General features: G+C 42.2%; 1 protein-coding gene across 1 annotated transcript; it reads right to left on the bottom strand.

Annotated features, from left to right (window-relative positions):
• Positions 1-14,098: 14,098 nt before the first annotated feature.
• LOC135052231 (vomeronasal type-2 receptor 26-like) lies at positions 14,099-63,782 on the bottom strand. The gene is made up of 4 exons (XM_063957427.1): positions 63,735-63,782; positions 53,730-53,960; positions 26,865-26,988; positions 14,099-15,006 (listed from the first exon to the last, which is right to left on the bottom strand). The coding sequence occupies exons 1-4, from the start codon at positions 63,780-63,782 to the stop codon at positions 14,099-14,101; spliced, it is 1,311 nt and encodes a 436-aa protein (XP_063813497.1).
• Between the last annotated feature and the right edge of the window lie 8,307 nt (positions 63,783-72,089).

Raw genomic sequence — 72,089 nt, 5'->3', positions numbered from 1 at the left:
TTATCACTAAAGAAATCCCTTAATCGCAATTTTCTACCAAACTTAAAATGGTCGACGGCAAAATTAAACTCGTCATGCCTAGAGGATGGTACAAAGCTCAACCCCAATGAGCTTTGTACCATCCTCTAGGCATGATGAGTTTAATTTTGCCATTGACCATTTTAAGTACCCCCTTCCTGAAACCTAGCTTATTTGATCTATCTACGACATACTCAGATGTGCATCCAGTCTGCCTGGGCACAGAGCTAAACTGGAGTCTGGAGGAGGGGCATAGAGGGAGGAGCCAGGTCACACCCTTTGAAAGCCTTAAAGTGCCCATGTCTCCTGCGGATCCCGTCTATACCCCATGGTCTTTATGGAGTCCCCAGCATCCTCTACGGACTAAGAGAAAAGGATTTACCGGTAGGTATTAAAATCCTATTTTTTCTCTTAGATTACTTATTTTGTTTGCTTCTCCTATTGCATATGTAATATTATTTAAGATGGGTACATTAATTAGATCTGTTATACTGTAAGTGATATTGAACCCTAGTTGAAATCAGAAATAAATGTTTAGAATGTCCAATTGTCAGATGAATAGTTAGTTCTTCAGGATAACAAAATATAAATGTCATAGTGTTATGGGAACTGTTTCATCCAGTTATTGAAGATATGATTCATTTTCTACAGTTTCATGTTTTAGATGGGATCTGTTTTGGTTTCTCTGGGTGTCAACATTTCCTAGAACATTATTGCTTGCCCTGACAATTGTATCAAATGATTTGTGTTTTATCAAAATTTAGATGAAAACTAATAGCAGAAAAGAACATTTGTATATAATTAGGTTTTATTGTGAAAGTAACCATGTAACTATATTCTTGATCATTCAGCTTCCATATTGTAATCAGAGAGAGGCAGCACATATGAGAAGTCTTTACAAAGCAGCACAGCATGCAGAAATGTAGTGCGGAATAGGCAAATAGAAAGGCTGTGTCTAGAGGAAGGGATATGCTGTGGAGCTGTGCAGAGCCGGCCCTAACCAATATGATGCCCTAGGCAAGATTTTGGCTGGTGCCCCCTAGCACCGCAGTTGGTTCTGCAGGAGATGCCTGGCATGAGTCAGCTGGCAGCTCTGCTAAAGTTGGGCACCTTTTGTTTATGAAAATGCATCTTATTTGCATTACTATGTGGCTAGGATGCACAAGCAGCTTCTGCTGATTAAAATGATATGCAGCATGCTTATATTCTGTGTGTGACTGCGGCTGTATCTGCATACGAAATGCTACATTACAGTGATTTCCAGGAATACACTGCAACGTAGCATTTTGTATGCAGATACAGCCGCAGTCACACACACAATATAGGCATGCCGCATATCATTTTAATCAGCAGAAGCTGCTGGTGCCCCTAAGCATACCAAATGCCCTAGGCATTTGCCTAGTTTGCCTATGCCTAAGGCCGGCTCTGGAGCTGTGTGAAGGACACAAGGGCCATGCTTCCCATGTATGTGATACAAGTGTCACTGTTAGGTGACAAGTTAAGCATGTCAACACTAATGAAATGTAGACACGGCCTCAATGAAATTTGTTTTTTCTCTTACCTCTAACTCTAAAGCTAGTGTTGACATTTTCACTATATGTCATATGTCGGCGTTTTGTTTCTGATAACATTTTCCAGATGTCGTTATGTTAGATACTGACATTTGAAATATGTCAACAGCTTAACTTTCAACATTCTGATGTCGACATTATGATTATGAATGTTGACATATTGATTTTCATCATACTGACATTCGCACAGATGCCATGAGATTGTTGTCTGTAAGATGCAGGAGTCATGATATTCATTATTCTTAGTGCAATGATCACTGGAATGCTCCTTGTAGGGTGCAAGGGTCAATGGAGTGTTATTGGTACGGTGCAGTGGCCAAGGTAAGGCAAAATATAGGGTACAAGAGACACTGGAAGAATCTCAGAAGGGTGAAATGGTCATTGGAGACTTTCTATAGGGTGCAGGGGCCATTGTAAGGTTTCTGATAAGGTGCAGACAACACTGTAATTCTCCTGGTAGAATGTAGGGGGCATGAGAAGGCTTCAGGTTGGGTGCAAATAAGGAAGGCAGTTTGTACAGTTCAATGGGCAGAAGAAGTGTCAGTAGGGTGAAGAGGCTACATGAAAACAGTCTGTTTGACAAATGGATTTGAGAAGACAGTTCATAGTGTGCAGAGTACACTGGAAGGCTATTAGTAGGCATTAAGGGCCCCTTTCAGGCTCTCATCAGAATGCATCAGGGTGCAGGGTGCCACCATAAGGTATTATGTAGGAATCAGGGGATATGGTAAATCAATTGATTGGTTGTATGGGACAGATAAGGCTTTTTGTAGGGTGTTGGGTCAAGTTAGGACTGTTTTAAGGCAACAAGGTCAAAGAACTGACGTTTTTATTGTGTATGGACCATGGTAACACTATTATTAGAATACTGGGTACATGATAAGGCTCTCTGTAGTGCACAGGGGACACTGCAATGTTTTCTCAAGAGCATCATATTATATTACAGCTTTTTGTAGTGCACAAGGAAAGTGAGAAGTCTTTCAGTAGAATGCAGGGAAGTGATAAGCCTTTTTGTAGAATGCTGGGGAAAGGGTAATGTCTGTTGGGTGCTGAGGAAATAATAATAATAATAATTCTTTCTGTAGCACATACACTAGGAACACATTAATTATGTATACATGGTGCAGGTGACATGGAAAGGCTGTGTACAAGGCACAGAGGCCACTGAAAAGAGGTATGTTGCACAGGAGCCAATGCTGTCAGTGGGGAGAAATGGACTTGATACAGCAGAGGGAACATGGTAATGCTGTTTATAGGGTGAAAAGGAAACATTGAGGCAGTGTGAAGGGTGCAGGTGCAATCAGTAGGCTTTGTATAGGGTGCATAGAGGCATTGGTTGGCTTTTTATAGGGTACAAGGAATAGCTCCTAGTTATGCATTTGGTAGACTGCAGCAGACACAGTATGGCTCTTATAGGGTTCAGGACCAGTTAAAAGCTATTAGTAGATTGCAGGAGTCATACTAAGACTCTTGGTAGGGTGCAGAAATGTTAGTGCTATCTGCGGAACAAATGACATAGGAAAGGTCTCTGTGGGGTGCAGGGCACAATGCAATGCTGTATTAAATTATAGGTGTCATATGGAGACCTCTTTTTATGGTGCAGATGCCACTGAGAAGCTGTGTGTATGGTCCAGGGTCCACAGAAATGTGGTTGATACAGTAGGTTGCAGTAGACAGATGTAGCCACATACACTGTTTCTCATTTAAGCAATATGGCCAGATTAGTCCTGCAATGGAATCTATGACATACTGTAGCCACGCCATGATTTCTATTTTGAGATATGCTGCTTTAATCTGCTACTTTATACAAATTATTTTGCAGCAAACTAAAATTAGGACTCCATACAATTGCTGCTCATGGTGGAGGGTATTAGCCATGCGTATGTTGCTGCCCCATTCAAAGTGAATGGGGCACATGCGTCTAAGGCACGCTCCCCTTAGACACAAATGCAGTTATGCCAAATGAGGTGCAAATGCATCTAGATGTAGGCATGATGAAGGTGGCTTCACCTGTAATTTATGAAAGGCACATCGGCCACGGGAAAACTGTCTTTGGGGTAAAGGGATAACTGGAAAGCATTGGGTAAAGTGTAAGGGTCACTGTTAGGCTCTTGTTAGGATCCAGAGACAATGGTAAGGATTTCAGTAGAATACTGGTGACGCTGAAAAGCGGTAAGGGGCCCACAGGAAGTGAACATGGGAAAACTGTGTATAGAACACGGTGGTCACAAGAATGTTTGGAGAGCGTTGCACTTATTTTGTTTTTATGGGCATGATTCAACTAGGAAATAGAACCCCATACTTTTCAGTCTAGGGCTAGTTGGCATGGCATGATGACAGCACATTGTGTATCCACATTCAATACTGACAACAGCTATTAGCTGTCAATGCCTGGTACTGGTAATGGAAATTCCAGGTTGACTAGATGCTCTATGTGCTCTCAGTTATTGCAAAACCAGCATAGGTTCAAGACTGAGGGAATCTACATATTGTTGCTCAATTGTGAATAAGTGCAGTTGAGAAGAAGATCGTAATCAGATAGAGTTTTCCTATTGCTTAAAATGATAACATTAGATTTTTACCAAGCATAAAGCATGCAAAGAGGTAAAGATTTTTGTGAGGCACTATAGAGGATTTTGCAATTGGTGAGTGGTTTTACAGTATATGAATGTAGAACATTTTTGTATTCAAGTATTTTTCATTTGTCATGATTATTCATTGTTGCTCTGTATATTGTATGGAATAACAATTATATTATATGGTACTCAAATTCAATTGTCACTTAGGATAATACTGTCTTCCATGTGCATAAAACAGTAATCAATGAACAAATAATCAAATCAAACGGAAAAGGCCAAAAGCTTTTTGTCCTATGAGAACTTATCCCACAGAAGAAGTCCTTAAACAAATAAATGATTGGGATGATTGCACACTTCCCACATGCTGGGCTCATCTCATTTTCTAAATGCAGCTTGAAAGATCTTGGGCAAAGAAATGTTATAAGTAATTTTGTTTTATTCTAATTGTATACATTTTTGTTGTTGTTTATTAAAATTATGTTTTTAAAAAACAGTCTTGCACTTGGTTTTGATAAAACCCATCAGAGAAAGAGAAAATGACCACATGCCGCCAGTTAATTTAACAAGAAATATTTCACCTATTAGGACATATCAGTCTATTTACAGGAAAGGTCCCTGCAGCTACTATCCTTAGTGTCTGAGCTCTCTGATTGGCCAGGATACAATTGAATGGAGAGTGTAACTTAATTAAACATGGCAGATCCTACCACTGGGTCAAATCCATGAATAAGTTACGGGTGAAATGTGCATCGGAGTAATGTGCAGTGGCCCATCTTGTACATGATACTGCCTAATATGAACCAGTATACTATGATAATGCAGAGGTTTCAGGATATCACATGTGTATACAGTATATTGCTACTTTTATAGGTGGAATGTATAAGAAACCATTCCTGTCTCCATCCACGTGGGCGGCATCTCTTTTAAAAACAGCCTGCTACTGCAGGGTGCTGTGTCCTCCTATCTTCATTGTGTCCTAGCCGCTACCGTCTGTCTCTCCTTCACAGACGCATTACTGGCAGGAGGTGTGGCCAGGCTGGGACATCCCGGGACCATAGCCATGCCTCCTCCCAGTAATGCAACTGTGAAAGAGAGACAGCTGGCGGTGGCGAGGACACAACGAACAAAGATAGGAGGACACAGCAGGGCCGGTGCTAGAGTGTTTGGCGTCCCCCTGCAAATTATAAATTTGCGCCTTCCCATCCATAAAATAGGGACAGCCCGCACTCCAAAAAGGGGTGTGCTCACACAAGGAAGGGGAGTGACCACAATGGTACCCAAAATTTAAATTATGTCACACAGTATTACAATCTTATTCGCATTACCCCAAACGTAGTGCTCTTGATTTAAATTAAACCACAAAATAGTGCCCATTATTCACATTACGTCACACAGTAGTGCCCCTTATACACGTTATGGCACACAGTACTATTCCTTATACACAATGCCCACAGTAGTGTACCTTATCAGAGGTGTAGCTAGGTGCCATGGTGCCCTGAGCAAAGGTATGTTTTTCAGCGCCACCTCCTCTGTATTGAATTTGTGGCATCTTACATTTGAACAGAAAAAGATAGTTTAAAAATCAATGACAGGGCCAGTTCTAGACCTTGAGGAGCTCAGGCCGAAAATCTTCTTTGGTACCCGCCATGCTGAAAACAGGGACAGTGTGCGCCAAAGGCGCGCAAAAAAAAAACAGGGCGAAAGAATAGTACCAATTCACATTACCCTGTACAGTAGTGTCAGTTAGTCACATTACACCACACAGTAGCACCCTTATACACGTTACGCCACACAGGAGAGCCGCTTATACAAGTTATGTCAGAGTAAAAGCCTCTTATACACATTACGCCACAGTAGAGTACCCTATACATGTTATGCCAGGTAGAGCCCCTTATACATGTTATCCAGGTAAAGCCCATTATACACATTATGGGGGTGATTCCGACCCTGGTGCAATAGAGGCCTGCAGCGCAGTTGCCAGTGGCAGCAAACTGCGCATGCACAGTGGGCGTGAGGCCATACACATTGTGGTCACTTCTCCGATGGATGCGACCACAATGTGATTGACAGGTGACAACGTAGCGGGGTTAAGGCACGGTGGTGCCGGAAAAACGGGGGCAGGCCGGGACCATTTTTGGGGCGGTTGCATGATGTCACACACAGACGTTCTGAAAAAAAAATGTCTGCTGACCGCCTGACAGCGCAGCCAGCCAACACAACCTTAGATCAGATGTGTCTGCAATCTAATTGCGGATGCATCGGGAGGTGGCCTTACACATGCTCGGCGGCTTTTCCCTGTGCTGGGCGGCCCTCAGCATGTGCAGGGATGAATGCAGATCTGGCTGCATATGCAGCAATCTGCTTTCATCTCTGAATAACCCCCTATGCCAGGTACAGCCCTTGTTCCCTCCACAGTGCGGCCCCAGTACCTGCAGAAGGTCCCGTCTCGGGCGCTGCTCCTCCTCTCCCTTCTCCGTCACCGGTTTCTCGCATGCTCCATCACTCTAGCAGCAGCGGCTCCGTAGGATGTCATCAGTGATGCAGGGGGGGTGTAGCGGGTACTAATTACCTGGGCCTGGGACTGATGGAGGGGTCTGATGGGGGCCCTGGTGCACCGCACTCCCTCCTTACTGGGCGGCAGCATAAGCTCTCATGTTGGCAGCACAGCACATGCTGCAGTGTACTGTGCTGCAGTGAGGCAGAGAGGCTGCTGTTACTGCCCAGCCTCTGCCTGTTCCTGTACAGGTGGTGGTGGGGGGGGGGGGGGTGAACACACTGACCACAATCCTCCCCTTCCCCCTCGAATTGACCCTGGCTGAGGAGCTTAGCCAGGGTTGGGGACTCATTAAAGGACCAGGCACTGCAGATGTCCCCAACTTTTTCCATAAGGGGGTGTGGCCACGCCTCCTGCAATTAGGTCACGCCCCCAAAACGGCTCGGCAGCAGCGTAGCTATGTGTGGGCTGAGGGGAGGCCGCACACTAGGCGGGTCTGTGTGGGTAGTGGATGGGAGGGAGAGACCGGCTCTACACGCTGTCAGCTCCTCCGCTACCTGTCATCCAGCTTGACAGATGCAGCGGCAGCAGCAGGGTAGCAAAGCGGTGGGAGAGTGCCTCACTGCTTTGTATACCCTTGCTGAGCGAGCAGCGCCAGCTCTGCCTGCGCCTCTGTCATATTTGGGGGGAGCCAGCTGCCCCCTTGCCCTCCCCCCGTTCCGACGCCCCTGCATAAACTTGATAGCATTTCAGATGCATCCTTCATTACTATAATATCATTTATAAATGGCGCCCTGAGAAATATTATATATATATATATATATATATATATATATATGTATATATATATATAGTAACATAGTAACATAGTAATTGAGGTAGAATAGAGGGAAATTGCCCATCGTTTTCAACCTGATGATTCTACATACTTGCTGAATAATGTTTTATGACTAGTTAACAACTATAACTCATGTTACCCCCGGATTAATCCACGTTAATATTTTAAGTATTATAACCTTGGATAGCTTTTTCATTCAGAAATGTATCCATTCCTTTTTTAAATCCAATTACAGAATCCGCCATTACCACCTTACCTGGCAGGGAATTCCACATCCTGATTGCCCTAACAGCTAAGAACCCTTTCCTATGTTAATTATAGTAGTGAGCACATACTCCCCTTGTCTATGAGGGAAGGATTTGACAAATGTCTCTAAGAAAGACAATGGCCCTCATTCCGAGTTGATCGGTCGCAAGGCGAATTTAGCAGAGTTACACACGCTAAGCCGACGCCTACTGGGAGTGAATCTTAGCTTCTTAAAATTGCGACCGATGTATGCGCAATATTGCGATTACTAACTACTTAGCAGTTTCAGAGTAGCTTCAGACTTACTCTGCCTGTGCGATCAGTTCAGTGCTTGTCGTTCCTGGTTGACGTCACAAACACACCCAGCGTTCGCCCAGGCACTCCCACCGTTTCTCCGGCCACTCCTGCGTTTTTTCCGGAAACGGTAGCGTTTTCAGCCACACGCCCCTGAAACGCCGTGTTTCCGCCCAGTAACACCCATTTCCTGTCAATCACATTACGATCGCCGGAGCGAAGAAAAAGCCGTGAGTAAAAATACTTTCTTCATAGTAAAGTTACTTGGCGCAGTCGCAGTGCGAACTTTGCGCATGCGTACTAAGCGGATTTTCACTGCGATGCGATGAAAAATACCGAGCGAACAACTCGGAATGAGGGCCAATATGCGGCTTATATAACTGAAGCTTCTTTATTGCAGTATGCCAATGTAGATATCATAAACTAGAACAATTTGAATTTGTTTATTCATTTGGTAGCAGTTTATAGATAAGCAACAAACCATCGACTACTCAAAAACCTATACATGTGATATATCCTGAAATACAGAATTGTTTAAGGAACCTAAGTGAGTGCACAAAAGGGCCCCTGTCACATAATTTTAATATTCTCATTTTTCTTTCTATTCTCTACCATTTTAATATCTCACCATTTAAATTTTACTTTATTGGGAATAAACACTTTTTAACTAAGTTCATAATAAATGTTATATTTTATTGTCTATGTAAGATATTGAATAGTGTACCATAATACTCTTTTATTTTGAGATTTAGAACAAAATAACCGTCAGTGCCGTCTAGTGGATACCGGCGTGCAAATCACTTGAATCCCTTCCATAGAGGTGAGGAGAAGCATTATCCTTCCCTTTTGGGATCAATAGAGATAAAGAGTCCTTGATAAAATATTAAATTTCACTGAGTTTTTGTGGAGAGATTTGACCCATAAAGTACTGTACAGTATGTCAGTATTGCAGCTAATTTTCAAAACCACATATATATTTTTCTGTTATGAGTTTACAATATTATTTACATGAGTTTTTTTCATGGGATAATAAAGGTAAAGGTAACATTCCTCAGTTTTGTCTGTATTACTTTTAATACTACAAAAGTGATAGCGATGTGTAGTTTGGTTTAATTGGAAGCTGAAACCACCTGAACTTACAGTACTTCTGAGTTCTTCTGAGCACGAGCTATGTATTTCCTGCTAGGCTCTGTTCTGAAAATGAGACATAACGACATACTCCACACGTTGCATCTCACATGTTTTGGATTCATTAGAAGCCCCTCCCTCTTGGTTTGGTGCCATTTCACACAGACTGCTGTAGGGAGAGGGCATTGGGTGGGCTGCAGTGTGATTAAGGGCAACTGTCAGTGTCCTCTGAGAATTAGGGCTGTGGACTGTACACTGTGGGGTAAATTTACTAAGATGGAAGTTCTATTTAAGATGGGATGTTGTCCATAGCAGCCAATCAGATTCTACTTCTCATTTATCTAGCACTTTCTAGAAGATAATACCTGGAATTTGTTTGGTTGCTATGGGCAACATCCATCTTAAATAGAGCTCCCATCTTAGAAACTTACCCCTGTCAGAGACAATGTCAGTGTCTGTCATCATCATCCTCATCATCTTCATCATCATCGTCAGTGAGGGGCTGTAGGCTGCAGTGTAAGGGCTGTGGGCTACTGAATCAGTGTCATCCATAAAGGAGTGTGGGCTTCAGTGCTGTGATTGTGTCAGTGTTAGGTAAATCATCAATATAAAAATAACAAAATGTGAGTGCTCAGGACAGGTTCAGACACTGCATTTAAAAAATAAATTTCAGTACAGGTGCCACCTTTACTTACTGCAGTGTTTATAAGAAATACCTTTCAGTACAGGTGCCAACTTCACTTACTGCAGTGTTTATAAGAAATACCATCAGTACAGGTGCCACCCTCACTTACTGCAGTGTTTATAAGAAATACCTTTCAGTACAGGTGCCACCTTTACTTACTGCAGTGTTTATAAGAAATACCATCAGTACAGGTGCCACCTTCACTTACTGCAGTGTTTATAAGAAATACCTTTCAGTACAGGTGCCACCTTCACTTACTGCAGTGTTTATAAGAAATACCATCAGTACAGGTGCCACCTTCACTTACTGCAGTGTTTATAAGAAATACCTTTCAGTACAGGTGCCACCTTCACTTACTCCAGTGTTTATAAGAAATACCTTTCAGTACAGGTGCCACCTTCACTTACTGCAGTGTTTATAAGAAATACAATCAGTACAGGTGCCACCTTTACTTACTGCAGTGTTTATAAGAAATACCTTTCAGTACAGGTGCCATCTTCACTTACTGCAGTGTTTATAAGAAATACCATCAGTACAGGTACCACCTTCACTTACTGCAGTGTTTATAAGAAATACCATCAGTACAGGTGCCACCTTCACTTACTGCAGTGTTTATAAGAAATACCATCAGTACAGGTGCCACCTTCACTTACTGCAGTGTTTATAAGAAATACCTTTCAGTACAGGTGCCACCTTCACTTACTGCAGTGTTTATAAGAAATACCTTTCAGTACAGGTGCCACCTTCACTTACTGCAGTGTTTATAAGAAATACCATCAGTACAGGTGCCACCTTTACTTACTGCAGTGTTTATAAGAAATACCTTTCAGTACAGGTGCCATCTTCACTTACTGCAGTGTTTATAAGAAATACCATCAGTACAGGTGCCACCTTCACTTACTGCAGTGTTTATAAGAAATACCATCAGTACAGGTGCCACCTTCACTTACTGCAGTGTTTATAAGAAATACCATCATTACAGGTGCCACCTTCACTTACTGCAGTGTTTATAAGAAATTCCTTTCAGTACAGGTGCCACCTTCACTTACTGCAGTGTTTATAAGAAATACCATCAGTACAGGTGCCACCTTCACTTACTGCAGTGTTTATAAGAAATACCTTTCAGTACAGGTGCCACCTTTACTTACTGCAGTGTTTATAAGAAATACCTTTCAGTACAGGTGCCACCTTTACTTACTGCAGTGTTTATAAGAAATACCTTTCAGTACAGGTGTCATCTTCACTTACTGCAGTGTTTATAAGAAATACCTTTCAGTACAGGTGCCACCTTCACTTACTGCAGTGTTTATAAGAAATACCTTTCAGTACAGGTGCCACCTTTACTTACTGCAGTGTTTATAAGAAATACCTTTCAGTACAGGTGCCAACTTCACTTACTGCAGTGTTAATAAGAAATACCTTTCAGTACAGGTGCCATCTTCACTTACTGCAGTGTTTATAAGAAATACCATCAGTACAGGTGCCACCTTTACTTACTGCAGTGTTTATAAGAAATACCTTTCAGTACAGGTGCCACCTTTACTTACTGCAGTGTTTATAAGAAATAACTTTCAGTTCAGGTGCCAACTTTACTTACTGCAGTGTTAATAAAAAATAAAAAACACATTGCTGTTCCACAACAGTACTTAAAAAATAAGAAGTGCCACTGTTTATTACTTAATAAAAAACAACCTAAAATAAAAAAAATAATAGTTAAACTAAAAAATGAAATACAAAATGAAAGTCTTTCAGTGGCTACAAAACAGATCTTTGTGATTTTAAATGTATTTCATTTTCTAAATGAATTAATATTTTTTTTCAATAAATCAATCAATGTTCTACCTGACTGCCACTTCATACTCCACCTCCATCTCCCTGTACTGCCCTAGGGCTTCTTCTTGATTAATAAAAACATACTTATTGGGGTATAATTTCATGAACTGCCCTCCTGTCTGCCACTGCTGCATGACAATGTTTCATAGATGTGCTGAATTATTTTAAACTGTTGTGTGTTTTTGCTGCTGTTTTTTTGCTTAATTTAGCCAGCCAGCTTTTGGACAGCATTGGAGAACAATTCTGTGAACTATGAGGTGGTGAAAATGTACTTGAAATGACTAGGAATGAATGTTAATGAGGTTAGTATACTGTTGGAACAAAAATGGGGTCAAATTACATGATTTTAACAATTTTATTATAGCAAAAAAAATACTAAACAAAAACATATGGTGATGTTTTTGTAAAACAAAAAACACAAAGATTAAACCAGATCCAAAACCAAAATGCAGAAGTTAGCGGAATTCTCAAAAAAATGTGCCAAAATGATTTCCTGGATAAGTTGGATCCTACCTGTAAAGAAACCTTTAATTTCTTGAACTACTCAAATATCTCAAACTAGAGGTAAAATTGTAATAGTGGAAATTATAGGCATTTTGAAGCAACCATGTCATGTGCCATAAAATATAGTGAACATAGGGGAGGTAAAACCATTCAGCATGACTGTAATTGATACATTGTGACAGAATGAAGAGGATGTTTGAATGTTTTTTGAGCATTGAGGGCTTATACCATAGCCATCAGGGACGGCTCCAGAGGTGGGGCTACAGCTCAGTTCAAAATTCAAATGAGGGAGCCACACCAACTGCCAGAGGCAGTTTGAAATGGCAGTTGGTTGAAGTTGATGTGGTTCCCCTATTTGAATTTTGATCTGCAGTCAGGAGGTTGTCAGGAGTCGCTACTATTAGCCACTGACTTTTAGTCTTCTAAATTTGACCCACCCTGGTTGGTTGTTGTCTTTCAGTCCTAACACAATACCATATGCAAAAAAAAAGATGTATTTTGCTATTAAAATCATTCCATTAATAACTCGAGCTTCTTAGTACCTAGTTCTAATAATGTCCAGTAACACTTAGATTACAGCATTTGTTTTTTTAATTACTGTATGCAAAAGATCATGAGTCATTCCATTCAAATTTGCATCACCCAACACTGATGAACATGTGTGCCCATAGGATTATTACCAAAGCAATATTTTTGTATTAAGGACTGTATGCTAAGCCTTCCAATTTTCTGTTATTTAGATTTAGCTTCAGTGATAAACTTTCAAGATGTTTAAACAATAATAAAACCTCCAAGACAGAATTGTATATTGATTAACAATTTGCAGTAATTTAATTGAAATAGTGATATATAAAGTAACAGTGCAAACAAATTGCTGTCAAAAAATATTTAATCAACTAAAATAATAGGATGCACTATAGTTATAGAACATGTTATCTCTCTAACTACAATTACCGACACAAGTCTTAGAATATTTTACAATCTAACCTTGGCTACACACATTTATTGTAGTGCTGTCTATCATTATACATGTATTATCATTTTTGCAAATACTACAGTAAAAGAACAGTGTAATTTTTTTGTAGATTTTTTCCATTTCCGTCTTTGACATAAGTAATGTAATATAATATAAAATATATTAAATATAAATGATATTATCATTTGGTGTAAGATGCCAGACATTTAACAATTTCTTCAGGTTAGTTCAAAGGTTCTCAAACTCGGTCCTCAGGACCTCAAACGGTTCATGTTTTGCAGGTCACCTGTAGATTTTTAAAATGTGACAGTTGGTGATACACAGTGCACCTGCTGGGTGACATGGAAAAAGTGAACCGTGGGGGGTCCTGAGGACCGAGTTTGAGAACCACTGGGTTAGTTTGTTAAACATTGTAATTAATACATTTTTCTTGACTTTTTCTTGTGTAATACATCCTACATTTTAATCAAAGAAAACTCCTGAATTAACTCTTCTTAATTGTATTGTAAATAATATACTGTCCAAAAAATATCTGAGTCATATGCAGTAATGTAGTCCATTGTCAAATTTTGACAAACTCTTATTCACTGCTGTAGTACTTGTACAATTAAGATATGGAGAGTAATAAATAGCAACATAATAATGTACCAGCCAATTGGCTCCTAACTGCCGTGTTACAGGCTGTGTTTGAAAAGTGACAGTTTAGAGCTGATTGGTTGGTACTTTATCATCATGCTATTTATCATTCTCCAAGGCTTGATAAATCTGGCCATTATTTTATTATTTATTCAACACCCAGGTTTACTTTAGTAACATGTATATAGACAATATATGGTATCCTATTTATCATTTTATATTCCAAGCCATTTTAAATTTTCACTATAATTTTATATAATATTGTATAATTTTATATTTAAGAACATGTATTACATTTATGAAAAACTTTTCACTAACAGGTTTCTCTTACTGTTCATTTCAGGTCTCAGGAGAATATTGTAGCATTTAGGGAAAAATATACAGCTCAGTATTCCAATAACTGAAGCCAGTATAGCAAAAATCTGTACACTGACCATGTTTTTCCCCTTACTGCTCAGATAGGCTGGGATGGTACAGATCCAGACACTGCAGAACACCAGCATGCTGAAGGTGATGTATTTGGCTTCATTAAACATGTCAGGTAATGTCCTCACCATGAAAGCCAGACCAAAACTCAGAGCTGCCAGGAACCCCATGTACCCCAACATTAAATAAAAAGCAAATACAGAACCCTCATTACATTGAATTATAGTAATTCCAGTATAAGTATCCCTGTCATACTCTTGAAAGGGAGGAGAAACTGACAACCAAATAGCACTGGTGAGAACTTGAACAGATGAGCAGACCAACACTATAGAATTTGGCAATTTAACACCCAGCCATTTTGTCCATGAACTTCCAGGTTTATTGGCTTTAAAAACAATGAAAACCATGACAGTCTTGGCCAAAACAGAAGACACGGCCACAGTGAATAGTACTCCAAAGGATATTTGGCGTAGCATGCAGGTGATGTCCACTGGATGACCGATGAACAGATGCACACAGAGTAGGCTCATCTTAAGAGAAATTAGAAGGATGAAGCTAAGGTTTCTATTATTGGCTTTTACTATTAGAGAATCCCGGTATGAAACAAATATTGCAATTATAAAGATGGCTAAGATAAAAAATAGGACAGATATTGAAGTAAAAATTATAGTTATTGTGTCTTTTGTGTATGATAGAAATTCTACTGTTCTTGGAAGACAATCATCTTTATATTCATTAGGCCATTCATTATCAGGGCATTTCAGGCAGCTTTTACTGTCTAAAAAAGGAATAGGGAAAATAATGTTACGATAACATGTAATAATAACACATTAATATTAATATCTCTCAAGCCCAGTTATGCCCTTGTCAAAGACAAAAAATATTGCAGTACACACATCACGTACAAACTACACACAGATGGTCTCCGTGCATGCACTGGTTCTGCCGTGCGTGCACATATTCACAATTTACGTATGGTCACTCCCGCGGTCCTGTGCATTAGCGCGTGGTATGGGTATTTACGGTAGAGTTTGTGAATGTATGGAAAAGCTAACAAAACACATTACATATTTAATCCAAATAGTGCACAATGTACACATAGTCTCACTGCACCACATCAGCAAGTTACAACAGTTTAAATGGTGACAGAACAAAGGGATTCACCTTTACAGGATAGGAGGGGACAGAACAAGGTTATAAGGTGGTGTTTTGTCTAAAGCTGTAGGGTATTTTAAGGGTAATATTCCGGTGTTGGTTTGCAGAAGATTGCACGTTTCTGTGAATAGTTATGTGCAGGAGCATAATATACATATAAACTGTATTTACTATACATTAGGTATGCGGCAGGAACCCAGAGGAAACCACCCACAAGTGCATCTTGAACAGACATCGCCCACCTATTCAAACCAACCTATGACCTCTCCTGCACTGTAAATGACCATCCCTGTGTCCAATGGACAAAGAGATTACCGTATCCATTGTGCTAAGTTTTGGAAGATTGTATAAAAGGAGCCAGCTGCAGGCCTGGTCACACAAAACTATAAAAGTTATCTATTAGCTGACCGAGGACCAGACTGGGTAGTGTGGTGAAATCCAAACAGGTATGTACCATTGACTATAGCCATTATTCTTTTGTATTGTATTGCTTTGTTATTGTAACCGCCTTTCAGTAATAATATGTTGTGGTGTTGGAACCCGGCATTTTAAATACAATCTGGTGTCGAGTTTTCCTTTCCCTGCTAAGGTTTAAAGTGTATTACTATCACATGCATAGCTGTTAAGGGTTCACGGTGTATCTTTGGGTGTGTGCGCGCTGCGTGTACTTTGTACAGCCAGTGCGGCGTTTGTATGCAAATTCTGTACATGGTACGGGACTCTGTACGTTAATGGTGTAATAAGTATGTAGGTTGTGGATTAAGTATAGCGGCCGCAGTGGCTTCATTTAAAGTGTATGAAATGTCTTTTTATAGTGTTGTTTTTAGTCCTGTATGTAAATCAGCATTTACACCCTTGAATGGCCTTATACAAGATTTTAACAGATTTCTAACTGTCCTAATACATATATATATATATATATAGACTAAACGAATGTCCGGCACTCCAACAATATTTACCAGCTGCTGTGGTGCAGTTCTGTGGATTTGCATGTACCAGGAGATTGAAGCTGCACTCACAGACTTATAAACACCAATTAGATCCCCGGCGAAGACAAAGAGTCAGACAACCAGGGTACCATTCCGACGTTTCATGTCCATTTATGACATTTTTTGAAAAAATGTCATAAATGGACATGAAACGTCGGAATGGTACCCTGGTTGTCTGACTCTTTGTCTTCGCCGGGGATCTAATTGGTGTTTATAAGTCTGTGAGTGCAGCTTCAATCTCCTGGTACATATATATATATATATATATATCTTCAGGGGCACCTATTGTACATGCAAATTTTGTTGGTAACCAATTGGCTTCAATACAAATGGTATCTTCATATGACCACTGACCTTGCAAACAATTTATTTAATACATGATTTTAAAACATTAAAAATAGATTTTCAATCCATACAAGACATTAGCAGAATGCTTTCTTTAGTTGACAGTCAATCTTGTAGATCCAAATTTTTTTGTTAACATTGGATCTAGCAACCCGCATATCACCCAATGCGTTTTGTCAATGCTGACTTCATCAGGGGTGTCCTCAAAGAGGAAGAAAATCAAAGATTTATTACAACCGTCACAAATTCTTACTTTATATAATCCATACTTATTAACACATATTTAGCATAGGTCTTCAGGTTCATATGATGAATAGATAATGCAAGAATCTTTCAGCATTTAGTTTCTCTCTATAGTTGCAACATTTATTTGTTATAATCATAGGACTCTGGAACATTAAACCAAACCATACAGAATGAAATCAAAGAAGAAAGTGAGAGACAAGAAGATACAGAAGAAGAAAACATACAAACATTTGACCTTTCTCTCTAATTGAAAACATCAATTATCTCCAGTACTTGGTCATCAGCGACACTTTGCTAATCAATATTTCCAAATGCTTTACAAGAAATACAAGTAATAAAAGTGTATCCCACATTATGAGGTTTCTGTCTTCAATATATTATTTTGATATATCATTTCTTTCAGGGGTTTAGTACATATTTATTTTCAATTTTTCTCATATATGTATTAACAATAAATAATATTGGCAATTATTGATAGTCTGAAGGCCACCAGTGGTACATTTACTATTTTACTTACTGTTCTCAGAATCACACTTTTCTTACTGTATTCATGTGGGGACTAATCTCTCTATGCCTATGGACCGATTAGGTTATTCCTAATTACTAAACAATGATTTTTAGCAAAAATTTATTTTATAATTATTATAATAATCCTAAATAAAAATGACTCACCTTGAATGACTTATATCTTCTAAGGAAAATGTCTTTTGTGCCTTTTCAAATTATCCTCTTGATACTGTTATTAATATATATATATCTATATATATAATAATCTTAGTGTTTTTTATTTCTTTTTAATATTCATTTTTAATATTAAGTATCCTTATTCACCCATATATTTACTATTAAATAATAAAGTACAATGTGCTTTTATGTCAGTCTGTAATAACTGTATCTCTGATCAGAAGTTACAATCTAATTGGAAAATAGCAATTAATCATGTTTATATTGCTTACTTTATTTCTTAGTGTAATCAAAAAATGTGAATTATAAATATTCCCATATAATATTAGAGATCAGATAAGTGAAAACAGGTTCAGTGAACCAAATTCTAAAGGCACCCAGTTATTATTATAAATTTGATCAGGACTAACCTTTAACAAGAGCCTTTCTCCTGTTCTTTCCCTCATGCAGTCCAGGTGGAAATGGATGTCTGGTGTATAGACTCCTCTATTTAAACCCCTATATCTCTTATGTCACTTCCTGTCTGGTGCTTAATTAGGAGTCTCCAATAACTACTTTAAAGTACCTTTAATCTATATACTGTATCTCGTTTTTTAAAACACTTCAGGGGTTTTACTAAAGCTAGGCATGGATAATCTTTAAAATAAGCGTTTAAATCAATCAAACCACGTAAACACGGGTATAATGACCCATTTGTGTTTCAATTAGTACTGGATATTACTTCCTTGTTGTGCCCCAAACCTCATTCTCAATCTTTTCTCCTTCCTTCCTTCCTTCCTTCCTTCCTTCCTTCCTTCCTTCCTTCCTTCCTTCCTTCCTTCCTTCCTTCCTTCCTTCCTTCCTTTTCCTTCCTTCCTTCCTTCCTTCCTTTTCCTTCCTTCCTTCCTTCCTTCCTTCCTTTTCCTTCCTTCCTTCCTTCCTTCCTTCCTTCCTTCCTTCCTTCCTTCCTTCCTTCCTCTTGTATTTTTCTTTATATCTGATCATGCGTCATGTGCTATTTTTTTGTAGTGGTAATCTATTTTCTCTGGTGATCTAATGGTACCTTGGTGGTCTAGTGGCATTAGTAATACTCAAAATCCATCTTTGCCAGTAACGGACTAAGTCCTTTGACTCTGTCCGTGGCTGGTGCCGCTGCTGGAAGCCGCTCGTATCAGTAGTCTTTACTTCCTAGTTGTGTACCAGGATACATCAGCGCTGTGTTCCACGGCCAGCATCGGGTTTCCCTGGTAACTTTTAGTGCAGTATGTCTTATTCCTTGGAGCTTACGCTCTTATATAAAAAATGAAATAAAAAACCTTATATTAAACTTAATGGGCAATCTAGAATCTTTACTTTAAATATTTGTACTCTTCTAGTCACAAATATCTAATTTCCTCTTAGTGCAATGGATAACAGAACCTTTTATATATCCTTCATATGGGATTCTACTAATAATTACCATAAATGGACATCACAGTATCATTACAATAATGGCATTACATTTCTTGTAAATAGACACCCTTATATAGATGTCTTTATAGACCTTTGTTTTGTATAAGACATGGTACCCTCCTTAATTTACCAACTAACTGATACATGCATACACAACACCAACAACATAAAGTTATTTACTTCAAAAAGAAATGGATTTCATCATAAATTTATTTATTTGTTCGGCATAAAATATTATTTTGACTATCAAGCAGTAAAAAAAGGGGGGGGGGTATTAATATAGCCAGTTATCAAAGTCTTGTTTCCAAAATTTGTAATGGTGGTACTCCTAAACAGTTTAAGATAATGTAATTTGGTTAGCCATTTACGTCCTTAATCCACTAAAACTCGTACTAGTTATTCCTTATTAACTGTAACTTTCAATCAAATTTCAGCTTTCTATATCTCTCTCATTGCTGTTAGTATTAAAGCCCCACTCTAGAACTTAAATGAAGGAGACTATATATATATATATCCCTTCATTATGGCCTCTAGGTGTTAAAGAATACAATGAAAAAATCCAAAAGGACATTTGTTTAGAAAGTTGTAATTCTCCATCCCCTCTAGGGCACAGGTTCTCATACTCGGTCCTCAGGACCCCACACAGTGCATGTTGTGCAGGTAACCCAGCAGGTGCACAGGTGTATTAATTACTCACTGACACATTGTAAAAGGTTCACAAGTGGAGCTAATTATTTCACTTGTGATTCTGTGAGGAGACCTGCAAAACATGCACTGAGGACCGAGTTTGAGAACCTATGCTATAGGGTCTTCTATGACATACTCTAATATAGTACACTTCAAATCACTCACATGTGAGTTATGTTTTTCCATGAAATGCCTTGGAAGACTGTGCGTCAGTACTTTATATTTGATATTCCTTAAATGTTATAAAATACGTATTTTCAGGGCTCTCTTTGTTTTCCCTATATAGTACATGCCACATCCACAGGTGATTCTGTAACTAACATGTTGAATTACAATTCAAACGTTCTTTGCATTTGCATATTCTTCCAGTTTCAAGGATCTTTATCAGTGGGTTCTTCTCCATATGTTTGTAGATTTTGAATTTATTGCAGGGATAGCAACCTGGTTTAATGCTTACAAAATTGCTCCTTCTTTTTTTGATGTTTCTTTTATCTTTCGAAGTGTACTTGAAGCCAAAATGTTTTTCAAATTCGGAGCTTTCCGGTATACTATGATCGGTTTTTCTGGAAGATGCGGGCCCAGGATCAGATCTTTCAATAATAATTCCCATTGCTTATTGATAACCTTCCTAATTTTCCCATTTTCTTTGTTATATTGAGTTTTAAATGGATTGGCCCTTAAGTCTTCTGTTTTACTTCTGGACTGTTGGATTAAAAGTGCATCTCTGTTCTTCTCAAATGCTCTTTTTCTGTCTTGTTCAATTCTAAAGGTCTCATATCCTCTTGATGTAAACTTGTCGGCCAATACTTTTGATTGGGCTTCATAATTCTCATCATTGGTACAATTTTTCCTTATCCTTAAGAATTGTGAATACGGTACATTTGACTTCCAACTTGACAGATGGCAACTTTTGACTGGGATATAACTGTTTGCATCAGTTTCTTTAAAAAACTTTGTTGTTTTGATGTTCATAGAAACAAGACCTTCCAATTTTAAGTCCAGATAGTCTATTACTTTCTCATCCTCCTTATAAGTTATTTAAGCTTGTACCTGTTTACATTAATGTACTTCAGGAAATTCAATGGTTGCTCCATTGTTCACCCAAATGAGTATCAAATCGTCTATGTATCTTCGGAATAATATAATGTTGTTTTCATATGCTCTTCCATAGATATATTAATCTTCCCACTGGCACATCAAAATGTTAGCATACACTGGTGCAAATTTAGTGCCCATTGCTGTCCCTTGACACTGTACATAATAACCATCCTCAAATTTGAAATAGTTATGTTCCAATATGTAACAAATACTCTTGGATATAAAAATTCTCTCTTTTTCACTGAGGCTTTCATCTTGCGCTAATGTTCTATTGATGGCTTCTAAATTTTTCTCATGTGGAATCGAGGAATAAAGGGCTTGAAAATCCATAGGGAGCCAGTTGAAATCTCTTTCCCATTTTATTCCTTTTAATTCATTAAGTAGTCTTGAGGAGTAATTGAGGAATTATTTTTGTTGCTTCACATATTTCTGAAGTTTAAGATCTAGATAGTGCGATAAATTGCCACTTAATGATTCAATGCCGGAAATGATCCTCCTTCCTGGAGGAGAGTTCCTATTTTTGTGAATCTTGGGTATATGATAGAACATTGCTGTATGTGGATGAAACAATTTTTGCTAACAAACTTTGTTTAATAATTAGGATTAACCTAATCTGTCCATGGGCATAGAGAAATTAGTCCCCACGTGAATGCACAGTAAGATCAGTGTGATTCTGAGAACAGTAAGTAAAATAGTACATGTACCACTGGTGGCCTTCAGACTATAAATAATTGCCAATATTTTTTGTTGTTAATACATAAATGGGGGAAATTGAAAATAAATATGTACTAAACCCCTGAATGAAATGACATATCAAAATAATATATTGAAGACAGAAACCTCATAATGTGGAATACACTTTTATTACTTGTATTTCTTGTAAAGCATTTGTAAATATTGATTAGCAAAGTGTGGCTGATGACCAAGCACTGGAGATAATTGATGTTTTCAATTAGAGAGAAAGGTCAAATGTTTGTATGTTTTCTACTTCTGTATCTTCTTGTCTCTCACTTTCTTCCTTGATTTCATTCTATATGGTTTGGTTCAATGTTCCTGAGTCTTATGATTATAACAAATAAATGTTGCAACTATAGAGAAAAACTAAATTCTGAAAGATATTTACACTAGCTATTCATCATATGAACCTGAAGACCTATGCTAAATATGTGTTAATAAGTATGGATTATATAAAGTAAGAATTTGTGACAGTTGTAATAAGCCTTGATTTTCTTCCTCTTTGAGGACACCCCTAATGAAGTCAGCATTGACACAATGTGTTGGGTGATATGCGGGTTGCAAGATCCGATGTTAACAAAAAAAATTGGATCTACAAGATAGACTGTCAACTAAACAATTGTATTGTATGAATTGAAAAACTATTTTTAATGTTTTAATGTTTTAAAATCATGTATTAAATAAATTGTGTGCAAGGTCAGTGGTCATATGAAGATACCATTTGTATTGAAGCCAATCGGTTACCAACAAAATTTGCATGTACAATAGATGCCCCTGAAGATATCCATACTATAGTTCTACTATCAGAGGGTCCCCATCTGGCAGAGGACCATCTTCAGGCATTTAGCAGCTGAATTTATTAGATCATCCCTAAAAAGAGTATTTGCACTAAGAGTCACAAGTGCAGTATTGGTAACACACACACACACACACACACACAGACATATAGATAGATAGATAGATAGATAGATAGATAGATAATGTGGTACGGTGGCACTCACAAGACTTTGACTTAGTCTGGACGCGCTGTTGCCCGAAACAGGTTGGATTGATATAATAAAGAAGTCATTGCAGCCTTATCTACATTTGTGTGAGATTATCCCTAGGAGGGCACCGCAGCATATCACTAAGGAAAGGAGACGAGTGCCGGGTTCTGACTTTTGTGTGTGTGTGTGTGTGTATATATATATATATATATATATATATACATATACACACACACACACACACACACACACACACAGTGGGGCAAAACAGTATTTGGACAGCCACCGTTGTGCAAGTTGACCCACTTAAAAAGATGAGAGGTCTGTAATTTCCATCATAAATACACTTCAACTGTTAGAGACAGAATCTGAAAAAAAACAGAAATTCACATTGTATGATTTTTAAGCAATTTATTTGTATATTCTTGTGGAAAATAAATATTTGGAGACCTACGAAGCAGCAAGATTTCTGGCTCTCACAGACCTGTTACTTCTTCTTTAAGAAGCTCTTCTATCCTACACTCATTACCTGTATTAATGGCACCTGTTTGAACTGGTTATCTGTATAAAAGACACCTGTCCACACCCTCCAACAGTCAGACTGCTACCTCTCCACCATTGCCAAGACCAGAAAGCTGTCTAAGGACACCAGGGACAAAATTGTAGAACTGCACAAGGCTGGGATGATCTACTCAAAAATAGGCAAGCCGCTTGGTGAGAAGAGATCAACTGTTGGCGCAATTATTAAAAAATGGAAAAAATACAAGATCACTGACAATCTTCCTTGACCTGGAGCTCCATGCAAGATCTCATCTCATGGGGTATCAATGATCTTGAGAAGGGTGAGGAATCAGCCCATAACTACACAGGGGAACCTGGTCAGTGACCTGAAGAGAGCTGGGACCACAGTCACAAAGGTTATCATTAGTAACACACTACGTCGTCATGGATTGAAATCCTGCAGCATCCGAAAGGTCCCCCTGCTTAAGCCAGCACATGTCCAGGCCCATCTAAAGTTTGCCAGTGACCATATGGATGATCCAGAGGAGGATTGGGAGAATGTAATGTGGTCAAATGAGAGCGAAATTGAACTTTTGGTATAAACTCCACTCGCCGTGTTTGGAGGGAGAAGAATGATGAATGGCATCCCAAGAACACCATACCCACTGTGAAGCATGGGGGTGGAAACATCATGCTTTGGGTTGATTTTCTGCAAAGGGGACAGGATGACAGATCCGTATTAAGGAGAGGATGAATGTTGCCATGTATTGTGAGATTTTGGGCAAAAACCTCCTTCCCTCAGTACGAGCATTAAAGATGGAATGTGGCTGGGTCTTTCAGCATGACATTGACCCCAAACACACCACCCAGGCAACTAAGGAGTGGCTCCATAAGAAGCATTTCAAGGTCCTGGAGTGGCCTAGCCAGTCTTTAGACCTCAACCCAATGGAATCTGTGGAGGGAGTTGAAAGTCCATGTTGCCCAGCGACAGCCGCAAAACATGACAGATCTAGTGAAGATCTGCATGGAAGAGTGGGCCAAAATACCTGCTACAGTGTGTGCAACCCTGGTCAAGAACTACAGGAAATGTTTGACCTCTGTGATTGCCAGCCGAGGTTATATTACAAAGTATTGAGTTAAACTTTTTGATTGTCCAAATATTTATTTTCCTCAAGAATATACAAATGCATTGTTTAAAAATCATACAATGTGATTTCCTAGGTTTTATTTTTAGATTCTGTCTCTCACAGTTGAAGTGTAACTATGATGGAAATTACACACCTCTCTCATCTTTTTAAGTGGGTCAACTTGCACAATTGGTGGCTATCCAAATACTTTTTTGCCCCTATATATATATATATATATATATATATATGTATATATATATATATATATATATATATGTATATATATATATATATATGTATATATATATTTATATATACAGTAAATATATAAAGTAAATATTTATATATATATATATATATATAATTCATTTCCAGTAGAAATTATTGATGGTTTATAAGCCAAAACTTGTTAGATATAGTAAATTCATCAGTAATCTAACCTAATTTAGCTTCCAGGACTTTAAAAAACAACAACCATCAATATCTGGATTCTATTCAGCTCAGCCAACATTATATGCACTGAAGGTAAAAAGTAATTAGATTTTGTAAGTTAATGATGAGCATATACAGTAGCTCTGTAACCCTACACTCGTCACAGTGTATGCTTCCATATGCCAGGCCTATTTGAACTCCTATTAGCCTGATGTTGCTGTTAGTCTGTGGCAGGACTGGGGGCCGGGGCTGTAAATATTAAGCAAGGAAAATCTACCAGCTGCTTCAAGTGGGTGTCTAAGTCCATACACGCACAGATGCACAGGGAAGAAATAGTATTGGCATTTTCATAAATTCAGAGTAATTCTGGCAATAGACCCAGACACAGACACTGCAGCATCCAACTCTGAATCAGACCTTAACTGTATCAGATATTGGGGATAATACTACATTTTAGAAAGGCCATATGGTTGTTTTTCTTATCAACTCTGTTTTACACCCAAATCACTCAGGATCAAGACAACACTGATGCCGTTATTCATGTAACAAACTGGGCTCCTAGTCTGTCGTATTTGGTCTGATGCTATCCCATTCTGGTTGTATCTTTCCTGGCTTTCTGCAGGGTTTCTGATCTTCTGTTTATTTTCTTTTCCTGAACAACATGTGTGCAGCCATATTGCAGTCAGGTGATTGATCCATACAGTCAGAATCTGAATGCTGCACCCTACAGCCAGGAGTGCCCCTTTTAAAGCTGCACTTGTGATTCAGTCCTTGTCCTAATAACTCACTTCACAGTGTATGTACAGTACTTTCTGATCCCCAGTCATACCTGGTGCAGTTCATGTAGCTGTACTCAGTGGTCCTGTTACCAGCCTGTGTTCAGTGCACCTGTTATCAGCATGTACCAGTGCTCCGGTTAACAGCCTGGGCCCAGTACCTCTATTATCTGCCTGTGTGCTGCATTACCACCTTTTTCCTGAAAATATCCACAAGTGTTTAATGCCTCTGCCATCGGCCTGAATAACCTGTTGTCACTCACAGCCTGTACTCCTTGCAGCGCTACCACCATCTGCCCAAAGTAAACAGTATTAATTGTACTGTTCCAGCCTGGACTACTGTCATATGGCTAGTTTCATTGCTGGTACTCGATACTTCCTTGAGACTTCAAGCAATTTACTTACATTGTCATCTCTCCTGCGCATTGAGGGTCCCTACAGACCTGCTCCTAGCTCACTGCTTACAGCATCCTGCTGCTTTCCCTGACTACACATGTGAATCCGTGCTCATCTCTGCCTTACCTATCAGCAAGTATACACTGGACTTTAAACAAGCTTCTGAAACAGACTCTAGTATACCAGACTATCAGTGGTACTATTGATTCTGGTGATTCTTTCTGTAGGTTCCATTTACTAGTAGCCGAGGTCTGTGCTGAGTTTCCAGTAGTTTGGCCAGTCCTGGACTCTAATGGTGTGGATTCCGGTGTAGTGTCCCTTAATTAGGGTACACATCCAGGTGACCTACCATGATTCCCGGGAGGTGCCCGATTTATCTGTTTATAATTAGGCTCACAGGCAGTGCAATTTCCTGAGTTCCTGTTAGCAGGTTCCATCACCAATGACCTAGGTTTCAGCTCAAGAGATTAGTTCCTATCCTTGGTTCCAGTGGATGGCTGGTGGATTCCAGTTTACTGGTCATTGCCTCAAGTGGTCCAGAGTAATTTTCTGCATTTTGCATCACTCTGATTTATGTGGTCAGTAGTTATAATCAAACTCTAAGGTCCTCTGATCCTCATCAGTCAAGCTCAAGGGTCTTGCCTCAGATCTGAACCTCAAGTCAATGACAATTCACAGTAGTTAGATATTGGAAACTCTTAGATCTGGGTCTGTGATTCTGCATCAGCAGACAAATACACAGGCAACAAGATTGCTATTATACTCTATCATAGCAACGTATCCATGTACCAGATCTTATTGCAGTGTTTACATATAATGATCGGGGATGATCAGGGATGATTAGGAACATTTGTAGTCATTAACTATAAAGATGAGCTATTCAATTATTCCAACTATATTCTTTCATTTTAAGCTAATATATAACTTTTGCTAAATGTGAAAGTTATACACTTGTAAATTATAAAATCAGTCAAATATATTATTTATTTTCCCTCCATGCATGGAAATGGAGTTGAAGGAAAGTCAAATAATTAAATAATATTATTACCAGACACATTGGATATTTCTCCCTCTGAGCATGGGATACAGTCACAGCAACAGGTTTGAGAGTCTTTCTTTAGCACCCGTCTGGTTCCTGGAAGACAGACTGCAGTACACAATCCTAGTGGAATCTAGAAAACAAAATTATCAAAACTGCTCCTACAAACTGCGCTGATTTTACTTGTATTTCTAAACATGTAGACATTGGACCAGCGGCATCCCATGCCGAGTAACTGAAGGGGTGTGGTTCATAGGGTCGCCCACACTTAGGTCGATAGTGTCTAGGTTGGCCACTATTGGTTGACAGTAACTAAGTTTACACCCAAAATAGGTTAACACAAGCATTAGGTCGACATGTACAAGATCAACATGACAAATGATCTACATAAGTTTAAAAAAAATGACAATTTTATTCATAAAGTGACCGTGAACCCAAACTAGTGCACTGTGTCCCCTTGCATGGCTTGCTTCACTTGCCATGCTTCAGGCAAGGTGCCTCGGTCCACTACCACTGCGCTCGGCACAGGTTACCATTCCCAATTGTTATCCATGTAGATCGTAAAGTATGAAAAAGTAAAAAAAAAAAAAAAATTGTGAAAAACTCATGTTGACCTTTTATCATGTCAACCTAGAATATGATGACCTAGTGACCATGTTGACCTAGAAACCTTGTCAACCTTATGCATGTCGACCAATACTGGTCGACCTAAGTGTGGTCAACTTAGAGACCGAATACCAACTGAAGCCGGGTGCTGCAGTGTGATATTCTCCTGCAGAACTCAGCTCCTGTGACAGAATAAGATACTGTAAAACATACTGTACAGTCTCCACTGCCAACACCTTCATCATCAAGCTCCTCATTAATGACTAGAGGTAATCCTCATGTATCCACTTTACGAACCTGACTCCACCCCTATACAGGAGTCCCCAAAAGAATTGTTTCATGCTAAGGCATCTGCTGCTACTACTGATGGCGGTGATTCTGAACACTAGGTTTACCGAGGGTGATCAATTGACCCTTTTCCACATTGTTGCACTGTTGTAAAAGGAACTTATGGCTATGAATTTTTATGACTTAATAATTTGGACTATTGTATAAAAAATTATATATTTTCTTAAACCATTAGAAAATCTAATTTTAATTTTTAACTTCTCTTTACCAGGAGTGGTTTATATGGTCATTCCTAAGTTTTGTTGCAGTAACAAGGTAATTTTTTAAATTTATTTAGTTACTTGTTTGTTTTGTAAACTAATACCATGTCTGATGTTGATAAACCAGATATTTTTGGTAAAATAGACCTTCTGTAAGCAATTACTCTGCATGTATCTGCTTTTATACATTATCATAAGAAGTGACTTGATCGCACATGCTGCATAGGTTTATATTTCATATATTATGTCTAGAGGAGAATAACTCTCTGGCTTCCAAAAATTCTCTGTGGTTCTGAGAAAGTGCAATTTCCACTTTGTTGAGTTGAGCTAATTTCCTTGATGGTGCGTAGTTACAGACCACGCCGACAGGGTTGAGCTGAGCTGCAACAATGCAGCCACATGCAAGTTGTAATTTGCTGAGATTGGTGTGCTGTGGCTTTATTTACAAGTCAGTCTGTCCTTCTGCCTGATTCAGGGCATCAATATGCCACTTGTACCATGATATACCACATTGACACCTTTTCATGGCAAGGTCACCAAGTACGTGTTGATCCTCAGCACTCTTTTAGGGGAGTCCTCATAGATGATGCAGAGGAGAAAAAGACTCTTGAAACTGTACATTTTTACAACAACAGATAATGTTGTGTTGATGTTGTAGACCAGATGACACAAAAGTGCAGTGTACATGCTCCTGCAAGGTGCTGGCCTGTGTATTTTTTTTTCTTTTCATTTTCTTAGATTTAGCTATGATAAATGCCCATAAAATCTACAAGCTAATGACAAACTCTAAGATATCAAGGCATAAAACTCATACTTGCTGTCATTGCAAAGTTAGCCCTCCTGGGATGCAAGGGCCAGCTGATGATTCTTCCTCAGGAAGACCAGCAACTCGCAGACAGTACTAGATTCTGTAACCAAAATAAAACCAAAGACATCTGCCCCAATTGTAAAAAATGTTTCTTGTACATGGCAAAGTAAAGTTTGCAAAAAATGGTATGTGAGTAAAAAAAAAAAACTTGCATGAAAATATCAAACAGGGATGAAAGTTTCATCCCTGTTTGATTCTTATTTCTTCTTGTTTTCAAAATAAGTTATTGTATTTTATAATAATTTGTTTAAGTTAACTAAACTTCAGTGTTTGGTGCCCGGATTCTCATCCACCACTACAACCGCAATGTTTTCCTATGGAAACACTAGGTACCTTGCTGAAAGAGTGTTCAATAAACAGTAACTTTGGCAGTGTATGTAATTGTTATACTTTGTTCTACCCATAATCCTTGTCACCTTTAAAAAAACATATAGTTTAACACTAGTATAGACAAAAACATCATTAAATCTTGAAACAATGAAAGGAAAAAGCCAATGATCAATTGACCCCCATCAATAAAGGGAGGTATGACATTATATCCAGTAAAGCTAGTGTTAATCCCAGAAGGGGGCCAAGAAGACTAGTAGTTTCAAACAACAACTGACAGTGAACAATCCTTTTGCAAGAGGAAGCAAGTATAAAAACTGCCATCCAGTTGCAGAGCATATCTCTGAAGATATGATGGCTATACAAGTATTAGATCTGCATCCAGTATCTGACATTAATGCATCTGGTTTTAAACAGTAATTGAGGACCTGTTTATCAGATACCAAATTCTATCTTGATTCCATTTTACCAGAACAGCAAATCATCACCTTTACCAGGAGGCTTTAAAAAAATACATTCCTGGAAAAAACATTGTACCCACTATTCACATAGATAGGTGGACAAGTTGTATTAGTCAAACTAAAGCTTACAGGACACAGACAGCCCACTGGGTGGATGTGTCAGATTCAGCAGCATCTAACACACAACACCATCTCATTCTCAGGCAGGTGACTCTCTGTATCACCATATTCAGTAAGAGCCATACCAGTATCAACCTGTTAGAAAAATGAAAGACTGTCATAGCAAAATTACATACCCATGACAACCCATGATATACAGAGAGAAAGGGGAATGTACCCTAATCCAGCACAGTGGAGAATACTTTTAAGCAAGCTACTAAAACCATTTGAAGTAGTAACCAAAGAAGTGAGTTCAGACACTTACAGCCCGAGTCAGGTGATTCCATAATTATATTACCAGAAAAGCACCTAGAGATACTGATGAAAAAAAGAAATTCCTCCAAATATGTTGGATTTATAAATCAAGTTCTTTATTCGCTTTGCTAGAACCAATGGATTGTAAATATCTTGCAACTGGATCACTATATTTTGGAAATAATGCCTGATCCTAGGTTGAAGTCATACTGTAGGTAATATCTTTCCAACTGAAACAGATTTTAAGAGATGCAAAGAGTTCTTTGTGAGCAAGTTGTCAGCTCAATTTGCACATGACACAAAGAACTTATTCTGCTTCAGCTTCTCCTGCAATTGCCGATGCCTGGAAAAAAGAGACCCACTGCTGATGAGTCAACTCTACACCAGAATGAAACAACATTATTATAACATCTGGTCAGGCCCCAAATAATTGCCCAACATTATTGACCCCGCTACCGTGACTCAATCTGATACAGTCACCATCAATAGAATGGAGGAGCATTATTTTAATGACTTGCACACAATATCATGTCAGACAGTGCCTTTCAACACTGGGAATAAAGGCAATTTGGAGCCCAATGCACAAACTAGCTTTACATTTAGATTTTTTGTGTAGAGAATATACCTTGTAGAGAATGGTCATGGTATTATTAATGGAACTATGATATTTAATTAGCTCTCTGATGTACAAGTATTATGAATGGTAATAAACCCTATGGTTGTAGTAGATTCCATTACAGAAACTCTTGTGTGAATATGTATTAAAGTTTGGGGCTCTCTGGGACTTGTAATCCCACATACTGTAGACAATAATGTAACAGTAAAAACAAAGACCATTGACATATTTATTTTAAATGATTACTTCCCCAAGTTATTGTACACTTAATTTCAGAAAGATAATTTTTTTTCCCTTTCATGATGGGTACCAGCCCACAACTAATCATTCCAGAGAATATTTGCTCTGATTGGTAAGATCTTGAAAAATCTGTTGATGAGTTTTCTCATTAAAACCACATATGAAGTGAAAGGCATATCTGCAAAAGTGTACACCTCTACTTAATTCACAGTTAAATTAGCAAACCCTTTTTGTGCTGCGTTTATTGGATAAGCACAACATATAACATTTTAAGGAAAACATCTTGTGTCTAATTCTAAATAAACCAGTATGTATCTAACAGAGACTCCTAAATAATATATGCTAAAATGTGTTATAGGGCATTTCTAATAAATGGGCAAAAAAGACATTTACAGTGTGCTCACAAGCGCAGTGAACTCAGCTTGCAAAATTGCCTTTTTTAAAAAGGTTAGGAGAGAGTTCTGCAGTGGCCAGAGATTCAGAGAAATGCAGGGCTCCTTACCTCCTTGGTTCTCACCCCAAGGGTGGGTGGGGGCAGGGACACAGATATGGTGGGGGACATATATAAGGGGAGGGGGCAGAGACATGGATGTGGGGGAGGGGTAAGACACAGATGTCACAGAGGTGGGCAGGAGACAGAGGCAGGAATAGTAAAGTGGACAGACTGTATAGGAGAGGGGCCGAGGCTAATCTGTACACCACAGCCACAAACTCACTTTCCATCATCAGTGCAGTACACACTATGGGGGTGATTTAGACCTGATCGCTGGGCTGTTAACTTTGCTTTCCTGCTTTCAGATAGTCACTGTCCAAGGGGGAGTTTAAATTTGCCATGCAAGTGTTCGATCGCATGTGTACGCAGTACAATCCAGTGTGTGCAGTCTTTTCACAGCCCAGGACTTACTCCTACAATCCGATGAGAGCAGCCTAATTGGGGCCGGAGCTGACAGCCCTCCTAAAATGCTTTAGGAACACCCTCCCTAAAAATGTGTGGGCACGCCTGCGTTTTTCTGGATAATCCCAGTAAACGGTCAGTTACCACCTACAAACGGCCTCTTCCTGTCAATTACCTTGCAAACGCCCGTGCAAATGAAATTTTTGCACCATCCTGTGACTGACTGGCGATGCCCATTGTTGTTGGCTGAGGCGTGTATGGATATTTGTGCATATGCATGCGCAGTCTATTGCTGATCGCCCGCTTAGCAATAATCAGGTCAGAATCACCCCCTATATCTGGTCAATGAGAGCGGAGGGTAGGGGGGAACTGCAGTTAAGCAACTGTTAAGGCAAAATGGGGGTAAAATCTGGTCCTGCTGACTGTGCTTCTTATTGATAGTATCAGAAGCAGATCCCTGTGCAGAGGCTGCTGCTAGCGCTGGTTGACTTATTAATGAATGTGTGATGAGTAATTCATTCATATCACTTGCATTGTGCTTTGTGGGTGTAATGATTAGAGGTGAGCAGGTTCGGTTCTCTGAGAACCGCACCCCCCGAACTTCACTACCCGAGCCTGGATCTGAGTCCGGCTCGGGTTTTCCTGCCTAACTTGGAAACCAGAACGAAGCAAAATGTCATCATCCCGCTGTCGTACTCTCACGGGTTTTGGATTTCATATAAGGAGCCGCGCATCGCCTCCATTTTCACCCCAATATTGGAGAGTGTAGCGAGAGTACGTGTCTCCGTCATCAGTGTCTGTGTGAGAGGGAAAGTGGGGTGGCGATTCCAGTGCTGTCTTGTGCTGCTCAGTCCAGTGTAGTGCCTTATGCTGCATCAGTCCAGTTACAGTGGTGGTGTCCTTTGCTGCTATATGTTCAATGTAGCTGTATAAGTTCAGTCCAGTGGTGCTGTGTTGTCCTTGCATCAGTACATTGGTAGTGTCTTGTGCTGCATCAGTCCAGTCACAGTGGTGGTGTCCTCTGCTGCCATATGCCCATTGCTGCTCTATAAGTCCAGCACATTGCAGTGGTGTTGTGTTGTGCTGCATCAGTCCAGTGGTGGTGTCCCTGTGCTGCCGTATATGTCCAGTGGTACTGCCGCATATGTACAGTGATACTGCCGTATATGTCCAGTGATACTGCAGAATAAGTTCAGGGATACTGCCATATAAATCCATTGGTACTGGCGTATAAATCCAGTCCAGTGACACTGCCATATAAGTCCAATGATACTACCGTATATGTCCAGTGGAACTGCAATATAATTCCAGTGATACAGCTGTATATGTTTAGTGGTACTGCCGTATAAATCCATTGGTACTGGCGTATAAATCCAGTCCAGTGATACTGCTGTATAAGTCCAGTGATACTGCCGTATAAGTCCAGTGGTACTGCCACATATTATGTCTAGTTATACTGCTGTATAAATCCAGTCCAGTGATACTGCCATATATGTCCAGTGGTACTGCCATATAATTACAGTGATGCTGCCGTATATGTCCAGTGGTTCTTCCGTATAAATCCAGTGGTACTGGCTTATAAATCCAGTACAGTGATACTGCCATAAAAGTCAAGTGTTACTGCCATATAAGTCCAGTGGTACTGCCGTACATGTCCAGTGGTACTGCCGTATAAATGCAGTCTAGTTATACTGCTGTATATGTCCAGTGGTACTGCCATATAATTCCAGTGATAATGCCATATATGTCCAGCTGTACTGCCATATGATTTCAGTGATACTGCCGTATATGTCCAGTGGTACTGACATATAATTCCAGTGATACTGGCGTATATGTCCTGTGGTACTGCCATATAAATCCAACGGTACTGCTGTGTAAATCCAGTCAAGTGATACTGCCGTATAATTCCTTTGATACTGCCATTTAGGTTCAGTGGTACTGCCATATAAATCCAGTCTAGTGATACTGCCGTATATGTCCAGTGGTACTGCCATATAAATCCAGTGGTACTGGCATATAAATCCAGTCCAGTGAAACTGCTGAATAAGTCCAGTGATACTGCAGTATAAGTCCAGTGGTACTGCCGTATATGTCCAGTGGTACTGCCTTACAAATCCAGTACAGTGATACTGCTGTATATGTCCAGTGGTACTGCCATATAAGTCCAGTGATACTGCTGTATATGTCCAGTGGTACTGCAATATCATTCCAGTGATACTGCCATATATGTCCAGTGGTACTGCCATATAAATCCAGTGGTACTGGTGTATAAGTCCAGTGATACAGGCGTATAAATCCAGTCCAGTGGTACTGCTGTAAAAGTCCAGTGGTACTGCCGTATAAATCCAGTGGTGCTGCCATTAATGTCCAGTGGTACTACCGTATATATCCAGTCCAGTGATACTGCCATATACAGTATGTCCAGTGGTACTGCCATATAATTCCAGTGATACTGCCGTATATGGTCAGTGGTACTGCCATATAAATCCAGTGGTACTGGCGTATAAATCCAGTCCAGTGGTACTGTCGTATAAGTCCAGTCCAGTGGTGCTGCCATATAAGTTCAGTGGTGCTGTTCTGTGCTGTATAATATTTAAGCCAAATCATTTTACAGGGTTTGCCCTGTGTGGTGTAGAGGTACGCTCACCTTTGCTGCATTTGGTTATATAACTTCAGAAAAATAATGGAGAACAAAAATTTGGAGTATAAAATACGGAAAGATCAATAACCACTTCCTCCTACTGCTGATGCTGCCGCTGCTGTTGTTTCTGCTGGGAGTGGATCGTCATCCCAGAGGGGAAGTCGGAAGACCACTTGTACTACTTCAACTAAGCAAATGACTGTCCAACAGTCCTTTGCAAGGAAGATGAAATATGACAGCAGTCACCCTGTTGCAAAGCAGATAACTGAGGCCTTGGCAGCTATGTTGGTGTGAGACATGTGTCCGTTATCCACCGTTAGTGCAGTGGGACTGCAGTGCCAACCTTAGATGGGCCAGGTGTTTTTGCTGCACACTTGTGTCGCTTAGCTTACTCATCCAGCAACCTCTTTGCACCTCTTTTACTTCTTTGCATGATGTGCTGTTTGGGGACTATTTTTTTAAAAGTGCCATCCTGTCTGCCTCTGCAGTGCCACTCCTAGATAGGCCAAGTGTTTGTGCCGCACACTTGTGTCGCTAAGCTTAGTCATACAGCTACCTCATTGCATATCTTTTATTTCTTTGCATGATGTGCTGTTTGGGGACTACTTTTATTTAGTACCTTCCTATCTGCCACTGCAGTGCCACTCCTAGATGGGCCAGATGTTTGTGCCACACACTTGTGTCGCTTAGCTTAGTCATCCAGCTACCTCATTGCACCTCTTTTTCTTCTTTGCATAATGTGCTGTTTGGGGACTAGTTTTTTTTAGTGCCATCCTGTCTGCTACTGCAGTGCCACTCCTAGATGGGCCAGGTGTTTGTGCCGCATACTTGTGTTGCTTAGCTTAGTCATACAGCTACCTCGTTGCACCTCTTTTTCTTCTTTGCATCATGTGCTATTTGGGGACTATGTTATTTTTTTCCTTAATCCCACATCAGAATCAGGCCTTAAACTGCACAATAAAAGAAATGTTTCTGTATATTTCTACTAATGATGACTATTAACACCCTGGGAAAGTCTCATTCAATATGAAAATGTTTTTTCTGGTATAGAAATATTGAATTTGATTTAGATATTTGATACAAAATTATATTTCTGAAGTGATAAAGTTTCTAAAATAACAATATTTTTAGATGGAGTTTTATAACATTAAATTGAATTACAATCTATTTTATACTGCATTTTATGTTTATTTTTCACAATATTATATTAAACTAGAGATGAGCGGACTGCACACCCCTCTGAACAGTGTGGATATGAGTCCACCTGAGCCGTGGCTCAGGTGTTATCACCAAACTCCGATCCCACATCTAGGATGAACATCATCTTTCTGCCATCTGATTCTCATGGTACTTGGATTCTATATTAGGTGCTGCAGATGGTACTCTGCAATATTTTAGTTTCAAGCATTCTGATGTTTACAGTGCAATACTCTGCTATAGTGACTGTGGGGAATCTGCAGACTAATAAGTGCCTGTGCTGGATAGTGACTGCAAATGGGGGTACACTGGATACTGATGTATGCTGCGCTATACTGTGCTATACTGGCTGTGCTGTATAGTGACTGTGTATAGGGGGCATGCTGCATGCTGCTGTGTGCTGCATTATACACTGCTATACTGGCTGTGCTGTGTTCAGAGTCTCACAAAAGGCTGTGCTATATAGTGACTGTGTATTGGGGGCATGCTGCACGCTGCTTCCGTGCTGCACTATACTCTGCTATACTGGCTGTGCTGTGTCCAGAGTCTCACGAGTGGCTGTGCTATATAGTGATTGTGTATAGGTGGGATGCTAAACAATGCTGTGTGCTGTGCTATAATTGCTATAATGAATGTGTTGTGGTCAGTCTTAAAAGTGGCTGTGCTGTATGGTGACTGTGTATAGGGGGCATGCTGCTGTGTGCTGTTCTATACTCTGCTATACTGGCTCTGCTGTGTCCAGAGTTTCCCAAGTGACTGCACTGTATAGTGACTGTGCTGTATAGTAACTGTGTATAGGGGGCATGCTGTATGCTGCTGTGTGCTGCACTATACTGGCTGTACTGTGTCCAGAGTCTTAGAAGTGGCTGTGCTGTATGGTGACTGTGTATAGAGGGCATGCTGCATGCTGCTGTGTGCTGTGCTATACTCTGCTATATTGGCTGTGCTGTATTCAGATCAGAAGTAGCTGTACATCATAGTGACTGTGTATAGAGGGCATGCTGCAGCTGCTGTGTGCTGTTCTATACTCTGCTTTACTGGCTATGCTGTGTCCAGAGTCTCACAAGTGACTGTACTGTATAGTGACTGTGCTATATAGTGACTGTGTATTGGAAGCATGCTGTACACTGCTGTGTGCTGTGCTATACTCTGCTATACTGGCTATGCTGTAATCAGATCACAAGTAGCTGTGCATTACAGTGACTGTGTATAGAGGGCATATTGCAGCTGTTGTGTGCTGTTCTGTACTCTGCTTTCCTGGTTACGCTGTGTCCAGAGTTTCACAAGTGACTGTACTGTATAGTGACTGTGCTATATAGTGACTGTGTATTGGAAGCATGCTGTACACTGCTGTGTGCTGTGCTATACTCTGCTATACTGGCTGTGTTGTATTCAGATCACAAGTAGCTGTACATCATAGTGACTGTGTATAGAGGGCATGCTGCAGCTGCTGTGTGCTGCTCTATACTCTGCTTTACTGGCTATGCTGTGTCCAGAGTCTCACAAGTGACTGTACTGTATAGTGACTGTGCTATATAGTGACTGTGTATTGGAAGCATGCTGTACACTGCTGTGTGCTGTGCTATACTCTGCTATACTGGCTATGCTGTATTCAGAGCACAAGTAGCTGTGCATTATAGTGACTGTGTATAGAGGGCATATTGCAGCTGTTGTGTGCTGTTCTATACTCTGCTTTACTGGCTGTGTTGTGTCCAGAGTCTCACAAATGGCTGTACTGTATAGTGACTATGTTTAGGTGGCATGCTGCTGTGTGCTGTGCTATACTCTGCTATACTGTCTGTGCTGTGTCCAGAGTTTCACAAGTGCCTGTGCTGTATAGTGACTGTGTATTGGGGGCATGCTGCACACTGTTCTGTGCTGCACTATACTCTGATATACTGGCTGTGCTGTATCCGGATCACAAGTGGTTGTGCTGTATAGTGACTGTGTATAGGGGGCATGCTGCAGCTGCTGTGTGATGTTCTACACTCTGCTATACTAGCTGTGCTGTGTCCAGATCACAAGCGGCTGTGCTGCATAAATACTGTGTATAGGGGCATGCTGCATGCTGCTGTGTGCTGTACTATACTCTGCTTTGCTGGCTGTGTTGTGTCTAGAGTCTCACAAATGGCTTTGCTGTATAGTGACTGTGTATAGGGGCATGCTGCACACTGCTTTTTGCTGTGCTATACTCTGCTATACTGTCTTTGCTGTGTCCAGAGTCTCACAAATGGCTGTGCTGTATAGTGACTGTGTATAGGGGTATGTTGCTGTGTGCTGTGCTATACTTTGCTATACTGTCTTTGCTGTGTCCAGAGTCTCACAAATGGCTGTGCTGTATATTGACTGTGTATAGGGGCATGTTGCTGTGTGCTGTGCTATACTCTGCTATACTGTATGTGCTGTGTCCAGATTCTAACAAGTGGCTGTGCTGTAGAAGGACTGTGTATAGAGGGCATGCTGGTGTATGCTGGGTTGTACTCTGCTATACTGGCTGTGCTGTGTCCAGAGTCTCACAACTGGCTGTGCTATATAGTGACTGTGTATAGGTGGAATACTGAATGCTACTGTGTGCTGTGCTATACTCTGCTATACTGGCTGCACTGTGTCCAGAGTCTCGCAAGTGGCTTTGCTATATAGTGACTGTGTATAGGTGGAATACAGCACGCTGCTGTGTGCTGTGCTATACTCAGGGCCGGCAACAGAAATTTTGGGGCCCGGTACGTGGATATCTCTGCACCCTCCCCATCTTAAACCCCCTTGACCCCTCCTCCAAACATCCCTCCCTGTGCCAATACATGGATCACCAAATACACACACATTTTTATTATATATATATATATATATATACACACACACACAATTCAAAGGGTATATTGGCAGGACTCACAAACTTGGTTCTCCCAAGAATCACAAGCAGACTCTTCAAATTACAACTTTTCGGTTTATTCAACCGTCGTCAGGTACCTGATGATGGTTGAATAAAGCGAAACGTAATTTGGAGAGTCCGCTTGTGATTCTTGGGAGAACCAAGTTTGTGAGTGCCGCCAACATATGTACCCTTTGAATTGCAGGATTTTTGATGGAGGGCACCCGGCAAACCATTTATTACAAGCAGAGGAGTGCAGAGTGATTTGTGTGTGGTGAGGGTGCCACAGGACCCTGGGGTGACTTACCACAGCCAGGGTGACTCTGTGTGTAGGGACAGTGGTTGGGCTGCTGTGGGACTGCTGCTGTCTGTCACAGTGATGTGCCCGATTAAAGGCAGTTTTTCAAGCTGCCTGCTGGGCTCAGGGGGATTGCTTGGAGCTCCTCCTCGGCGGCGGCAGAACGGCAGGGAAGAGCCGGAACATGCAGTGTCATGCGTTACTACGTCATAACGTTCACCGCCGGGACCACACCAAGTGACGGGTAACTGTGGGGGAGGAAGTGGAGGCTGAATTTGGGACATGTTGATTGTCTGCTCCGAAACAGCAAGCGGAGCGGATAGTATCAAAATAATTAATAGACTCTCTGGTTACTTTTTTTCTGCCTGATCCTCTGGGCCCCTCTGATGATCGGGGCCCGTTACGGGTGTCCCCTTTGACCCCCCCTGTCGCCGGGCCTGGCTATACTCTGCTATACTGGCTGTGCTATGCCCAGAGTCTCACAACTGGCTGAGCTATATAGTGACTGTGTATATGTGGAATACTGCACGCTGCTGTGTGCTGTGCTATACTCTGCTATACTGGCTGCACTGTGTCCAGAGTCTCACAAGTGGCTGACCTATATAGTGACTGTGTATAGGTTACATGCTGCATGCTGCTCTATACTGTGAATTGTACTGTTTGCTGTGCTTTATCCTTGTGCTTTTTGTTCATGTACATCTATAAGGCCTTGATCCACACAGTTGGAATTGAGCTGTAAGTTAAAAAAAAAAAACAGAAAAATAAAATACTGTATGGATTTTTATTGTTTGTACTAGTTGGTGCGCTTTGTTCACTTACATCTATAAGCCCTGTGACTTCACCCAGTTTTAACCGTGCTGCGAGTTAAATATATATATAGATCTATTGTTTGCACTGTTCTGTGCACTGTACACCAGTGCACTGTGGCAATGTTTCATACTGTAGATGCACTAATAAATGCTGTGTGTTTGTGCCCCTGCTCTGTCGCTTAGTCATCAGCCAGCTCACTCTCCCCATACCCATACATTATTACACCCTCACTCACTCACTGGCTGCATTGTATAAGAGTGACCCAGGCTTACTGATTGTAGGAAGCCCCATCACCTAAAACACTCATTATTATCCCCCTTCACTCACTGACTACAATTTATAACTACATTTTTTAATACCCATTGTTACACCTGACAATGTTAAATTCCTTTGTCGTATAAACAACCCTTAATGAAGTCTAAGAACACAATACGCTGTTTATTTAAGAAGTACCGTAAGGGTACGCTAGTTGCGTAACGATCGCTTAGTCGTAGGCGAGACGCTCAAGCGTCACGTTCGCTCACGGCCCAGCGATCACAGGACAGCAAGTTATTGGTGATGACTAGAGTAATGATTCGCTATGGCGTAGCGGACGCTCGAGACCACGAGGAGATCACCAGCGGCGCAGACGCTCACAACGCTATACCTTTGTCTAAACCTTTTATCAATGAAATACACAGAATACCTTAATGTGAATACAGGGTGTAAGTGCAACCTTGTGTAACCTGACTAACTACAAAGCTGCTTGAGCGTCACCGACGCTCAAGTGAACACTTAAAACTATAGGAAATACACAGATACTGGTTTAGGGTCCAAAGCCTATTATCTGTATTTTAACTATTATACTTGCAAAAAGAATCACAGTACAAATGATACACTACAATATAACAGAGACTTCCTAACCAAAATAACTATACAAGAAATACAATACAATACTATGCTGATCTAATACAATACAATACTAGTCAATGGGAGATACGAGAGAAAGAGAAGGGAGAGAGAGAGAGAGAGAGACGGAGAGAGAGAGAGATTGGCTCACAGTAAGACAATATGATTACGGAGAAAAACTTACGCACAAAGGGTATGATCGCATGCGCCTCTGGACATCCAGCTTCCCGATTATCAGCAATGAGAACCGTTTGATGAGAAGTGAAAGCTGGATGCCACAGGCCCGTCTTTTATGCTACTCACACAATGCAATCTAATGGTCCCTACAACCTCATTGTCCATTGGATGCAGGAATTCGGCTTCGCACTATAACAAAAGGTCATAGGGTGATTCATACAGGTGGGCTGTGACGATTTCAAACGGCTCAGGTGGGTGGGAAACTAGGTTTCCCGCCGCATACCTGAGTATGAGTAAATAATAGAAATGGACATAAACTTCTTATGTCCATAACTATCCGCACGAGCGATTAATACGCTCCAAACCAACACCGGAATATTGCTATTTAAATACTCTTCCGATGGGTACCAAACACTGCTGTATGATTCCTGTTAGACCCTTAGCACAATACAAAGAGGGATTCCTCCGTTCAGGGACATTCCATATTAACCAAACTTTCAGAATCTATCAAAGGGATCATGGTCTACAAACTACATTAATTGTGAAAATATGTAACGATTGGGTCGCACGCTACGACTACATACTCCTTACCGTAAATACGCATACCGATGCGAGCGGGTGCACGCATCAGCGGGTATGCGCTATCATGGGAAAGCGCACGCATGCGCAGCGCGGACCAGCGTGAGGTGCAAATATGGCAGCGTGTATAGGGATATTTTTCTGACTTTGACAGTCCACCCTTTGGCAGTCAATAATAACTGCCATCTTCAAAACAAAAAAAAGGGAGAAAAATATAAGTCAGGGGTTAATTCATTTCCATGGTTGGGTAAGGAAGAAGAGAGGAGTAGGTGTGAAGAGGGTATGACCTAGTGAGAAAGCAGAAGCATGTGTGTATGAGTCCATGTTTGGAGGGTCATGTATCATCGTGCCGTACGTGTGGTAAATCAAGCTTCGAGGTATTGCGAAGTATACATTTGAATTCCTTCTTATCCCGTGGTACAGGTCTGTGGATGGGCTGTCAAACTTTACCGAGCTCATTTCGGCTTTCAGTTGTAACAAAATGGGGATGCACATTTTAGTTGATGATACATGAATGGGGGAAGTATGTGATTGCTGATATCTGTGCCTGTATTCCCTATACTATGTGTGTTATTACCTGAGGGTTGTAGAGATGAGGATGAAGAACACTTATGGAAAATGCAATGATATTCTATGTCAGGTAAATGTACATCTGTCGTTGAAGTTTTGTTCGGTATCTGTTGAGAGTCGTCTTCTTTGCGCTGTATTGCTCCTTGGGCATGAGCAAATAGCTTTGTCAATGCCATCAGATTTACAAAAATGTTGGGCTAGCGTGAGTTTAAAAATACTAGGGAAACTGGGGATCCATGGCAAAGTTCATCAAGTGTCCATATCATAGGTTGTCAAAACTTCATCTTTGGTGCTTGTCTGTTGTCTGTATAGCGTCTCGTCAACTTCCTCGTCCAAGGGGGTCTTTGTATCTTGGGGAAAAGCAGAAAAACAGGTGAAAGAAACGGACCTTATAATCGCATTTTTCATCACATCCTGGTTTCTATCATTGGGTCATAAATCAAATCCAGGTTAATTACAGTTTCCTCGCTCCTCAAGCTCATCACTCTTGTACTTTGTTTGCACCTCATTAAAGCCTGCCCGCATCTAAATATCAATCCAATAGATATAACAACACCTAAAATACATAGGAGAAACTTTCCAACATCCATTATGACTCCTTGAGCCCAGTCTCCTAAACCGGAGAACCAATTTCGCGGGTTCAACCATGACACCCAACTAGTCAACTCATTACCTACAGCGGCAAGGGTGAGATTGTGTTTTCGGCGAAATTCCCATTTTAATTGGAGAATATCGTCCATCTTTTGGTCTATGACCTCTACCAGATCCTCGGTGCTATTTGTGATATACGTGCAACACTTTATGCCGTACTGTGTTGCCAATGTAACACAATATCCGCCTGTTACTGCTGTAAGATAATTAAGAACCATCCTATGCTGAACTAGTTCTGTTTTATAAGCTTGAAGTTCTCTTCCAGTGTATCTGAACGTGTCATCATACATTTCAGTGATATTATCTAACAAATTGGCGAGTGCGGAAATGTATCTATAATTCATCACTCCCCGAGCGGTGCGAGTGAAATCTAACGCTACCAGAACCTGAATCCCGGTGGATTCATGGATAAGATCAGAGGCCGGATGCTCTAACCTTTCTGACAGTTGTCTTTTAACTCGGTACTCGTAATGAGTGTGAGTATAAGGAGCTTGGGCACCACGGTGTATGTCCTTCATTTTGTCATGTGTAACAGTCATCACTTCAGGCAATACCTTTCCAATATAACACAATCCTTCAGAGTTTGGGGCAAGCCACTTGTACGCCTTTCTCCCGCATATGAAATATGCATCATCGGGGAGAACATATGGGACGGAGAAGGACATTACCATATTACAAACCTTCCATGTGAAATCTCCTGACCCTAATTCTTCCATCTGCTTAATGCACGTATCAGACTGTACGATATGTGCACAGTATCCTGGTGATACTTCTCCAACTCTAGTAATTCTATTTCCTAGGGTGTATCTATACCGGAAAGATTTTCCTCTACTGGCTATGTGGCGTACAAGCTCTGTATCTGTAGGCATTCTATCTGCTCTGTGTGAGAAGGTCATGGTAAGGTTGCTCCATGACACTTCCCAATTTCCCGGCTTACGGGGATTGGAGATATTGAAACATAAGAGGGACCTATCCACATGGTATTGGTGGAGCTTCAAACTAGGAGGGCTGGAGATGTTAAACCTCCGGTCCACCGGTCTCCCACCACTTAGCTCAAGTACCTCCCCTAACGTTAAAGGAAATGGTACTAGCCCTGATTTGCTATGACCCTGAGGTACTTGAGAGCATACCCAACAATCTGTTTGGTTTAATACGTTACCCACTAAGGAGTGATAGTCACTCAATGGATGCCGGTCCATATGGATATTAAAACTGGATTGGCATTTCTTTATGCACCCATCCTCAATCAAATTGTCACAGAGCCTACAGATACAGTTTTCTTCAGCTAACAATCCATCACAATTTCTTCTATCGGATCGTTTTCTGATACTCGCCTTTGCTTGTTGGTTTGGTTGATCTTGGAAAACTACGCCTCCATCATCATAATCGGAACCCATTCCAGAACCTCTCTCGACCTCTATGGTACTCTCGCCGGAACAGACTGCTCTGGTCAACATCATGGTTAACATCAAAATCCGGATCACAGTCTCTTGGGGCAAGTCCATCTTCGAGGAGGAAATAGAGAAGAATGAGAAGGGGGAAAAAGAAATTTTAAGGGAGAGGGGATGGGAAGTGGAGAAAAACAATAAAAGGGGGAAGGGAGTCAACAACTGCTTTCGGTCTTCAAGGCTCAGGTGCCGCCTCAGTCCTCCTGGAACAGACACTCCAGTGATACAACCTCTACCGTCTGTTCCTTATCACGGGACCTCTCTGGATCAGCAACCTTTTTGCAGTGGGATGAATGGACCCAAGTCTCTCTCTCAGCAACCTTCAATGCTGTGGTGCTAGTCAATAAGACCTGGTATGGTCCTTCCCATCTATCAATAAGACAACCTGAGCGTAGAAAATTTCGTATCATTACATAATCCCCAGGTTCAATGTCATGACAATTACTATCTGGTAAATCAGGAATCACCAACTTCAGATTATCATTTTGATTCCTCAACTGCTTACTCATGTTAATCAAGTATTTTACAGTTACTTCATTGTTACATTTCAAATCATCCTGAGGGTTAATCATGACATGCGGTTGTCGACCAAACAGAATTTCAAAAGGGGACAGGTTAAGAGGGGACCTGGGAGTGGTTCTGATGCTATACAAAACAATGGGTAAAGCTTCTGGCCACGTCAATCCTGTCTCTGCCATTACTTTACTCAATTTATTTTTAATAGTGCTGTTCACTCTTTCGACCTTCGCACTCGCCTGCGGACGGTACGGAGTGTGCAGCTTGCTATCAATACCCATTAATTTACACGTTCCTTGAAAGACATCACCGGTAAAATGGGTACCCCTATCACTTTCAATGATTCTAGGGATACCATATCTACATACAAATTCCTGCACAATTTTCTTAGCTGTAAACATAGCGGTATTTGTAGCTGCTGGAAATGCTTCGACCCAATTCGAGAAAACATCTATACAAACAAGTACATATTTCAAATTTCGACATGGGGGTAATTGAATGAAGTCAATTTGTATTACCTGGAAAGGGCCGCCGGCAGGTGGGATATGGGATGGTTCTGTAGGTATTGCTTTTCCAATATTCTTTCTCAGACAGGTAAGGCATGACATTGCTCTTTTACCCGCATGAGAGGAGAATCCTGGGGCGCACCAGTATGCTCTTACCAATTTGCACATCCCCTCCTTGCCTAGATGAGTCAACCCATGAGCTGCTTCAGCCAGACATGGAAGATATGCTCTGGGGGCCACTGGTTTACCATGTCCATCCGTCCAGAGCCCTGAGGACTCCTGGCCATATCCCTTTGCCTTCCAGACTGCTCTTTCCTGTGTGGAACACAAATTCTGCATCTCACACAACTTCTGTGTGTTGATGGTATTAAATACCATCAGTTGTGTGGTGTCTGTCTGTATGGGGGTAGCAGCTGCAAGCTTAGCTGCTTCGTCTGCTCGGCTGTTACCAAGTGACACTGGGTCTTGACTATATGTATGTGCTTTACATTTGATAACAGCCACTCTGTCGGGTTCCTGTATCGCTGTTAGAAGCCTTTTTATATAAGCTGCATGCGCTATCGGTGTACCAGCTGCCGTCATGAAATTTCTGAGGCGCCATAGGGCTCCGAAATCATGTACTACCCCGAAGGCGTATCTAGAATCGGTGTAGATATTGGCTGACTTACCCTTAGCCAATTCACATGCTCTGGTTAGGGCGACCAGTTCAGCAACCTGGGCTGAGTGAGGTGGACCTAGCGGTTCCGCTTCTATGGTGTCTTGGTCATCTACGACTGCGTATCCAGTACACAAGTCTCCCGAGTCTGACTGTCTATGACAACTACCGTCAGTGTAGAACGTGAGTTCTGCATCTTCCAGTGGATTGTCACTGATGTCAGGCCTTGCGGTAAAATTTTGGGTCAAATATTCCATACAATCATGTGCATCTTCCTTTGTATTAAATCCTCCTTCCCCATCACTCTCACCTTCCACCCTTTGTGTCTGACCAGGCACACCTGGGAGAAATGTCGCAGGATTTAATGCGCTGCATCTCCTTATGGTGATGTTTACTGGGGCCATTAATGCCAATTCCCATCTTGTAAACCTTGCTGATGAGACGTGTCTGGTTTGGGCAGAATTCAATAAGGCAGATACTGCATGTGGTGTATGGATTGTGAGGTTGTGGCCTAGCACGACATCTTCGCTTTTTGTCACAAGCAATGCTATCGCCGCAACGCTACGCAAGCATGTGGGGAGGGATCGCGCTACCGTGTCTAGCTGAGCGCTGTAGTATGCAACTGGCCTGCTGGCATCACCGTGTTTTTGGGTTAGTACACCTGCTGCGCAACCAGCACTTTCTGTTCCGTATAGTTCAAAGGGTTTCCCATAGTCTGGCATACCTAGTGCTGGCGCCTGCGTTAGGCACTGTTTGAGTCTCTCAAATGCTGTTTCGGATTCGTCTGTATGCGAGATCCTATCAGGTTTGTTTGAGGAGACCATTTCCTGCAAAGGTAACGCCAATATGGAAAACCCTGGGATCCAATTACGGCAATACCCACACATTCCTAAAAACGTCCTGATCTGTTGCTGGGTTTGTGGCAGTGTCATGTCTCTAATGGCTTGGATTCTATCAGCGGTCAGGTGTCTCAGTCCTTGTGTTAGACAGTGTCCCAAATATTTTACCTTAGGTTGGCATAATTGCAACTTGTCTTTGGAAACCTTATGTCCTGTGTCTGAAAGATGAAACAGGAGCTGTTTCGTATCCTTCAGGGAAGTTTCCAGCGAATCTGAACACAGTAGTAAATCATCTACATACTGTATCAATACTGATCCACCCTCCGGTTGGAAAGACTGTAAACAATCATGCAAAGCCTGAGAAAATATACTTGGACTGTCTATGAAACCTTGGGGTAACCGAGTCCACGTGTATTGGACTCCTCTGTATGTGAATGCAAACAAATATTGGCTGTCAGGGTGCAGAGGTACCGAAAAGAATGCGGAGCAGAGGTCAATAACAGTGAAAAATTTGGCAGTGGGAGGAATTTGCATTAGGATGACAGCTGGATTTGGCACTACGGGGAACTGACTCTCAACTATTTTGTTAATCCCCCTTAGATCCTGCACTAGCCTGTAACCCCTCCCCCCACTCTTTTTAACAGGGAAGATGGGACTATTTGCTGTGCTGGACGTTCTTACTAGAATGCCCTGTTGTAGCAAGCGCTCTATTACTGGGAAAACTCCTAACTCCACCTCTGGCTTCAGAGGATACTGTGGGATTTTTGGAGCTATCCTACCATCTTTTACTTGTACAACTACTGGAGCTACGTTTGCCATTAATCCAGTGTCCTGTCCATCTTTTGTCCAAAGTGACTCTGGTATCTGAGATGTCATCTCTTCTATTTGGGATGGATTCCTATTTGTCATAATGGGATGTGACATTAATTTTGATGGGGAGTCTAACATGTCTCGTACTTCCTGAGCGTGATTCTCAGGAATGTCCAAGAATACACCTTCAGGAGTACAATAAATGACGCAACCCATTTTACATAGTAAGTCTCTTCCCAGGAGATTGGTTGGTGCCGATGCAGCTAGCAAAAATGAATGCTTGGTATGCAAAGGCCCTATTGTAATCTCGGCTGGTTTGCTAACAGGGTAGTGCTGGACTACTCCGGTTACTCCCATGGCTGGAACTGTCCTACCAGTGGTTCTCATGCCCACTGTCGAATTTATCACTGACTTGGCCGCCCCTGTGTCTACAAGAAAGTTTAAGGTTTTACCAGCTACATTGATTGCAATCTCTGGTTCACTTCCAAGACTGGCAATCAATTTCACTGGCTGCAGATTACAGGTATGGCCACACCCCTATTGGGTATGCTGACCTCCCTGAATCCCGTTGGCAGCAACTACTTGTGGGGGAGTTAGCTGGGAACTACCAGAGGCATGCCAATCTCTGTTCGGGGGGTATCTTTTTGTTTCCCCTGTATGTGGCTCAAAACTCCGCCTCTGTGGACCCTGCTCCCAATGTCGTGTGTCGTGTCGTTGTCTAGGGGGTTGAAAAGATCTTTGTACACTCTTTGTTCTACAGTCTCGTGCGTAGTGTCCCTGTTTGTTACAAGAAAAACATGTTATTACACTTGACTTACCCACAGGATTCGGTGGTACATACGCAGGCTGCCTTGTGGTCAGCGCCTGTATACTTACTGCCATCAACTTATCACTTTGCGACTCCCTGTGTCTAGTGATGTTTCTGTCGTGATCAATAGCAGCCTCTCTCAATGTGGACACCGACAGACCTCGCCAACATGGTTGCGTGGTCTGAACCCTAGTCTTTAATGTTTCCTTTAAACCATCCATCAGTACAGATACTGCTACTTCTTGGTGGTTTGGGTTGGTCCTAATGTCTTCTATTCCAGTGTACTTTGCCATTTCTAATAGTGCCCGATGAAAATATTCTGTTGCCGTTTCGGACTCTTTTTGTCTAATGGAGAATATTTTGTTCCATTTAACAACGGCTGGGAAATACTCCTTTAGCTGTAAATTTATCCTTTTTACGTTATCTTTGTTGTACACATCTGAAAGTGGTACATCTTTATCTAGTCCACAATCAGCTAAGAATTGAACTGAGTCGACATTTGAAGGTAAACAAGCTCTTAGCAGTATCTGCCAATCCTTGTTGTTGGGTTCTACAGTGTTACCTAGATCCCTGATGTATTTTTGGCTAGCAACTAAGTCTTTCCTGGGGTCAGGAAATTCAGACACTATTGTTCTTAATTCCATTCGGGAAAATGGAGTGTACATGGCAATGTTCCTAATGGGAGTGGCTCCTGATACATCTGTTTTCCCATTGGGAACTGCTATTACTCTAACAGGGTTAACTCTAACAACCTCATTCTGTGTAGATTCTACAACTTGTGGTGAAATTGTTTCAGTATAATGCATGGTGCCGTACTTACCCGTTGACACGACCTCACCTATCCCTCCGCTAGGGGCCTTCGCTAATCTCGTGGGTGTTGCTGTGCCTACTGTGGTCTCTGCTATGGTGGCCGCTAGAGAGAGAGCTGAAATTGTTGCTGGATCGTCTTCTTGATCACACTCCTGAGGAAAGTTCAAAACAGGGTACAACTTGCACGGGTTAATACTTGCATGAGTTACTTGGTTAACATCATTAACATTTACAGGGTTACTAAGTGTTTGTGTTTTACAACCCAGTGCGTTTCTCTCCGTAATCAACTCCTCTCCTGCTATGTATGGTGGCGGCGGGGCTGTGGCGATCAGTTTCCTGACTGCCCCAGATCCCGCCGCCAGAGCCAAACCTCTCTGTATCTCACCTTCCTGTTGCCACAGCTGTAAATAATCATGATGCTGAATTCGTCTCTTTGTTGATTTTATGAGACATATCCTCCTCCTTAAATTTTGTAACACTTCTGGACTGAAGCTACCTATTCTTGGGAACTTCTCCCTGTCTTGTACAGTCATTCTCTCCCATTCATCACATAAAACCTCTGTGTGACTTCCGTATTTTTCACACATGATGTATCTTGCCGACCCGACTGGTCGGTTCTCTGAATCAACCCGAACCGAGGTTGATCGCCCCCTACCTGAACAATTGGCCCCCATAATCTGCAGGTGTTGCTTATTCCTCCTTGGATCTTTATATCAAGGTTTTCAGCGAACCCTTACAAACAAACCAAGATGTCCTGGGCAGGCTGGCGGTGGCGGTTTACCAAGTACCCCACTCACTTCTCGCCCACGTTGGCCAGTACTGCAATCACTGTATCCAGAGCTGTTGTACCCAACTCAGGGCCCCTGTGAACCTTTATTTACTGGAACATATGAGGGTTACCCGCAGGACACTTACTCTTTCCAGTAAAGGTGAGGTTGTTAGATAGTTCCTGAGTGACCAGCGAACTTCCCTTTTAAAAATAAAAAATTACACAAATCACGTCAGAATGTACAAATAGCGTTTATGACCACTTTACTCTAATGGTATTAGGTCAGATTACTAACTACTGCACACAATTACGTGCGGTACAATCGTTCAGTACATAAGCACTACCTGTTATGTACTGAGAGATCAATGGAATCGAAAATTGCGGCTGCGAATTCCTTCAGCCAGAGCTTCCAATGGCCTATATGGGTTTTAGCACCAACCCCCGGGGTTGTGCTTCTTGTACCTTTATAGCGGACCTTCTTGTACCTTATGACCTCCTGGTCTTGTTTACCTTGTGACCTCCTGGTCTTGTTACCTTGTGATCCGCTATACTCTAATGCTCATATTTTAATTAACCAAGGATGCCTCCTTAGCCACCGTATATGTCACTTACACGTATGTTCCTTGACGAGTACCCGACTTTCCTTTTGGTTCAACCTCTAAGTTATATAAACTTATGTAATAAAAAACACACTCACTCAACACATGTACACTTTCGTTTCTATATCTATTTCTGCGCAGAAATTTTCTTTAGCCCAGCTGTGTTACCAATTAGGAGCAGGATCTGTTAAACTAAATTTCAAATTTTCCAAAAATAGATTTGCGTTATTTACCGCGTCGCGTTATCTACCGCTGTGCGTTACTTATCGCCTTTGCGTTACTTGAGCTACGTGGGCGTAACCGGACGCTACGTTGCGTAATGTATGCTGCGTGCGTCTGCCTTTGGATTGCGTACGCTAGTCTTTGTTAGAGACACGTGTACGCAAAACAAAAGATCCACCGTAACACAATTTCTTTTATCAATGTAAACGATCCCTGATCATCTACCGCGTACCCCACTGGTTTTGCCTTATCTCCCAGGCAAACCTGTGTGTTTGTCTACACTTTTAACTATTACCTCTATTATGAAATAACAGCAAATCTTTTTTTAGCACTTTCTATCAACTATAAAAATTGGCAAACAGGAATAGTGATATACGAAATTTATGAAATACACAGATGGAAAAGAAATGCAGATATATATATGTATGCGTGCGTATATACGCAAGACAGAAGAAAAATAAACAGTTTTAAAAGACACAAGCGTTTTGTTCTTACTTCCGGTTCCCGGATTCCTTCAGCACTCTTTATCTAAGTGAAGCAGACGCTTATCCCGTCAGCACTGCGAGACAACCTCCCACCCTTTGCTGGGGGATAATGTCTGCTGATCTACCTAGTGCAGATATGAGAAGGACAGGACGAGTCCCCCAATTGACAATGTTAAATTCCTTTGTCGTATAAACAACCCTTAATGAAGTCTAAGAACACAGTACGCTGTTTATTTAAGAAGTACCGTAAGGGTACGCTAGTTGCGTAACGATCGCTTAGTCGTAGGCGAGACGCTCAAGCGTCACGTTCGCTCACGGCCCAGCGATCACAGGACAGCAAGTTATTGGTGATGACTAGAGTAATGATTCGCTATGGCGTAGCGGACGCTCGAGACCACGAGGAGATCACCAGCGGCGCAGACGCTCACAACGCTATACCTTTGTCTAAACCTTTTATCAATGAAATACACAGAATACCTTAATGTGAATACAGGGTGTAAGTGCAACCTTGTGTAACCTGACTAACTACAAAGCTGCTTGAGCGTCACCGACGCTCAAGTGAACACTTAAAACTATAGGAAATACACAGATACTGGTTTAGGGTCCAAAGCCTATTATCTGTATTTTAACTATTATACTTGCAAAAAGAATCACAGTACAAATGATACACTACAATATAACAGAGACTTCCTAACCGAAATAACTATACAAGAAATACAATACAATACTATGCTGATCTAATACAATACAATACTAGTCAATGGGAGATACGAGAGAAAGAGAAGGGAGAGAGAGAGAGAGAGAGACGGAGAGAGAGAGAGAGATTGGCTCACAGTAAGACAATATGATTACGGAGAAAAACTTACGCACAAAGGGTATGATCGCATGCGCCTCTGGACATCCAGCTTCCCGATTATCAGCAATGAGAACCGTTTGATGAGAAGTGAAAGCTGGATGCCACAGGCCCGTCTTTTATGCTACTCACACAATGCAATCTAATGGTCCCTACAACCTCATTGTCCATTGGACGCAGGAATTCGGCTTCGCACTATAACAAAAGGTCATAGGGTGATTCATACAGGTGGGCTGTGACGATTTCAAACGGCTCAGGTGGGTGGGAAACTAGGTTTCCCGCCGCATACCTGAGTATGAGTAAATAATAGAAATGGACATAAACTTCTTATGTCCATAACTATCCGCACGAGCGATTAATACGCTCCAAACCAACACCGGAATATTGCTATTTAAATACTCTTCCGATGGGTACCAAACACTGCTGTATGATTCCTGTTAGACCCTTAGCACAATACAAAGAGGGATTCCTCCGTTCAGGGACATTCCATATTAACCAAACTTTCAGAATCTATCAAAGGGATCATGGTCTACAAACTACATTAATTGTGAAAATATGTAACGATGGGGTCGCACGCTACGACTACATACTCCTTACCGTAAATACGCATACCGATGCGAGCGGGTGCACGCATCAGCGGGTATGCGCTATCACGGGAAAGCGCACGCATGCGCAGCGCGGACCAGCGTGAGGTGCAAATATGGCAGCGTGTATAGGGATATTTTTCTGACTTTGACACACCCCAAAATCAGTAACTGTATTGATTATATATCAGTGTCCCCCTCCCCCTCACTGACTGTAGTGCCTGCTACAATCTTTAAGGAAGGTGGAGGGGAAAGCACTGACTGTCCAATAATGGGTAATTTAAGTGATGGGGGACCTGATAACAGGGGATGGAGGACATGCTACAGCCAGTGGGGGGAAGCACTGATGTATAGTGCAGGCACCCATACCTTATAATACTTATTATTACACATTAGTGTTGACTGCAGCATATATGAGTGCCTCTCCCCTTCCTACTGATTGCAGCAGCTTAGCAGGTCTCCCATCCCTTATAATAACCATTATTACACCCCTCAGTCAGTGTGACTGTATTGATTATATTTCACTGCCCCACCGATTGTAGCAAGCAACTCCTATACAGGGTAAAACAGAGTATTATAGCATATTGATATCACTCCAGTCAGTGAGTTCCTCCTAACCGGTCATGATTGTAGCAGGCAGATGTTATACACTGTACTTGAAAATAACACTTTCCATCTCCCCAACCAACCACCACCTAATTGTATTTTGAAGTAGGTGGATGTTATATAAAATGTAGAAAGAAATCTGTAATATAGTACACTGGAAGACCTCATGTTTTTCTCTGTGTGCATCCCGGCTCCTCTCTCTGCACATCTGATGTCACACACATGTGTGTCATAATGGGTCACACGCATAAGATTGCAGACCTGGAGACACAGGCATGTGTGGGAGGCGGCACCCAACATCTGTCTAATAACTGGTAGTCTGCTGGGAGTATTCAGCCAGCCAAATCATGGACAATTTTGGCAGAGCTCACATTCCACCAGAAATTACCTTTATAAAGCCTTGTTGGAGGGCCCCATAGGACCAGCAGGGCCCCCTGAGAGACACAGAGCCTAAAGTAGTCACTTTGGTTGCCTTGTGGTAAATCCACTACTGCCGGTGATATAGGACTGTGATATATCTTTTTCCCCTTGTGTAGCTGTGAAAGCAGTTCGACATCATACTTGGTCCTTACTTTGCTGGTAAGGAGTGAACAGTGTAGCACTTTAAGACATCTTAACTATTTAACATTTTTCAAACAACAATCAAGAGTCGCATGAGACAACATCTATTGTTCTAGATTATTTGGTGGCAGTCACACAAGACCTTTACCTTGCCGTGTTTCCATTCTATCATCCATGGTATAATAAGCATCTGCTGATCTTCTTCCAGGTGTGGATCAAATCTACCAACAGCTGTCCGATGGGGAATACTTTTATGTCCTATTTGTTTAAATTTCCAATTCTCAATGTCCAGTACTTCAGGATATTCTCCTTTGTCATCAAAACATATTGTTTCGTTATATGGCCCAGTGTAGCTAATTTTATTTACAAAGTTTTTCAGCTTAAAAAAACAAACAGAAAATGTGTTAACATTGGTAATCAATTCAAAGTATAAGAATAATGTTCTAAATGGTAAGACCTTTACAGGGGGAATTGAGACAAGGGATGAGAGTGTAATCCTCCCTCTGTATAAGCCATTGGTACAGCTGCATCTTGTATATTGTGCACATTTCTCGGCGTCACAGTATAAAAAAGATATCTTGGATCTTGGGGGGTGATTCCGAGTTGTTCGCTCGCTAGCTGATTTTAGCAGCATTGCACACGCTAAGCCGCCGCCCTCTGGGAGTGTACCTTCGTTTAGCAGAATTACGAATGAAAGATTAGCAGAATTGCGAATAGAAAGTTCTTAGCAGTTTCTGAGTAGCTCGAGACTTACTCCTACACTGCGATCAGCACAGCCCGTTTCGTTCCTGGTTTGACGTCACAAACAGGCCCTGCGTATGGCCAGCCACTCCCCCGTTTCTCCAGACACTCCCGCATTTTATTCTGGCACGCCTGTGTTTTTCCGCACGCTCCCAGGAAACGGTCAGTTTCCGCCCAGAAACACCCACTTCCTGTCAATCACACTCCGATCACTTCAACAATGAAAATTCTTTGTTCTGCCATGAGTAAATCTACTAAGTTTTGAGCTAAAATACTTAGCACATGCTCACTACATACCATGCGCATGCGCATTTTCGCATTAATCGCTCCATTGCGAAAAATCGTCAACGAGCTAACAACTCGGAATGACCCCCTTGAAACGGTTCAGAGGAGAGAAAATGTCCTATCCAGCTAAGGAAGGGGTTCTTCCCAATAAGGGCAGTAAGCATTTTGAATACTCTGCCAGAGAAGGTAGTTATGGCGGACTCAGTCATTATTGTTAAAAATGGGTTAGATAAATTTCTAACTGAAAAAGATATCCAAGGATATAGCATTTGAAATGATTGTATTTTAGTAACAGCATGGATTATAGCTGTCATTTAGACTATAAACATAATACTTGGGAATACTTGGGTCATTATAGTTAAACTATAGTTACATATAGAATAGTGTAGGAAATATAATACAGGTTGAACTCAATGGACAACGTGTCTTTTTTCAACCTCATTAACTATGTTACTATGTTACTAAATTGCTCTAATCTGCATTACAGTGTACCTTGTTATATCTAAAATGTTCCTGAAATATTAGTAATAGACCACAAATACCAACATAACCATATTCATATCCCAGGAGCCATATAAAGGTAAGGAGCTTGGTAGCCTTTTCTCTGTCACAATTTCTTTCATCGGTTATTATAAAAAGAATGGCTGTTGTACATCAATAGCCAGTAGCCAGTAAAGTGATTTATCATCTTATATTACATCACCATGAACTATTTAGGGCACAGTGATGGGGTATCCGGATGAAAGTTCAACAATGTCTACGTCGACAATCAAAAGGTCAAGGTCTTGTTTTTCATGTTTTTTTCCAAATTTTTAGGGTTAGGATTAGGTGTTAGGGGAAGGGTTAGGCTTAATGTAATACTCTAATGGGAGAATTAGGGTTAGGCTGCCAGAGGTGACAGTTAGGGTTAGACAGCAAGGGGGATGGTTAGAGTTAGGCTTCTGGAGAAGACTGTTAGAGTTAGCCACAAGCAATATGACTAGGATGCAACAGAAGACTGCACTGATTAATTTTATGCACAACACTTGTATGTCTGTTGTCACGATCCGGGTATCTGGACGCCATTACTTACCCTTCAGATGCCTCCTAAGGCTGGCTCAGCGTTCCAGGACCGGATCCCGCTGTTCCTGAGTTTCCACATGCAGAATGTCAGAGTGGTGATTTCATCAGCCGCGGCCTCCGCTGTGCCCGCGTGGTTAAATGTGCGCTTGTCAGTCTGGCGTCTCCTGTCTCCTGTGGCCGGCGTCGCCATTACTGTTTCAATTCTCACATGGATTACAAACCAAACTTCCCTCCAAGTGTCTGCATGGGCGCAGCCATCTTGGATTTTGTCATCTGATCATTTCCACCAATCTGCTGTCTGTATTGTTGATTTGCATAATTGCCTAGCCAACCCCTTCCTTGCTGCAGGTATAAGTAAGCTGTGCCTGAGCAAGGAAGGCGTCAGTGCTTTGGTTGTCTAACCTAGTTCCAGTTTGTCTCTCTTCTGTGGTTGTCTTCCAGGTTCCTGCTCCTGTCTCCAGACTTCTGCTATAAAGACCCGCACCAGCATTCCATCTGCGGTGTAGCCTGACTCTCCGATCCATTCTGGACTCACCTGTTTCCAGCTAAAACAATCACCTGCTTCCAGCCCAGCTTCCAGCAGTGTACAGCTTCTCTTAAAGGGCCGGTGTCCTTTTCTGCAGTTTACCACTCTCCACCGGTATTATTATTTCACCGCTCTCAAACAATCACCTGAATCCAGCCCAGCTTCCAGCAGTGTACAGCTTCTCTTAAAGGGCCTGTGTCCTTTTCTGCAGTTTACCACTCTCCACCGGTATTATTATTTCACCGCTCTCAAACTCCAAACTTCATTATTATTTCATCGCTCTCAAGTTCGTTTATTATTTAACTGGTCCCAGCCAGTATCCACTCCGTATCAACAACAGTCTGGTTCCAGCCAGTATCTTCAGCAGCCCAGCCTTTCCTGGAACACCGGCTGGTACGATCCTGGGTTCTCTCCATTGCTACAGTCAGGCCTGGTAAGGACTTTCCAACTAGAAGATTATAAGAACTGTCTCACACTACCAGTGCCTGTGGCCCTTGCCACCCTGTAGTACATCAAAGAGAACCTGGCGAAGGGTTTCATCCGACCATCTTCTTCTCCAGCAGGCGCAGGCTTCTTCTTCGTTAAGAAGAAAGACGGTGGTCTGCGTTCGTGCATCGACTACAGAGGTCTGAACGACATTACCGTCAAGAACCGATACCCTTTACCCCTGATTACCGAGCTCTTTGATAGAGTTAGTGGTGCAACCATTTTCACAAAGCTGGACTTGAGGGGTGCCTACAATCTCATCCGAATCCGTGAGGGTGACGAGTGGAAGACCGCCTTTAACACCCGTGACGGACATTATGAGTACCTCGTCATGCCCTTCGGATTGAGCAACGCTCCAGCAGTCTTCCAGCACTTCGTGAATGAGATCTTCAGGGACATCTTGTACCGCCATGTCGTGGTTTATCTAGACGACATCCTCATCTTTGCTAATAATCTCGAAGATCATCGTTTCTGGGTAAAAGAGGTTCTTTCCCGTCTCCGTGTCAATCACCTCTATTGTAAATTGGAGAAGTGTGTGTTTGAAGTTAAAACCATTCCGTTTCTAGGTTACATTGTGTCCGGTTCCGGACTAGAGATGGATCCTGAGAAACTCCAAGCAATCCAGAATTGGCCTATACCCTTAAGCCTCAAAGGGGTCCAGAGGTTCTTAGGGTTCGCCAATTATTATAGAAAATTTATACGAGACTTTTCCACCATTGTGGCGCCTATCACTGCATTAACCAAGAAAGGTGCTAATCCGTCCAAGTGGTCCGAGGAAGCTATACAGGCCTTTCACCTTCTGAAGCAACGGTTCATCTCTGCACCAGTTCTGAAACAGCCTGACACCGACTCTCCTTTTATCTTAGAGGTAGACGCCTCCTCCGTTGGAGTAGGAGCAGTGTTATCCCAGAGGGCCAAAGATGGACATCTACATCCTTGCAGTTTCTTCTCCCGGAAGTTCTCTCCAGCTGAGCGCAACTATGCCATTGGCGATCAGGAGTTGCTAGCCATCAAGCTCGCTCTGGAGGAGTGGAGATACCTGTTGGAGGGAGCTTCCCACTCAATCACCATACTCACCGACCACAAAAATCTTTTATATCTCAAAGGCGCACAATGTCTGAATCCTCGTCAGGCCAGATGGGCACTTTTCTTCTCTAGGTTTGACTTTAAACTCCAGTTCTGTCCGGGTTCTCAGAATCGTAAGGCCGATGCCCTTTCCCGCTCATGGGAGCAAGAAAATGAGTCCGAGTCTGCAGACAAGCATCCTATTATTAATCCATTGGCATTCTCCACGGTAGGGATGGACTCTACGCCTCCACCAGGGAAAAGTTTTGTTAAGACAGTTCTAAGGAAGAAGCTCATGCATTGGGCCCATGCTTCCCGTTTTGCTGGACATACAGGCATTCAGAAAACCCTTGAATTTATTTATAGGTCCTACTGGTGGCCAACTCTGAAGAAGGACGTTATGGAATTTATTGCCTCCTGCCCAAAGTGTGCCCAACACAAAGTCTCCCGCCAGTCGCCTGAGGGGCAACTGGTTCCATTATCTGTTCCCCGTCGACCATGGACCCATTTGTCGATGGACTTTGTTTCCGATCTACCTATCTGCAACAAGTTTAATACCATCTGGGTGGTAGTTGACCGGTTCACCAAGATGGCACATTTCTTTCCTCTCACCGGTCTTCCGTCAGCTTCCAAGTTGGCTCAAGTGTTTATACAAGAGATCTTCCGACTTCACGGTCTTCCTGAAGAGATCATCTCGGATCGTGGAGTACAATTTGTAGCCAAATTTTGGCGAAGTTTGTGTCAAGCCCTCCAAGTCAAGTTAAAGTTTTCCACGGCTTACCATCCTCAGACCAATGGTCAAACCGAGAGGGTGAATCAGGACTTGGAGGCCTTCCTCCGTATATATGTGTCTTCCTCTCAAGATGACTGGGTTCAACTCCTTCCTTGGGCCGAGTTCAGCCACAACAATCAATACCATTCCTCATCTTCTTCTACACCATTCTTCATTAATTATGGATTCCACCCTAAAGTCCCAGAATTCCAACCGCTTCCCGCAACTTCTGTTCCAGCAGTAGATGTCACCTTGCGTCAGTTTTCAAATAACTGGAGGAACGTCCGCGCAGCCCTGCTTAAAGCCTCATTCAGGTATAAGAAGTTTGCCGATAGGAAGCGTAGAGCGGTTCCTGCTCTCAAGGTGGGTGATCGTGTGTGGTTGTCCACGAAGAATTTGAGGTTGAGAGTTCCCAGCATGAAATTTGCACCTCGCTACATCGGACCCTTCAAGATTGAACAAGTCATCAATCCTGTTGCCTGCAGGTTACAGTTACCATCCTTCTTGAAAATACCCAGGACATTTCATGTTTCTTTGTTGAAACCGCTGATCCTGAATCGGTTTCATTCCGCACTTCCTCCAGCTCCCAAAGTTCAGACTCAACCTCGAGTACGAGGTGGCCAAGATTTTGGACTCACGTTTCCGTTACGGTCAGTTACAATACCTCATTGACTGGAAGGGCTATGGTCCTGAAGAACGCTCTTGGACCAATGCCTCAGACGTCCATGCTCCTGCCTTGGTCCGAAATTTCCACGCAAAGTTTCCTTTAAAGCCTAAGAAGTGTCCTGGGGCCACTCCTAAAGGGGGGGTGCTGTCACGATCCGGGTATCTGGACGCCATTACTTACCCTTCAGATGCCTCCTAAGGCTTGCTCAGCGTTCCAGGACCGGATCCCGCTGTTCCTGAGTTTCCACATGCAGAATGTCAGAGTGGTGATTTCATCAGCCGCGGCCTCCGCTGTGCCCGCGTGGTTAAATGTGCGCTTGTCAGTCTGGCGTCTCCTGTCTCCTGTGGCCGGCGTCGCCATTACTGTTTCAATTCTCACATGGATTACAAACCAAACTTCCCTCCAAGTGTCTGCATGGGCGCAGCCATCTTGGATTTTGTCATCTGATCATTTCCACCAATCTGCTGTCTGTATTGTTGATTTGCATAATTGCCTAGCCAACCCCTTCCTTGCTGCAGGTATAAGTAAGCTGTGCCTGAGCAAGGAAGGCGTCAGTGCTTTGGTTGTCTAACCTAGTTCCAGTTTGTCTCTCTCCTGTGGTTGTCTTCCAGGTTCCAGCTCCTGTCTCCAGACTTCTGCTATAGAGACCCGCACCAGCATTCCATCTGCGGTGTAGCCTGACTCTCCGATCCATTCTGGACTCACCTGTTTCCAGCTAAAACAATCACCTGCTTCCAGCCCAGCTTCCAGCAGTGTACAGCTTCTCTTAAAGGGCCGGTGTCCTTTTCTGCAGTTTACCACTCTCCACCGGTAATATTATTTCACCGCTCTCAAACTCCAAACTTCATTATTATTTCATCGCTCTCAAGTTCGTTTATTATTTAACTGGTCCCAGCCAGTATCCAGTCCGTATCAACAACAGTCTGGTTCCAGCCAGTATCTTCAGCAGCCCAGCCTTTCCTGGAACACCGGCTGGTACGATCCTGGGTTCTCTCCATTGCTACAGTCAGGCCTGGTAAGGACTTTCCAACTAGAAGATTATAAGAACTGTCTCACACTACCAGTGCCTGTGGCCCTTGCCACCCTGTAGTACCCAGGAATTGTATTTATCCTCTGTTGACTTTTATGTTTCCTTTTACTGCTGCTGTGTTACAGAGTTTGTCATAATAAACATCATTGACTTTTATCCTGGTTGTCGTGGTCACGCCTTCCTGCAGTTATTCTACATGTTACTTACATGTCTAGGGGTCTGATACAACCTCCCAGGTTCCGTTACATCTCAGCCCCTACAACTGAGGCTGCCTCCCGTCAGCTCAGGCCCTCAGTTGTGACATCTGTGTGCGAATGAGTCTCTGAATCTGAAGTGATATAAGGCAACAGTTGGGTCTTTTTTACATGCCAAGTGCCATTATACTATGTATACAGACTCAATTGCACACATACAGTATATACAAGTTTTGCATGGCAAGTTAATCAGCACAGTTTCCTGGTGACTCCTAGTCACATAACATTGTGTCAAAGATGCATTTACAGCAAACAAAAGATGCCTGATGGTATCAGAGTTGCATGGGACCTGTCAGCTCACTCATGCCAGGCATCTCCAACTGCGTGGCATATTGAGGCTATATATAAAGATACATCTGTAATGTCCTAAAAGAAAGTCAAAACTTCAGGTAATTCTTTAAGGCAGATATACATACTGTATATGGAGCAGCAGCCATCCAGGAATTCCATGGACTGCATTGATTGTGGTAGAGTAAGGTCCACAAATATTTTCACTAGCTCTTGGAGGTCACTTAATGCATTTCTCTGCCTATACCAACTGTCAGCAGCTGACTTAGAAGTGAGGAAGCCTTACTTGCTCTTGGAAAGATGGGCAAAACTCCCACATCATCTGCCCATCCCCAACCACCCTTTAAAGCGGATGGTATAATGGTCAAATATGATGCAATTTGCTATGCCTAATGTCTTTGTGGTCAGCCACCCAGAAAACACAAATTTGGGAATCTCAGCAAACATCGCAGAGGTTGGGGTTGAGATTATGTGATTTACAGTGTCCCACCCCATCCCACCTACCTGGACAGTCCTCTCCTGTAACTACTGGAGAGAAAATTGCTGTAGTTGGCTGACATGACCTTTGCAATATAGACATCCTGAACTTTAGGTAGCAACAATTACATTGGTACTTATACATGATTATTTTTTAATACATTTCTCCATGGAGACATTGGCAGCCAGCAGATGCAAATGGTAAACCCAAGATAGACAATGAAAAGTCCTTTCTTCAGTGTATAAACAGCGTTTTATTTGCATATATGTAACACATTAATTTCTTAATAAAGATTAAAATATAATGGACAGCACCTGATTGTACAGGTCACAAAATGAGTGACATTTGGACAAGCCTAGTTAATAGGAAACAGTTATTCAAGAGCAGTCCCTTGCGCCACTAAGCCACCCAAGGTATAAATATGGGAGCTGAAATAATATTTAGATGCACTTATTACTTGTAGAAACATCCCTTGCTTACTTTGCACTCTGGAGTGAAACATTTCCACAGTGTGCTGGGTCCCAGAGCTCTTTTAGCAGATCTGGCAGAGCTTGATCCCCAGATTTGCTATGGTCCTGCAGTGGTTAGGAAACTGCTGCCCACTGCCGTGATCTGACATTACTGATGTTTCCTTCCTCCTTCTGTCAGGTTGCCACAGCTACCATAGGGATGTGAACATCAACCTGTGTAAAATTTAAAGGGTAAGTTTGAATCCACACCTTTTAAACTGGAGTTTATGTGAACTGAACAGCCTTAGTTCTTATTGTGTAACAACTTCTAGTTTCTTATTCCAGGTTTCTGCTACCACCTCATTCTGTTCCAGGTATGTTTGTTCTCAGTTGCGGTCCCTGTGTTCCCATTTTGTCAGTGTCCCAGTCTTCTATCTCCATGTTATACAACTCATGATGAATTTCTGAGAACGTCTCCAGTGTGTACCAGCTCTGTACTAAGGAACCCCAAAAGAGGGTTGTGACCTGTATGTCTGGTGCAGTGAAGCCCATACCTCCTTGCATTGCTGGTGAACACCACTGGCATGTTAGGCTCTGCTCCTCTTTTCTAGTCTAAGCCAATGCCGAAGTACAGGTTACAGTAGCATTCATTTTATCCACCTCTGAATTGTAACAGCCCAACATGGATGCTACTAGAAATTCATAACCAAAACAATTGTTGGTAAATCTCCTCACCAGAGTTGATAATCAAGAGCAATATCAGGCTCAGATTATGTATTACCTACAGACACTTGTTCAGCAGGTCAATACCATCCTGCCACATCTGGCACAAACTGTGCTACATCCTGCAGTGCCTGTTAAAGCTGCAGGAGCTTCCACACTGATACAGATTCTGACTCAAAATTAGATAGTGACCCCCAAAGTTATCTGGGGTACTTTGATCAGTGCTTGGTTAAGTTCAAGATCTAAGCTTTTTTGGAAGCCTTCAAGAAAGCCTTTGATGAACCTGGATGGGTGACATCTGCTGTATCAGCAATTATGCAAGTGAAACAGGGCACCCAATCTGTAAGGAAATTTGCTGTGCAGTTCAGGACCCTTGACTCTAAGCTTGGGTGGGATAATAAAGCTATGGTTGCAGCGTTCATGCAGGGGTAGGCCAAGTGTATCACAGATGAACTGGTGTCCAGAGAATTACTAACATCCATTGACGATCTAACATCATTGTGCATATGCATGGATTTCTGCCATACGGAGAGAGTGCAGGAAATGGAACAGTCATGAAGTTTCAGTTTCAAACTGGCTCCTAGTCTACCTTCTGAATAACTTATGCAAGTTGGTAAATCTTGCTTCTGACTGAAGAGAGAGAAAGGAAATTCAAAAACAAACTTTGCTTATAGTGTTGTGAGCCATGTCACTTTCTTTCAAGTTGTTCGCAGTGTCCAGGAAATGAGAGGACCTAAGTGATCTTGAGATGGTAAGATTAGTTACATTTCAACACACACCAAAAGAAGGTAATCCATCTCTGTTTACTATTGAATTGTCCTTACTATTAGAAAAGTTACAGAACCACTTAAGACCTTCCTTGATTAAGGTGCCAATGGAATTTTTATTACAGCCAAAATGGTCCAGGAGTATAGGATTCCCTGTGTGCCTCTGAGAACCCTCATCTACACAATTGGTATGGATGGGAGTAAAATTCCTATGGCTACAATTCACTACAAAACCCATGATCTGACCATGCAAATTGACGGTCTCCATAGAGAGAAGATCTCCTTTTATGTGCTTCCAAGAGCTGAAGCAATTATTCTGCGTCTGACAAGGGTATTCTCCATTTTTAGATTAGAATAAACCCCAGATTTAGTTTTGGTGGTCTCACTATCACCAATAATTTCTACCAAAAATCAGATACTCACAGAAAAAACCATCCTGAGCACAACTGTCTCCTTATCAGGCCTTTAGTAACGTGTTCATTAAAAAAGCTATGGGGACACTGCCGGTTCATTGGGAGTGGGGTTGTCCTATTGACCTACAGTATTATCAGGGAAAATACCTCCTCATGGAAGAGTGTTCCATCTGTTATTCTCAGAAACGCAGTCATTTACCCAATACAGATGTGTCCACATACACTCTTCCTCATTTAAGACATATGGCCAAATTAGCCAGGCAATGGAATCTGTAACTTAGACACACCTTGTGCTTTTTCTTAAGATATGATACTTTAATCTGCTACTTTATACACATTCTTTTGTAGAAAAAAATATAAATAGGAATCCATCAAATCACTACTCGTTGGTTGAGCATTTTAGCCAAGTTAAGCGTTTCATGCCAAATGAAGCAAAGAGGGAAAGGTGTTTGAGGGCACATCTGTACAGTATATCAAGGAGATCCTTGAATGTGGGTTCATTAGAGAGTCCAAGTCACGTGTTGGAGCTGGGGTCTTTTTTGCTTAGAAGATGTACTTGGGTTACTGGGAATACTGTGGCCTGAATGCTATCATAAGTGGTCATTCCGAGTTGTTCGCTTGCTAGCTGCTTTTAGCAGCATTGCAAATAATAGGCCGCCACCCTCTGGGAGTGTATCTTAGCTTAGCAGAACAGCGAACGACAGATTAGCAGAACTGCTACTAAATAATGTGTTGCAGTTTCTGAGTAGCTCCAGACCTACTCCTAGATTGCAATCACCTCAGTCTGTTTAGTTCCTGGTTTGAAGTCACAAACACGTCCTGCGTTCGGCCAGCCACTCCCCCGTTTCTAAAGCCACTCCTGCGTTTTTACCTGTAACGCCTGCATTTTTTAGCACACTCCCTGAAAACGGCCTGTTTCTGTCCAGAACCACCCACTTCCTGTCAATAACACTACGAACACTCGAGCGATGAAAAAACATTGTTCGAGTTTGTACAAATCTCCAAAGTTTTGTGTTAAATTAGTGAATGCATGCGCATTTTCCACCTAATCGCTCCATTGCGAAAAACGGCAACAAGCAAACAACTCGGAATGACCACCATAGTTAAGGACCGTTATCCTGCACCCTTAATATCTGAGCTCTTTGACAAAATTAAAGGAATAAAAGATTTTACTAAGTCTGATCTTCATGGGGCAAAAAATCTAATTAGGATCAGATCTGGTGATTAGAGATAGACACCCTTCAACACTTGCATGGCCAATATGAGTATCTGGTCATGCCTTTCGGATTAAGCAATGCCCCTGCTGTTTCTCAAAAATACATAAATAGCATCTCCTGAGACCTTTTATACAAGGACATTTTGGTTTATTTGGACGATATCCTGATATTAATCAAAAACTGTACATATATAGTAGAGATGAGCGGGTTGGGTTCTCTGAGAACCGAACCCTACTGGACTTCGCTACCCAAGCCCGGAACCAAGCCTGGCTTGCGTTTTCCCACCTGACTGGGAAACCAGAACGAGGCAAAATGCCATCATCCCGCTGTCGGATTCTCGCGGGATTGGGATTCCATATAAACAGCCACGCGTCGCCACCAGTTTCACTCCAGCATTGCAGAGTGTAGAGAGAGGACGTGTCTCCGTTTTCAGTGTCCTGCATCGGTTCAGTGGTAGTGTCTTATGCTGCATCAGTCAAGTCACAGTGGTGGTGTGCTCTGCTGCCAAATGTCCAGTGCTTCTGTATAAGTCCAGTCCAGTGGTGCTATGTTGTGCTGCATCAGTCCAGTGGTGGTGTCTTGTGCTGCATCATTCCAGTCACAGTGGTGTCCTCTGCTGCCATTTGTTATATTACTCCAGAAAAATAATGGAGAACAAATATTTGGAAGATAAAATAGGGAAAGATCAAGAACTACTTCCTCCTGCTGCTGTTATTGCTGCTGGGAGATGATGTCATCCCAGAGGGGAATTCGGAAGACCACTTGTACTACTTCAACTAAGCAATTGACTGTCCAACAGTCCTTTGCAAGGAAGATGAAATATGACAGCAGTTACCCTGTTGTCAAGCGTATTACTGAGGCAATAACAACTATGCTGGTGTTAGACATGCATCAGGTATCCGACATTAGTGCAGTGGGACTGCAGTGCCACTCCTAGATGGGCCAGGTGTTTGTGCCGCACACTTGTGTCTCTTAGCTTAGTCATACAGCCACCTCATTGCACCTATTTTACTTATTTGCATTAAGTGCTGATTGGGGACTAGTTTTTAAAGTGCCATCCTGTCTGACACTGCCACACAAGTCCAGGGGTACTGCCGTAAAAGTCCAGGGGTACTGCCACGTAAGTCCAGTCCAGTGGTGGTGTCTTGTGCTGCTATAAGTCCAGTGGTGGTGTCCTTTGTTGTATATTATTTACTCCAAATAAAAGGGTTATATACATCACTTATATTATTATCAAAATAATTTTTACAGGGTTTACCCTCTGTGGTGTAGGGGTACGCTTGCCTGTTCTGCATATTATTATAATAATTCCAAATAAAAGGGTGATTATCATCCAAATTAATTTTACAGGCTTTGTCATGTGTGTGTGGTTTAGGGGTACCCTCTCCTGTGCCATCAAAATTGTCCGTGTATTACATCTTGTCAAATTCCAGCACGTCCCATGTTGTTTGTGCCGCACACTTGTGTCACATACGGCTACCTCATTGCACCTCTTTTTCTTCTTTGCATGATGTGCTGTTTGGGGACTATTTTTTTAAGTGCCCTCTTGTCTGCCATTGCAGTGCCACTCCTAGTTGGCCAGGTGTTTTGTCTGTTTAAAAGGTTCACATTTTTATTATGTTTCTGTTCTGTGTTTTTTCTGATAACGTACATGCATAAGTTTCAGTTTCACTTTTGCAAGGAAACATTTGGTTTTATATCTAAATGACATGTCAGAATTGCAAATGCTCAATATTTTTTGTGGTATTATTCTGTTATAGAGTCCGATTATTGTGAATTTAAAGGTATATAGCAAAAGAGTGATTTCAGTTTTGTCGGTACAGTTAGAACCGGTTTTGCTACAGGTATAGGTTGTCATATTAATCCTGATATATTATCACAGTTTGTTGGTGGGGTTTATCCCTACTCTCTACGGGTTTTTTTTCTATTCATAATTTGCCACCCAAATGTATCCCTGTCTGTCCCAAGAGTTTAACGTTATTAAAAAGAGACGTTATAATTATCAATGAAAAAGGTAACCCATGTGAATACAAGAGACGTATGACTCAGTGGCTAAAGAGGTCTTTGTGGACTAGAGTCCAGTCAGCAACATCAAAGTTTTGATTTGTTGTGTCAGAAATTAAGATCCAAATAGTTGTTATGCACACAAGTGCCTGCAGGAATGTACTGGTGTCTGAACTGTTATGCACAACAATGCCTGCAGGAATGTACTGGTGTTTGAACTGTTATGCACACCAGTGCCTGCAGGAATGTACTGGTGTCTGAACTGTTATGCACACCAGTGCCTGCAGGAATGTACTGGTGTTTGAACTGTTATGCACACCAGTGCCTGCAGGAATGTACTGGTGTCTGAACGGATAGGGATGCAAAACAAATGAACTCATAGACAGACTGGGGAATATGACATTACGTACACAGAAGGTGGTAGGGTAACAAAATAAACTCAAAGTGAACAGAGAAGCCCAGAGGCTAAGAAACTGGGTGTCTCCCTAGTATTAGTAATGCTCAGATGGAAAAAGCAAGATGTTGTGTTTTAATACGTAGAGAACCCGAAATGCTGTTGCTAAGGGCAACAGCAAAACCCTAAAGGGTTACCAACGGGTGTGGCAGTAAACTCCTTGGTCAGAGATGGAATGATAGACACAAGGAGAGTCTCCACAATCCTAATCCTCACTTGCAGTGCACAGGTTCAGCTTACTGCCACTAAACTGACACCTGACACCTTGCACAGTGAGACAGGATTTAGGCAGGCAAGTCTGAGAATATAGCCGCAAACTTGCTAAGTTCACAGAGTAGCAAAAGAACCCCAGCAAGTTAAACGACTGACTCCAGTCTTACTGCTAGGTCTGGATTGGCAGAGTGTAGTACCAAATCCCCAGGCCTATTTGCAGTAAGCAACAACAAATACAAAGCTACACAGTACTGGCTAACTTTCAGGAACTGACTAACCAACAAAGATTCAGCAGCATCTGCTTAACCTGAGAAGAGGCCTTATATAGCAGGTGCTGTCCATGCCCCACTCAGACCTCACAGACTGTGAGCACAAAAACCAGCACCGGATCCCCTGCCGTGCACAGAGCCTGTAACCACTGCACAGCAAAAGACCCGAACCGGAGTATCAGCTGCGCTCAGGTTACTCCGCTAGCACTTGTCTCCCGGTTGCCATGACGACGTGGCAGCACAGGGCAGGAGACCCTTACAGTACCCCCCTTCTGATGAGGGGTCAAAGAACCCCTACCACCGGGTTTATCGGGGAACTGCGAGAAGAAAGAGCGTATCAGTCTGGGGGCATGAAGATCACAACTGCGCACCCACGACCGCTCCTCCGGGCCATACCCCTTCCAGTGCACCAAAAATGACAGCCGACCCCGAACCATCTTGGAGTCAAGAATCCTTTCAACAACAAACTCCCTCTGGCCACGTATCAGAAGAGGGGAGGGTCTTCCACTGGAAGAAGGATTACTAATCGCCCGTTTTAAAAGGGAACAATGAAATGTTTTATTGATACCCAAAGAATGGGGCAGATCTAACTGAAATGCCACTGGATTGATAACCCTGGTGATCTTATAAGGGCCGATGAACCGGGGGCCTAACTTATGAGATGGCTGTCTCAACTTCAAATTCTTGGTAGACAACCAGACGAAGTCTCCTAATTTGAAGCTGCAGGGTCTTTTCCGCTTATCAAAAACCCTTTTGGTCACTAATGACACAGACACAAGGGCTTCTTCACTTTCCTCCAAATACCTCTAAGGACCGAAACCACAGAGGAACCACCAGGCGTGGAGTCCAGGGGGTCAAAAGAATTGGCCTTAGGATGATGCCCATACACACAAAGGAAGGGAGAGATCCCTGTAGCAGAGTGAGCCGCGTTGTTATAGGCAAACTCCGCCATGGACAGATGAGCAACCCAGTCAGTCTGACACTTGGAGACATAACACCTGAGGAACTGCTCCAAGGACTGGTTCACCCTTTCAGTCTGCCCATTAGACTGCGGATGGTAGCCTGATGACAAGCTGACAGAAATCTGGAGATCGGAACAAAATGCCCTCCAGAATTTTGCCACAAACTGGGATCCGTGGTCAGAGACCACATCAAGTGGCAACCCGTGGAGACGCACAACATGCAGCATAAATAATTCAGACAGTCGTCTGGCCGATGGCAGCCCAAGCAGTGGAACGAAGTGCGCCATCTTCGAAAACCTGTCAACGACAACCCAGATGGCTGTCATCCCCGAGGATTTGGGCAAGTCCACCACAAAATCCATTGAAATGTGGGTCCATGGCTTAGATGGGATAGAGAGTGGATGCAATGGGCCAACAGGAACCCCTCTAGGAGTCTTATTTCGGGCACAGATGTCACATGCCCGAACCCACTGATCCACATCCTTAGCCTACCGAGGGCCACCACACCGCCCTAGATAGCAACTCCTGAGTTCTGGCAATACCCGGGTGACCTGCCGACTTCTTGGCATGGAATTCCAGGAACACTCGCTGTCTTAACCTAGGAGGCACAAACAAAAGACCTACCGGAAGGTCTGGAGGAGCCTGCTCCTGTGCTCTAAGGACTAATGATAAGAGGTCCTGGGTAATGCCCACTTTAATACATGATGGGGACACAATGGGCAACGGCTCCTCGATGGTCTCCTGGATTGGAGCAAAACTCTGCAAGAGCGCATCAGCCTTGATGTTTTTTGACCCAGAGCGATATGTTATCAAAAAATTAAAGCGAGCAAAAAACAAAGCCCATCGTGCCTGCCTGGCATTGAGACGCTTCGCTGACTCTAAATATGCCAGATTCTTATGGTCGGTGAGAATTGAGACCACAAACTTAGCCCCCTCAAGCCAGTGTCTCCACTCCTCGAGTGCATCCTTAATAGCCAACAATTCCCGGTTACCCACGTCATAATTAATCTCGGCAGGCGAAATTTTACGGGAAAAGTAAGCACAGGGATGAAGGCGATTATCAGACACTCCCATCTGAGAGAGCACTGCCCCAAAACCCATCTCAGAGGCATCCATCTCCACCACAGAAGGACGCTCTGGATCTGGGTGTCGCAGCACCTTGGCCGATTCAAATGCCCTTTTGAGACGGGCAAAAGCCGCTTTAGCCTCACAAGACCAGTGAGCAACATCCGCCCCTTTCTTAGTGAGTTCCACCAAGGGCGCCACTATAGACGAAAATCCAGTGATAAATCGTCTATAAAAGTTTGCAAAGCCCAAAAAACGCTGAAGCGCCTTCAAACTAGTGGGCTGCACCCAATACAGGACTGCCTGTACCTTGGAACCCTCCATTTGGAAACCTTCTTGGGAGATAATATATCCTAGGAATGCAATTTGCTGAACTTCAAATTTGCACTTCTCCAGCTTCGCCCCAAGCCGGTGGTCTCTGACTTTCTGGAGGACTAAGCGTACATGCTTCCGATGTTCCTCAAGGGAATGGGAGAAGATTAGGATGTCATCTAAGTATACAACTAAGAATCTATCCAAATATTCCCTGAGTACATCATTCATGAAATCCTGGAAGACTGCCGGGGCATTACAGAGCCCAAAAGGCATCACCAAATATTCATAATGCCCTGAGTGGGTATTAAAGGCAGTCTTCCATTCATCCCCCTCTCTTATTCGGATTAGATTGTACGCACCGCGTAGGTCAATCTTAGAAAAAATGGTGGCAGTACGAAGCTGGTCAAACAAGACCAAAATGAGAGGCAGTGGGTATGAGTTTTTAATCGTGATACGGTTCAATTCCCTGAAGTCGATGCAGGGTTGCAACGAACCGTCCTTTTTACCCACGAAGAAGAACCCCGACCCAACTGGAGACTGTGAAGGTCTGATAAATCCCTTAGCCAAGTTCTCCTGAATGTACTCTGCCATAGCCTGAGTCTCAGGACGTGACAGGGAGTACAACCTGCTCTTGGGAAGCTTAGCATTTGGCAACAAATCAATGGCACAGTCATAGGGGCGATGGGGAGGTAGTACCTCTGCAACTTTTTTGGAGAACACGTCCGCAAAATCTGCATAACACCCTGGCAATCCTGGCAAACTTAGCTGCGAGAGCCTGACTGGAAGGCTCAAGCAACTCCTGAAACAATCACTACCCCAACTAAGAATCTCCCCAGAGACCCAGTCAAATTGAGGATTGTGGGCCCTTAACCAGGGTAACCCCAACACCAATGGGGCAAAAGTACAGACAGTCACATAAAAGGACAATTTTTCAGAATGTGTGGCTCCAATAAACAAAGAAATCTGGCTAGTGCAAGAGGTAATTTTACCTTGGGATAATGGTTCCCCGTTTAACCCACAAATCTCAATTTCCGATGCCAAGGGTACTAAGGGAACAGAGTGTTTCAGGGCGAATTGGCGGTCCATAAAAACCCCGTCGGCCCCACTGTCCACAAAGGCCTCAGTCTTGACAGTTTGACCGAGGATCTTCAAGGTCACCGGAATGATAAAAGTCTTCTTGAGAAATTCTGACTTCTGGCCTGACAGGATATTTCCCATCACCCTCAGGCCCTGAAGTTTTCCGGCTTTTCTGGGCATGATACTACCACATGACCTTTATTCCCACAGTACAAACACAACCTCTGCTGTCTCCTCCGCGTCTTCTCACTCAAGGAGAGGCGGGTAGCCCCAATCTGCATAGGCTCCTCGGAAAATTCCTCAGAGTCTGAGGTTCCCTTGGGAAAGAAGGAAACCTCGGTCTCCCTTTCAAGCCTACGCTCTCTCAGCCGTCTATCCACCCGGATGGATAACTGCATGAGCTGATCCAAGCTATCAGGCAAGGGATATTGTACCAGTTGGTCTTTTATCTGGTTAGAAAGACCTCTTCGGTACTGGTATCTCAGGGCTGGGTCATTCCACTGGGTATCATGGGCCAACCTCCGAAACTCCGTACAGTAAACCTCAACTGGCCTTCGCCCTTGCTTAAGGATCGAAATCTGAGCCTCGGCTGAGGCCGTCTTGTCAGGGTCATCATACAACACGCCCAGTGCCGTAAAAAAGCATCAACACTTTTAAGCGACGGACAGTCAGGCTGCAACCCATATGCCCAGACCTGTGGGTCTCCTTGTAGCAAGGAAATCACTATGCCCACCCGCTGAATCTCCGACCCAGAAGACTGAGGCCAAAGCCGGAAGTATAGCTTGCAGCTCTCCTTGAAACAAAAGAACTGCGAGCGATCTCCAGAAAAACGATCCGGGAGATTTACTTTCGGCTCCTTAACCCCTGAAGGTGCTGCTGCTGCGGGAGCTCCGCCAGCGGCCTGGGAGGTGTGCATTTTAATGGAC

This window comes from Pseudophryne corroboree, chromosome 1 (genome assembly GCF_028390025.1).
Source record: "Pseudophryne corroboree isolate aPseCor3 chromosome 1, aPseCor3.hap2, whole genome shotgun sequence".
In the NCBI taxonomy this organism is placed as follows: Eukaryota; Metazoa; Chordata; class Amphibia; order Anura; family Myobatrachidae; genus Pseudophryne; species Pseudophryne corroboree.
Note: the sequence above shows the minus strand (reverse complement) of the source record. Positions and strands in the feature narration are given on the sequence as shown.

What these genes read in the sequence shown, in the direction of transcription:
- LOC135052231 (XM_063957427.1), bottom strand. Translation starts at nt 63,782, where the DNA reads ATGACTGCGTTTCTGAGAATAACAGATGGAACACTCTTCCATGAGGAG. An exon ending in GAACACTCTTCCATGAGGAG is followed by an intron (nt 53,961 to 63,734) that starts GTATTTTCCCTG and finishes TGTTTTTTTAAG; the next exon opens with CTGAAAAACTTTGTAAATAA. An exon ending in AGAAATATCCAATGTGTCTG is followed by an intron (nt 15,007 to 26,864) that starts GTAATAATATTA and finishes TTCCTTTTTTAG; the next exon opens with ACAGTAAAAGCTGCCTGAAA.